The sequence below is a fragment of the Echinops telfairi genome, unplaced genomic scaffold (genome assembly GCF_000313985.2).
Source record: "Echinops telfairi isolate 266 unplaced genomic scaffold, ASM31398v2 ScPeMD7_23;HRSCAF=83, whole genome shotgun sequence".
Taxonomy (NCBI): domain Eukaryota; kingdom Metazoa; phylum Chordata; class Mammalia; order Afrosoricida; family Tenrecidae; genus Echinops; species Echinops telfairi.
The window spans coordinates 60,476,163-60,541,037 of NW_022103920.1; the positions used below are offsets into that span (position 1 = coordinate 60,476,163).

The 64,875-nt window shown below is 42.5% G+C and overlaps 1 protein-coding gene and 1 non-coding gene across 2 annotated transcripts; both read left to right on the plus strand.

Moving 5' to 3' along the window:
• Positions 1-17,325: 17,325 nt before the first annotated feature.
• On the plus strand, positions 17,326-17,490 carry LOC115869252. The gene has a single exon (XR_004046071.1). It is a non-coding gene; the product is annotated as a U1 spliceosomal RNA (small nuclear RNA).
• A 6,864-nt stretch (positions 17,491-24,354) lies between these two features.
• COL1A2 (collagen type I alpha 2 chain) lies at positions 24,355-60,742 on the plus strand. Its single transcript, XM_004702664.3, has 52 exons — positions 24,355-24,584; positions 26,983-26,993; positions 27,696-27,710; positions 28,342-28,377; positions 29,828-29,920; positions 31,200-31,253; positions 33,861-33,905; positions 33,997-34,050; positions 34,139-34,192; positions 34,503-34,556; positions 34,989-35,042; positions 35,544-35,597; positions 37,328-37,372; positions 37,651-37,704; positions 37,806-37,850; positions 38,175-38,228; positions 38,758-38,856; positions 38,983-39,027; positions 39,125-39,223; positions 39,703-39,756; positions 39,858-39,965; positions 40,335-40,388; positions 40,483-40,581; positions 41,537-41,590; positions 42,036-42,134; positions 42,533-42,586; positions 43,076-43,129; positions 43,284-43,337; positions 43,601-43,654; positions 44,599-44,643; positions 46,324-46,422; positions 47,697-47,804; positions 48,482-48,535; positions 49,429-49,482; positions 50,199-50,252; positions 50,352-50,405; positions 50,497-50,604; positions 50,967-51,020; positions 51,969-52,022; positions 52,953-53,114; positions 53,756-53,863; positions 54,496-54,603; positions 55,003-55,056; positions 55,141-55,248; positions 55,393-55,446; positions 55,828-55,935; positions 56,410-56,463; positions 56,577-56,684; positions 56,986-57,244; positions 57,697-57,881; positions 58,735-58,977; positions 59,787-60,742. The coding sequence occupies exons 1-52, from the start codon at positions 24,515-24,517 to the stop codon at positions 59,931-59,933; spliced, it is 4,101 nt and encodes a 1,366-aa protein (XP_004702721.1). The 5' UTR covers positions 24,355-24,514; the 3' UTR covers positions 59,934-60,742.
• Positions 60,743-64,875: the final 4,133 nt, after the last annotated feature.

Sequence of the window (64,875 nt, forward strand, 5' to 3'; positions counted from 1 at the left end):
TAAAAGATAAAAGGCTACTTGAAATCATTTTCTATTTCTTCAACGATTTGAAGAGAAATAGATGGCTTTTGATTGAAAGCAACTTATCAGATCAATATTTTCTTTATCTCTGCCATCCCAATTACTACAAGAGTTCTAACCAATAATAAGTTAAGAGAAATACTGAGGCCAAGGAAATATTGTACTCTAAAAATATGATGGAATATATATTGATAGCTAACAGCTGAAACATCTATTGTACATGGTAAAGTAGTTGCCTCAGATGGCAAAAATGACCTTGGAAACGGGATCACAAAAGGATAAAGCCTTACAGTGCTCGGTAGTGCACCTGCTCCCTGGGCAGGATGCACTAGCCATAAAGGAATCCAGGTCCTGAAACGGGAGCTGACCGCTGTAGCACCAGCTCTCCTGTGACCGCAGAACACTCACTTCCGATCTTAGGATGAATCTTAGCCCAAAGCACTGGACTTGACATCAGAAGCCCGGCTCTCTTGTACCCGGTCTAATTTGTGATGCTGGCTGCTTCAGTGGGCATTTTGATCAACCCCATGATGTCAGACCAGAAGTTCTCTAAAAGAACTTGCAGTGTTATCATTACAGACATGAGGTTATCACCCTTTCCTGGCTTACAGTGACCCTAGCATTGTTTCCTAGGTAGAAAATCAGAAAAATGGTTCTGAATGGCTTCTGTGCCACTCACCATTCCCTCATCTTACTCCTTTTGGGCACATTCACCCACCTCATAGTAGGAGAGAAGGTGGCTGACCCTGCCAAAAGGCAGTCCCCCCCTTCTACCCAAGTGCCCCCGGCTACGTGTTTCCATTTCATAGCATGCCCTTCTTCCATCGGTTCCCGCCCTCCAGAGCTGCTTTCGGGCGCATGAGGACAACGCGTAAAGACGTCGATTTGGTGCAGAGAATTTAAAATCCAATTTTGCTGGACTAACGTACCCATTTTCCTGCACCAAAGTAGTCTTCCGTATAAAACCAGCTGCTTGAACTTCTGGGCGAGGAGCCCCGTTAAGTGCAGCATGTGCATGTGGGCGGCAGCGAGGAGCCGCTGGGAGACTGGGGGGAAAGGGATCGCACGACTTCAATGTGGGTTAGGAGAGAGAGCGCAGGCTGGCAGACCACAAGTAGCGCAACTGTTCAGTCAGGTGGGGCGGCCAAGCTGGCTGCAGGAGCAATGTTCCGGCTGGGGAAGTTGCCCTTAGATGACAGAAACCATATCGCTATGATCTGTATGTGATAGAAACCATACTATTAGACTGCACGTGAAATTAAACTGACCGTCTAACCCCATCGTCCGCAGATGATAGAAGCCACATTAGACTGACCATGAAATTCAGACAACATTACAAATAGCCGATCAACCCTAATGGGCTTCTTTTTTCTCTCTCGTGCTACATTCTGGATTCTGCTTACTGCAGGATTGATCAACTTCCTGCCGCCGGCCTGTGTTCAGAGTTCATTTTCGATACAGGGGCTTCAAGCGACCGATTCGAATCAGCAAATAGCCCTTCATTCAACAAGAGGGAAATAAGCTCATGTTTTAACTTCCTGCAAGTTCGAGAAGAGAAAGATCTCAAGCACTGTATTTTCTATTAAGTTGAGAAGAGAGCTGTGTAATAAGGAAGGAATTCCGTTCAACAATCGTAGCCCTGCCACGTGGCTGAGTGCTGGAGCCTGGCCAGGGGCGCCTCTCCGCCCTCCCTTCCCCAGGGAGGCCAACGTGGCTCCAGAGATGCCCTCCCCCAGAGCATCTGCCTCCCTCTGAGCCCTTCGGTGCTCGGTGCTCGTCAGACGCCCACCACCCTTCTCTCTCGCTCACGTTCACCGACTGCTGCCCCGCTTTTACAGCGTGATGTAACTTTCCAGGAGCATCTTCCTGTGTGGAGCTCACCCAGGCTGGCCTTCGGATTGAGACGAAAAATGAGTTGCTCTAATTTCCTGGGGGACTTAATTTGACTCAGAAGAGGAGGGTTCCACGCTGACACTTTATCTTTATGAGTGAGAGAGAAGAAGAGCGAAAAGGAGGCCATTTTGAGACCAATGTCTCAACCTCTCCTTCCTGATTGCTATTTAAAGCGCTCATTTGGACTTGGAGAAAATGTAATATATAGTTCCTTAACGTGTTTGGTTAAGGACCTCATGAATCATGTGGCTCTCTCCACAACCTACGTGGTTATTATGCTGACCCAAGGGTGTAGCCATTTTGTGGACACTTCATCTTTATGTCCCTGTTTGTTTGTAGTGAGCAAGCTCAGTGCTGTAAGACACTGATTAGAGAGACAATGGAAGTTGTTGTCTAACTGTAAGTTGCACACGGCAAAAAGCTGCCAATGAGTGCTCACATAATTGAAGGTGCTGAGCTTTCAGACTTGATTGTGATTTTTGGTTTGGGGCTCCCAGTTCTAGCCCAGTTCCTCAAAAAAGGCCAAGACCACTCCTTATCCTGAATTAGTACTTTTCAGCAACAACACTAACCATGAATACTGCAGACTGCATGCCAATCGTTGCATTTAAAATGTCCTTTTTCAAATACAACCATCTCCCAGAGCTAATGAACCAAAGCTGCTCCCTTCGCTCACATCTGGATCTCAGCTTTGCAAAGAATTTGCTTAAGGGACGAGGGGTGGCGGGGGATGGAGAGGGCGGGGAGTGGTTACTCAGTACAGCTCACAGTGAGGGAGATGCTGCACTTTCTCACCGGCTGCTTCACATCAAGAGCAGACATGAGTTTGTAACCCTTTCCTGGCAAACCAGTTCACCGCCGCAGCCTGCCACTCAGACTTGAAAAAGATCTTTCCAAGGAAACATATACGCACCCTAACTTGATGGGTTAATTTCGTATGTAAATGTGATTAATAAAATGTGACTGTTTGTGCCTGTGTTTGGGATTATCACCAGAGAGGACGAAAACACCAAGACATCAAGCTGCTGGAATCACTGTCCCATAAACGGGCCGCTCTTTGCTCCTCTCTCACGGAGGGCTGGGAAAGAAGACGCCAATCCATCAACTGCGTAGGAAAAGCTTGCTGTTGGACCTGCTCTGGGCCAGAAGTGTCTCCCTGAAGGGTTAAGAAAAAGGCGCTTCCCAGGAAATGACTAACTCACTCCACAGCCCCAGTTCTTCTTACTTCCCTGCCCCCAAGGTCCAGGCTTCCAGACTTCAAATAGTTAGAAAAAGTGTTTGGTTTGAAATGATTCCTGAGGTTGAGTTTGCCTCACAAAGCACATTCCTTTCCTGCCTCCTCCCCCAGCTCAGTTAAGAAAAAAAGAAGAAAATGAAATCAACTTGGAATTCTGATGTTAGACTTTCATAAAATTGTCTAAGTTGCTTGCTGAGGGCCGTGGGGCTCAGGGGGAACTATAGAAAGAGTACGATTCCGTCTGTAGCTACCAAAGTGTTTAAATTCAAATACATACTTGTCTTCCATGTTTACCTCTTTATGTTTTGAAGCCTTACTGTAATGTTCATTTTGAAAATTTCCCATTTTAACAATTTAATTCCATTTTATCTCTGCCTCCACCAAAGCATTAACCGTTTTGGGAATCCTGACACCCCTGGATATTCCAAGAACCAATGGTGCTGAAGGAAGAAGTTCAAACTGCACTGAAAGCTTTAGACAGAAACAAGGTTCCAAGAATTGATGGAATACCAATTGAAAGGTTTCACCATGAAACACTGGAAGCACTTATTCCTCTATGCCAGGGAATTTGGAAGATAGCTAGTTGGCCAAGTGACTGGAAGAGGTCCATCTTTGTACCCATTCCAAAGAAAGGTGACCCCCCAAATGCTCACATTATAAAGCAATAACAGCAGTAAAATTTTGCATAAGATCACCCAACACAGGTTGTAGCTGCACACTGACAGGCAGCTGCCAGAAGTTCAGGCCAGATTCAGAAGAGGACGTAGCACAAGGAGTATCATTGCTGACGTCAGATGGATATTGGCTGAAAGCATAGAGTACCACCAGAAAGATGTTACTCTGGGTTTTATTGACTATGCTAGGGCATTCGACTGTGTGCATCATAACAAACTATGGATAGCCCTGAAAAGAATGGGAATTCTTGAACACTTCATTGTGCTCATGCAGAACCTGCACATGGATCAAGAGGCAGTTGTGGGAGTAGAACAAGGGCCTACTGCATAGTTTGAAATCAGGAAAGGGGTGCATCAAGGTCCTATTCTCTCACTGTACTTATTCAATCTGTATGCTAAGCAAATGATCAGAGTATCTGGATTATGTGACGAAGAATGCAACCTCAGGATTGGAAGAAGGCTCATTAACAACTTCAGTAACAGGTGGCACCGCCAGGCTTGCTGGAAGTGAGGAGTACTTGCTGATAACGATCAAGGTTTGTAGCCTTCAGTATGGATTACATACAACCAACTCAATGTAAAGAAGACAAACATCCTCAAAACAAATGCTATAAAATATCAAATATGGGAAAGAGTTTTTGAAGACTAGAATATTCTGGAAGTTAGTGGATGGCACAAAATATTAAGATGCTTGCCTACTAACCATAAAAGTGGCAGGCCAGACTCACTCAGAGTGGTCTCAAGAGAAAGTGCCAACAACCTACTTCCAAAATATTTGGCCGTTCGAATCCCTAGGAAGCACAGTTCTATTTTGACACACGCACAGTCACTGCGTGTTGGGGCCAACTTGTGTGCAACTGGTGTGCATTCAGTGAAAACTTCAAAAGATCCAATATACTCAATATGAGATTTCAAGAGTCCTTTATTTAAAAGGTAGGATTTAGGCAAGTATAAAGAGAGTTGAAATTTGGTGGGGAGGTCAAGATGGGGACAGGTACAGCCATAAGTATGGCATATGTGAATCCAGTAAGAATTTGTTTGAATAAAGGTAAGTGTGTTCATTGGTCTTCAAAGCCACTCCCCTGATGCACCTGGCTTCAGGTAACCAGACCCTTGAAGAACTCCCAGCTCCCCCCACTCCCGGTGTTTCACATGGATGATGACTCCATTTTGATGAATAGAATAGAGTGGAGGTGAAGTGCATCATTTCCACACTTAGGTCAGAATCAACCTGGAAGCTTCCACTTCAGTCTCTTACAGGACTCCTTCTGGGAGTCCTGTAACACCAAACTAAGTCGTCTGACTGTGAATATTAGCAATGCCAAGTGGAGGCACTCCCACCAACAGTCCCAGCTGAGCCCCTCCAAGCAGTCATCTCTATTAAGCTATGTGAACAAAAACCATCTGGGTCCTTTCAGACAGAACCGACTGTCAGCTGATTCCTGAAGGGCATCATTCACTACTAGGTAGAAGAAAATCATTCCAGGGAACCCCTACTTGAACAACTGGTCCATGAATTAGGAGATATAATAAAATTGTTGTTTGGAGACTCTATGTTTGGGGTGGCTTGTATGCAGTAATAGATAATCAAGACACAGAAGCACATTTTGTTAAATAATAGAAAATACTGGCTTCCCCAAATGATGTAGCCTTGAAAAAGACAAGTAAATGGACTCTTCTTGCTTCGTAAGAAACAGAAAGCCAAAGAAAGCCTTGGAGCAGAAGAATATTCTTCACAACCTGGTATTAAAGTTGGACCAAAGAAGACACTATGCATAGACTAATGGCAAGCATTTGGCAAAATAATTTAGAAGACCTAGAGCCAGTGACTAAGAGATACTATCCACGACAGTGCTTTAAAAACTCATGCTAAACACTGTATAAAATAAAGTATTGCTAATTAGATGATGGATAGTGTCGAAATATCTAAAGCAAGTAGATAAGTTGGGACAGAAATCTGAGTAGGGGTGATGTATTCCATAATTAGCGTGATTGATGTGGCGTCTCTCGGGCCTTGTTTCCTGCTATTTTCTGCTACACAACTTTCACTCGTGCTGTCCTATGTATAATTCGTTCAATATGCCACACCTTTCCTAAGCTGCCACTCACTGTCGGCACTGGACCTCTTCTCAGAGATTTGCTCTCAGAGCTCTTCTTGCCTATCTTACCATCTCTACTCATCTTTCAAGACTCACCTATGGCTCTACTCCGCTTATAAACTTTTCCTTGATTTTCAGAGTTTTCAATTAATTGTTCCTTCATTTGTACTCCCACGGTATCTTGTATTCTGAGCATCTTTGAATATCAGTCATATAGCAGATTTTTAGTAGTTTTTAATTAACTAGGATAATTAAGATAGCACTATGTAAAAAGGGATCAAAACAAGAGCTACCTTTAAAGAAAACAAAATCCACAGGACTTTATGATGGGTGGAATTGGAAGGCTGGAGACCCTGAAATAATGAGCAGTCCCTGTAAGGTTTTAGGTGTGTGCGCCTAGGAGAACATGGACCGCACTGAGAAACTGAAACAAGTATTGTGGATGTAATGGCAGATCTGCGAAAGGGTTAGGTATGGATCTAGTGCGTCAAGAAAATGGCAGAACATCAAAATAGAAATAGCTGTTGAAGTTGTATAGACTCATAAAAGGGTATAAAATTGAGTTCATACAACCTTTAGTTGTGAGATCTACATTTGAGTGTTAATATTTTGTTTTTCCTTGAAAATAAAGTTTTATCCAAGGAAAGGCGTAGAAAGAAGTGGATACCCACTTTCAGCAAGGAAGGAAAATAAACGAAACTGGGAAAGATCAGAATTAGTAAGCATATCAGTGGGGTTGTTACAAAAGTCAACAGCAGATTGGCATGTTCACTTGCCTACCAAGTTAGTAACAGACGATGGCTATCTCACATCATCTCAGACATGTAACTATGTCCAAATTCAAGTTCAAATGCATAAGCATATTATTCCGCCTCCTTTCCCCATTGGATCACTATACTCAACCTTCCAAAGAAAATGCAGGAATTATTCTCCATTCTTCCCTTTCTCCCTAATCCTTAAATTTCCTCCAAAAATCTCTGACCCCTGAAACACAGTTCTCCTCCTCTCTCCTCTGTGCAGCTCACTCCCATCCTGTTATTTGGTGCAATTTTAGAGTCCTACTGGCCATCCTTTCCACTCCCAGGGTAATTTGTTCTAAACACATATAGAGCCACAGAAATGCCCTGCTGAGCATCCCTCAACGGTTCTCTTTCCCTTACAACATACATCTTAATGTTTCATGACATGGATGTTGGCTTCTCTGCTTCTCTTCTGGCTTGTTGTCATTAATGGTCCATAACAGTTAAGGAAAGTACATGCAGTCATTTCCAACTCAAAATGCTAAAAAGACTTCATCCTCCTCTTCGTTCATGAATCCATTCTTCTTCAAAGCTTCTCTGTCTCATAGATGTTACCACGACAAATCCTCTCATTAAAAAAGAAGAGAAAGAAACCACTACCGTAGGGTAGATTCCAATTCATAGTAACCCAGTAGGACAGGATAGAAGTTCCCCATTGATTTTCCAAGATTGTGATCTTTATGCAAATAAATTGTGTATTTCTCCCACAGGGTGACCAGTGGATTCAGGCATCAAACTTTCAATTAGAGGCCAAACACTTAACCCCTGCGCCACCAGGCTCCTGTCTTTCCCTCATCACCACATGCCAATTCCATCACATTTTGATTGCCTGTGTTGTCATCCTCAACCTCAAATCCTAGTCATCTCTCTGAAAGTTTCTTTTAAGTTTTTCCTTTCGGTCCTCCACTCATGGCAGGTGGTCTGTCGGAAAACCGTTCTGTACCAATTAGAGTGGGCGCTGTGGTTGCTAATTGGGTGGGGTTTCACGCTCTTCAGTGGGTTCTCATGCTCTTAGGACAAGGTCTGTGTTCCTTAGCATGTCCTTCAATGCCCTCCCAGATGTTCCTCTGACTACCCTCCTCCTCCCATTGTCGACCCGCCTTCTCTTAGTTCATGTGTACCTGTTCTAGTTCTCAGTGTGTTGCTTACCCAGGGTCCTTCCTGGCTCACGAAAGGTCAATACCATGTATGCCCAAACATTACCACTGAAAGTTGCTTTCAGCTTGATTGTGACTCACGAAGATCCCACCTGTGTTTAGGTAGAACTGAGCTCCAGAGACGTTTCATGGTGATGACTTTTCAGAAGCAGGTTACCTAGTCTTCTTTCAAGGTACCTCAGGGTGCATTTGACCTGCCAACCTTTTCCTCGTAGCTGATTGCTTAACACTTACACCACCCTGGGACACCTGTGTCCCCCAGGTTTCCTATCAGATGATCTATCACAGTTTTTGTACAGACTTGTTTAATAGTTGTCTTTGAGGACATAAACCCTGTTGCCTTAGAGCTGGCTCCAGAGCCCACCACAGTGGCTGAGAGAGAGCAGGCGTAAATAAACATCGAATAACAAGTGAATTTGTCATTGGATTGCACCAGGCCATCATACTCTGTGCCTCTTTCTTGGAGTTCCCGTCCTTTCATTGCCACCATAACAAATTCCCACCGATCAAGCCTCATCATTTCATAGATGTTTACCTTAATAGTCTCAGGCAAAGTTCGATCTTAGCAAAGTAATGAAAGACCTCTCTCATTACTTTTTTCACATTGATTTGCTTAACTCTTAGCCCCTCCCCCAACACTGAGTTATGAGTAACCTGAGGGCCTGTATGATTTAGGCATCCTTGCACCTCCAATGCCTATCATTCAACACATGCTTGCCAGACGTTCAGAATAAAGGACTCACTTGAGTGGAAGGAAAGTTAAGGAGGTACGTTAAGTATTATTTTTTTCTCATATCAAAAGGAGGGTTATCCTAATTCTTCAGTGATTCCAATGTATTATATAACATTTGAATATGAAGACTCTAAGAACTAAGACATTATTTTTATAGAGAATTTTAGAAAATTAGGGAAATTCTTTAAGTTAATTTTCTTGGTTCCTGCTGTTCCCTACAGTACATCTGTTAGCCCTCTGTTTAAAATATCTTTTGTCATGGAGATTCTTTACTTTTCTTTGAGAATGAATCCAAAGCATTACAAGTCTTACAACTTTAACTTATGGTCATGCATTTTTTCACTCTTCGTGGTAAACACTTTTTCCCCCCAATTCATAGTTCTTCTAATTACTGCTGTCATACTTTTCTCGCTCTACTTTTTACAAATATTTTGGAGACAACATCTATAGAAAAAAGATTAAATTTCCAGGAGCTGGCGAACTGTATTCTATTTCAGACCTTTGCCATTGACTGGCCGCAGACCTTGATGGCAGCACTTCATATCTCTGGAATAAGTCCATTGCGCCTCACATAAAGTACAGCAATCAGGCCTGTTGAAATAGAATAAGTGCTTTCTAAGTCCCTCCTGGTCCCCCACTCCTGCATGGGGCTTTCATTGCTACCGAGGCTTTATCCAGATGGTTTCTTATGCTTGAGTTTTGTATTATTTTAGACAATTATAGACGGTTCATTGATTTTTCATTTTTTTTCCACTGGTTTTTCTCTCTCATGGGACTGTGAGCTTCTTATGGACAGGAAATATTTATCTTGATATACTCAATGTCTCATTAGTTGAAACACAAACGTCTGTTGAGCATATTGATATGAATTAATGTTTGAATAAATATTCAAAGCCAAACTCATTACACACACAAAAATCCTGCTTCTCATCTCAAGTAATGGTACCAACACTCGGTCTGTAGCCTAAGTCACAAGCTTCTCATCCATGTTCTACAGCTAATTGTTCACCCACCCACCCCCTAGCACTGTGAATCCCAAATAGATCTAAAACTTGTCCATTTCTTTCTATCTTCACTGCTTCTACCTTGGGTTCACCACTCATCATCCTTGTCCTGCACTGTTGTGATGCCTTTCAAGTGACTGCCCAGCCCCAAAGCTCTTTCTACTGCCGATTAGTTATTTTACTAAAACGTAAGTCAGACAGTATTATTCTCATGCTTAAACTCTCCACTGTCCTCTTTTGGGGACTACAGATTAAAGACTTAATTAGTGTGGTACAAGATGGCCTTCATCATTTCCCCTTCATCCTAACAGTCTCATTTTCCACTGGACTTTATAATCTCATTTCTAACTCGGATTATCTACCAACCTTCTGCAAACATGCCTTCTCTTTCATACCTCCATTCACTCAACAAATGCTAAATGGCGACCAGCTCTGCCTTGAGCCATGTAAGGTTAGTGAATAAGACCAACAGTGTCTCGGTCCTCAAAGACGTTTCTTTCAGAGTAGTGGCAGTGTTGACATCTGCGATAGATAGATTTTTAAGACACACTGATGGTGGCTCCTGGTGGCAAAGTGGTTAGGAGTTGAGTTCCTAACTGCAGAGTCAGTTCAAAAACACCATTGGCTCCAGGAGAGAAAGATGAGGCTGTCTCCTCTTGTATAGATTTACAGTCTTAGAAACCCACAAGGGCCGTTCTATCCTGTCGTCTAGGGTTGCCATGAGTCTGAATTAACTCGATGGCTGGGAGTTATTTGGGGGTTTGTCGTTTGGTTTTGGACGGTGCCGTGGTTAAGAGTTCAGCTGCTAACTGAATGGTTTCTGGTTTAAACCATCCAGTCAGTCTCCAGGAGAAAGATGCAGCATCCTATTTCTGTGAAGCATAAACTTTCTGGGACAGTTCTGTTCTGGGGTGGACTTGGTGTGGTCTTGGGTAACTCTTTATCGTGGGGAACCGTCTTGTGCACTATAGAGTGTTTACCACAATCTTTGGCCTCTACTCATTAGATGTCGGAACAGTCTCCTCCCCTGTTACAGGCAAAAAGTTTCCAGATATTACAAATGTCATCTATGAGCAAACATTGCCCTCCTTTGGGAACCATGATTCTCGAGAGAGATTAATGTAACATAAAATGTTCAATTACAGATGATGGCGAATGCAGCCTTTCTTTTCGGGTGTCCTACCATATTCCTTTGAAAAGTTTTCTTCTCATTTCTACCTAATGAAGTCTCAAAGATTTGATCCAATATTCCCTTCTCCAAGCAACATTCTTATCTTCCCCAAGCAAAATCAGTCACTTCTTGCTGTGATCTCCCTTATGAATTCTTTAGTTCCCGTTGGTACATTGCTCACTGCATACATGCAAAGTGCCTTTGTTTTAATATGCCAATGCACTATTTATCAAGCATTTCTCAAGTTTGCTAAAGTAATCTCTCCCTATTAGTGAATTACTCCTATTTCAGATTTTACTAAACAGGAGATTTCCGTACACACAGAGTTCGGTTTGTATACTTTTCCACAACCACAAGAATTTTAGTTGCAGTATTATACAAATTATGAGTCACTCCTGTTGGGGATAATTAGCAAAAGAGGAAATTAGGTGCTGGGAATTAAAAAGTAAAGTCTAGCGATGGCATGGCACTAACAGAGGTTTTGCCTGGAGGCTTTAGGAAATAAGAGAATCTGGGGAGATGTAAACGAGGACCTTAAACAGGCACTCCTGCAGCTGCAAGGAAGGAGAGATGTGCTATTTGTGTACGAGGGGCCTGATGGCATGTGCTTCGGGGTTATCTCTGGGACTAAAGACACAGGAGTCAATAAGTCCAAACCATGAAACCGGAAAGGCATTGGCATTACACATGTGGATGGAGGACTACATTGGGTGTGGGGGCAGGGGATCTTTTCAAATGCATATTGTATTTACCAGAGCAGATTTATGAGCATCTCTTTGAGCGGTCAGTGAAGGATGACCGGAAAAAGTTCTATTGAACCAGAGTTGGTACATCGACATACAAGAACCCTGATTAGTAATGCAAGCCTGGACAATGCCACTGAGGCGGCTCTTTCTTTAGCAGGTTTTCTTGACTTGTTCCATTTTAGAGATGATACAGAGAAGATTCATCAGGGCTGACCTCTAGTTCCTTTATAAATTTATTTCCCATGCCCCGCCCCCCAAATCTGAAGTACTTCAAGCTAAAAAAATCTCCTTGTCCTCACAATTGTGTCACAATTGCCATAATCTCCTAAGATTCAAATCTATTTAATCCCTCTCTCTCCAGCATCTGCAGTCAACACATAATAAGAACGTCATCATTGTTGAGCACACAATTCAGAGCAACATGTGGCCACAGGGACTGGGAACAAAAATACACCCTCTTCTCTCAAATGGAGAGTCTGAAAGGAAAGTAGTGATTAGGTCAAGACTAACGGACTCAGCTGCAGGCAACAGATGGAAGCAGAGTTCGTGCAGAAAAGCCCAGAGATAACCGCACTGCCATCAGTGAAACCCTTTAAGAAGTGGGGCAGGTGCAGCAGCAGGTTCTGGAATATGAATTCCTGGGGAAGCACACTTGGAGATGTGAACAGGCAGCTCTTCAACAGTAACAGATCTGAACAGAGAGACAGGGCTCCAAGTTTTAGGGGGGTTATTCACCCTCTAAGATGAGAAATGATGGTTAAAGAGAATGATGCCAATATGGTGTCTCAGATGGTGAATTTGGCAGATGGATGGGTGGATGCATGGATGGATGAGATAAATCAGTCCTAGAAGAAACAGATGCCCTGGTGTGGTAGTTACATAGAATGTTGTCAACTTGAGACATAGGAGTGAAGGGGTGGAGCTTAGTCTGTCAATCAGGTCGCAGCTTGATGACCTCATTTGGAGTTACTAAAGAGATAAATAGCTCGCTGGAGGTGGGGCACTCACTCCCCTAGGAGACATTCCTGTAGACAAGACATATGGCGCTATGCTAGAGCCCTGGAACTGGAGGAGCCATGTGGAGACTCCTGCCAGTGCTGAGATGCCTCCTCTGTCACTGGATCCACAAGACTTCCTACCCACTGGCCTGCAATCTTCCTGCATTCGGCATCATTGCATGTGTTGTGTAAGTCTGAAGAGGAATTTAGAGATTGGTACCAGGCATATGGACTAATATTGGACTTATGTACTTGATCTGGACTGGGCTAGGGTATTTTCTTATGTAAATATTTCAAATGTACAATTACCTTTGATATAAAACTCTCTCTTATACACATAAGATTGTCCATGAATTTGTTTCTCTAGTCTACCCAGACTAACACACCTGGTGAGCTAGTAGGTTATGTGTTGGGCTGCCACCCACAAGATCCACAGTTTAAACCCACCAGCCATTCTGGGGGGAAAGCAAAGGGACCGCTGCGCTATCCGAGGACCACTGAGTCAGAATGGACTCGATGGGAATGAAAGCGAGTGAGAGGAGCCAGTCGCACTTTCACTAACGGATCTCAGGTGAGAAAGAACATAATATAAAATAGGTTAAAAGAACGAGGACATAATTTAGATTTCTCTTCAGAAACATGGAGTCCAGAAAAGAGCTCAGGGCAGCAAAAGCAAATCCCATGAATGTCTGTTGGAAAATGGTTGAATCAGAGCTTGCTAAATACATCTTGGACAAGGACAGGACCTGTTTCCAAAATACGGGGCAAGACTGGATTTTCAGGTATTTATAAATTGTCACAGATGTAACAAAAAGATCACGATCAGAAAAACCAGCAAGAACTCACAAGCAAGAAAAAAATGACATCTTTAACTGTTTTATTCCAACATCTTATACATGCTGAAGTTCTGAACAGGAAGAACTATTCTCTTGCCCTCGGGATATTACAGAAGGAAAGTCCGCTCTTTAAGGGTCTGAGGTGCCCTTTTGAAGTATCAAAACCTGACATGGGCACTAGAGAGAATAGAAGCAGATGTCTGTGATGCCAATATATCAATAGAATGCTTTAAAATGTCATCAATACCTTTGTGGCATTTTCTAGAATAAGTAATGGAGTTGCAGTAAACCATAAACCCTTCTTGCCTCACCTGGTCTGTTTAATTACCAAGAGAATTATACCTCAGTTCCAACGAGCACCGGGAGTGTAACCTGGTGTAACTGGGAGATAGTGTAACCGGGAGAAGGTAACTGGTCCATAGGGGAACTGCAGGCCCAACCTAGACCTCATTAGCACCGGGGTCTAACCACTGGCCAAACCATACTCGGCTATCTTGGAGAGTTCATATATATTCTCCGAAACATAGTTTTCTACTGTGAAGAATTGTGTTACCAAAAAAAAAAAAAGAATTATGTTACATAAATAACTTGAAGTAGAGCTGGAGTCATCCAAAAAATGGATTTAAATGATCTTCCTTTACTGTTATAAACGTTTCAGTGACGAACATTAATAGTCTTTCAAAATAGTTTACTCCCTTGAGACAAGTAGAAACACTGAAAATATCAATATGTCAAAAGATGTATTAGGGAAATATATATATATATATATGAAGTGACTGAAAGAGAGAGAGTAGCAAAAAGAAATAGAGAAAGTGATATATACTTAACTGGACTCTTCTATTATTTTATGTGGTCCTGCTAAAATCTGTTCTTCATAATGCAGTTAGATATATATCTCTAAATTTATGTTTAACCATCACAGTCATATGCTTATGACTAGGTTCTCCTACTTTAGCATAATCAAGACCACCTTGAAGGTTTAAACATCCAGAGTCTCTTATGCTGTGAGCCTGAAGTGGAGGCAAGAATTTGTGGTTCTTACAAATTCTAAAGTGAAGCTGTTATTATTGTTTCAGGGACCCTACTCTGAGAATCATGGATCAAGAAAAAGCCCTAACTTTCCTGTTTTGTAAAATAATCCTTATCAAATTATTATGCATGTTAAATATTGCAAGACACTCCAGACACACACTGCTGTTACTGCTCTTTTGAGGCATCGAAAGTCAGTCCCAGCTCACAGTGACAATGTGCAACAGAGCAAGACTCTGCCCCTTCTTTCAGTATAATAGTTGCGGCTCTTTGAGTCCCCTGTTGTAGCTTTTGTGTCAACTTATCACGTGGGGGAATCTTTCTTTTCGACACTGACCCTCTGATTTACCAAGCATGCTGTCATTTCCCAAGGATGGATCTCTCCTGATAACATGTCCAAAGTAGACGAGGTGCAGTCTCACCATCTGGCTCCTAAGGAGCATGCTGGCTGCTTTGTCTGTTCTTCCAGCAAGTTACAGTCTATCCAATATTCTCCACATCATAATTCAAAGGAACCAATTCTCCTTTGTTCTTTCTTACTCACTACTCAGCTTTCACACTGAAAACGCCCCGGCATGCATTGCTCCTCACACTGGCATCTTTATGTTTCAATATTTTCAAGAGATCTTTTGCTGCAAATGTCCCCAATGCGATCGATCCTGTGACTTCTTCAGTGTTGCTTCCATGGGCATTGAAGTAAAATAAAATCTTTGACTTTGGTCTTTTCTGTTTACCAAACTGTTGTTTATTGACCCGGTTGTCAAGATTGTTGTTTTGTGTTGTTTTATGTTGAGGTGTAATTCAGACTAAAGACAGGATTGATCGTCATCAGTTAGTTCCCTTCACTTTCAGCAGTCTAGGATCTGCATATGAAAGGTTGTTAATGAGTCTCCTCCAACTCTGATACAAGCTTCTTCTTCATGGGGTCAAGAGTCTCAGGTTACTGGCTCAGCACACGCACTGCATAAGTGTGGTGAAAGTATAAAACACCGACACACACGTCCCTCATGTTAAACCGCTCAGTATGCATCTAGTCTATTTGGGCAATGACCTCTGAGTCTATGTACAACCCGAGTCAGACCCTACCTGAGTACCATTAGTATTCTGGAGATCCATTATTTACAATCCCATTCATAGTTTGTGTGATCGTCATAGTCAACAAAGCACAAGTAAACATCTTTCTGGTAGTCTTTGCTTTTAGCCAAGATCCACCTGATGTCAGCAACGATATTTGTACTTCAGGATCCAGCTTGAGGTTTTAGCAGTTCCCTATTAATATACTGCTACAGCCATTTTAAAATAATCTTTAGCAAAACGTTACCTTAGTGTGATATTAATGATATTGTTCATTAATTTCCATAATTTGTTGCATCACATTTCTGTGGAATGTGCACAAATATGGATATCTTCAATCAGTTGACCTGATACCTGTCTTCAAATTTCTTGCCATAGACGAGCAAGACACTTTCAGTGTTGCACCTATTTGTTGAAGTATCTCTATTGGTATTCCATCTTTTCTTAGAACCCTGGTTTGCTCTGATGCCTTCGGTGCAACTTGGACTTCTTCCCTAAATCCTATCAGTTCCTGGTCATATACTACATCCTGAATTGCTTGAACACCAACAAATTCTTTTTACACAATGACTGTGTATTCCTTTCAACTTCTTTTAGTGCTTTCTATGTTATTCCATATTTTCTCATTTGAATCCCTCAACATTTCAACTTGAGGCTTGAATTTTTTTATTTAGTTCTTTCAACTAGAGAAATGCCAAGTTTCTTCTTCTCTTTTGGATTTTTAACCCCAGGTCTTAGTTTTATTAAATATTTTACTTTGACTTCTCCAGCTGTCCTTTGAAATCTTGTATTCAGCTATTTTACTTCATTTCTTTCATTCAAGTAGTTACTCCACATTCTGGAACAAATTTCAGAGTTTTTTCAGACACCCATTTGATTCTTTCTTTTGTTCCTATATTTTTCGTTGGTGAGGGTCTTTATTTTTGTTGTTGAGAATATATATGGCAAAGCACACGTAGCACAAAATACACATATCAAAACCACTTCAACGATTTCTACATGTATAGGGTAGTGACCATAAAGACCTACTTCAAGCTATGCAACCATTCTCCCTGTCCTTGTCCCAATTATTCCACCACCGCAAACATACACTAATCCCTAAGCTTCCCAGCTAATCATTCCAGCGCAAAGTTCAGAACAAGTTTTAATACAACAACTTTGGGGGACAATTCCTGTTTAAGGCTTAAAGATTACCCCAAGGTGTGAGTATTGAGGGGGGGGCATCCATAGGGTTTGGTTTTGTTTATTTGGTGTCTTTTGAAAAATCCTTTCATTTCTTCATGTATAGTACCTTTGATGGCATCCCACAACTTGTTTGGTCTTTGGTCATTCGTTTTCCAATACATCAAATCTAGTCTTGAGATGGTCTTTAAATTCAAAGAGAGACATACTCAGGTTATACTTTGGCTTTTGTGGACTTGCTTTCATTTTCCTCAATTTCAACTAGCAATTGTTGGTCTATTCCACAGCTGTTGTTCAAATCAGTGATGTTGAACTTCTTCGTTGCCTCTTTCAACCAATGTATTTGGTTTGCTTCTTGTGCATTCCGTTGGGCAAGGTCCATGTGGTTAGTCACTGTTTGTGCTGTTGAAAAACCATACTTCCAATGAATAATAGGTCAATTGTCTTGCAAAATTCTGTCATGCTATTTCAATCACTGACCTTCTTTCTTGTTTCCATCTTTCATATTCCAATCACCAGTAATTATCTATGCATCTTGATTGCATATTTTATCAATTTCAGACTGCAGAAGTTGGTAAAAAGCATTAGCTTCTTCATCGTTGGCATTAGTTGTTGGTGCATAAATTTAGGCACATGCTAGATACTATTTTAATTTAAAGGAAAAAGAATCTATCCTCACCTGGCAGGGGAGACACCATGATCAGGAAGGTGGTTTTCCCAGGGCGAGGCTCACCCATCGGACTGCGGGTGTGCTGACCCCTGCGATTTCCCCAAATGCGGGGAAACTCGACTGCATAATTTGTAGTAGTGGGGGACTGCGTTCACGCTGTCCCCTGTTAAAAAAAAAGAAAAGAAAGAAGAAAAAGGAAAAAGAATCAAGAGACCAGCTTCCTGGTAACAAGTCTCCCATAAACTGGCTAATCACATAACCTGTTCATGTTTTCTCATTTATAAAATATATTAACTCATGCATTGGCATTTATTATATATCTATTATCAGGAAGCAAAGCTGATTCTACACGTTTGTAATTGTGATTTGAGTGGTATCTAAAATACCTTCTAATGCTAAGATTTCACCACTTTATATTGAATAAAATTAGATTTTTCCTATTCTTTAAGTACATTTTTCCATATATATTTGACCTAGTAAAATAAGATACTTATGAGGTATTGAAGAAAAAATAGGTGACACTTGGTTGAATCAGCTAAAAACATTTGCATATTATTCATTTAATTGTAATTTTAATATACATTCATATTATTCATTCATTTGCATATTATTCATTATTCATTTACTTATGCATATAGTGTTCATCACCACTCTTCTCTATGAATAAAAAGAAATAAAAGATTAGCAGGTAAGATAGTGTACCATCAATGAAGAAAATAATCATTATTTAAATTTAAGCACCCTATTTATTAAGCATTTCATGTCAAACCAGTTTAATTTACTGAGTAGATATTTAGTACGCATCTATTATACAGCAGGCACTGCAGTAGGCTGTAAGGGAGGAGGAATGGATTTTTTAAAGGCATTTTTTCCAATATAGAAAATCTCACATTCAAACGAAACTAGTCCATAAACAATGGACACTTTCAGTTATTTCATTCGTCATTGTCGTGGTAGCTACCAGCCATTCGAAGTAAAGTGCACTTGTGAAAGGCCCAACCAGGCAACCTCGCCCATTCTAGGACATCTGGGAATTCTTTATTGTTAGATGCCATCCAGTCAGTTCCAACTCATGGCAACCCCTGTGCCACAGAACCAACCGCTGCCTGGCCCTGCCCCATCCTCACAATTGCTGCTAACCCTCGCCCGGGCGATAATGGGAAGCTTTGGGCATCTTTTCTTTAACCTCCTTGAGCCTCGGTTTTCTTGCTTGCAAATTGGGAGAGACAAAGCACTCTCACTAGGGTTTAGAACAGGATTGCTGGTATTGAATTCACGTAAATTTCTAACCCTAGTCAGCACAGTATATCATTGGTAGTTATGATGTCATATCAACTAACTAGATGATTATCCATAGAAATTGAGAATTCCAAAGGTCAAAATAAAAGTTGGAACCTATTAAAGAGCTCGTTAGTAATGCCATTAACTTAATTCATTTTTTCACCTTTTAAATAAAATGGAATCTAAATTAATATTAACGCGAAAATTTTCTGTCACAAAGAATTAAGTCTGATCATTTTGATTCTATATGTAATGTGTGAGGGAAAAGAGTAAGTATATCAATTCCCCCTAAGAAATGAATCAATTAATTGCCAACATTCACAAACTTCTTTGCAGCTGAAATAAAAGTCTGCTTGCTTCTTTGAGTCGCCTAAGGAAAAATGGAAAATTATAAGTCTGAAAAGCCAGTGAATCACAGTTCTAATAAGCCTATGTAGACTTTTGGAATGCATGGGCATTTTGGTGCTCATCAGTTTAAAAAATGATTTAGAACTTGCTGAAGAAATGTACGTAATCAATCTCTACTCAAAGGAAAAGATGAACTTAATTAAAAGCTGAAAGTTGCATGCCTTAATATATCTTCTGAATTATGGGGTCTGGAATAGTCAATAACAAGAAACCACAAAACAATTATATCCATACAATATACACGAGAATATTCAGAACAAGGCATAGGTAAGGAAGTGATTATTTCTACTTCTACACTTGAAAAATTGAACACTAAAGATTAAATTGAGACTTGAAAATAAGATAACTGGACGGTGTCTACACATTTCAAAGGGCAGTCTTGTGGGGAGAAAAGATCATTGACTATCAAATTTTTAAAAACCTAAAATCTCTGCTCCTTGTTTCAAAGACAAAAACAAAATGAAGAAAGGTGTAGAAATCTAAAGAAGGAGAGGAACATTTGAACATTTCAATGGAAGACTTTTTAATTAAATGGAGTTTGGTGTTAAAATTAAGCATCGACTTCAGACTTTCTTCCTCTAAATATGTTTATTCCTCTCCATACTGATCCTAGCATCGTTCTAAAACTATAGACTAGCACTCTCCCTATGATTCCTCTAACTAAATTTCTCCTCTAGATGTGCCTGTTACCTCAATTACTTCACCTCGCAATCTTCAACGCTCAGTTGACTCCATTTCCTTCAAACCACTTTTGCGGGGCTCACCAGTTTTCTCCAAGTTAACTGATGTAAGTGCTCTTTGGAGCCTATATTTGACCTCTCAGAAAAAAATATTGAACATGTCAGCACCCCAAAATCCATGCCCTCACTTCCAAACCATCGAATCCCTTGGCTTCATGGTGAGCCCACTGTGGTTTTCCGTCCCCTCCTAGGGCCGTTCTTTCTTCACCTTGATGGTTTCCTCTGCTTCTGGGCCCTCCTCACACGCTAGAGCTCTTCAGGGACTTCCCCTATGCATGCATGCTCTACTAGCCCCTACTTCCATATATACTGGGCAACTTCAACCACTTTTATGGCACCAGTTACCTGATCACTCCTTTATTCCTAAATTTAGGCCAAATGAAGATTTTGTGCTTTCCGTCTAAATTTCTAACTATCTACAAGACCAATTTGATAGGTCCCCAATTAGCCCAAAATGAACAAAACAGGCTCAGAATTAACCTTTTTATCTTCTCTTCTCCCGCCCAAACTTTCCCCTCCTCAAATGCTCCCCAGCTCTGTGGATGAGACCTACAGTCCGTTGTCAAAGCCAGAACTTCAAGTTCTCCATCTCCCTCCTTCCCCACAACGAAACATCGGAATCTTTTATCCTACCTCAAAAAACCCCACCGATTTCTCTTGAATTCTACCACCATTTCCCCTCAGAATTAGTGCTACACCACATAACTGCTTTCTTTATCTCTTCCGTGTTTCCCTTCTGGTCATCTGGACACACTGTCAAGACATCTTTTACAAGCATTCTCTGTTTAAATAATTGCTCTGCTTAAAAGCATTCAAACACTCCCTATAGCACAGTTAATAAAACACAAAGACCATAAAACTTCTGAAAAAGTTTTCTGTGGTGCTAGTGGTGGTGGTGAGGTGAATTTTTTCTCAAAATGTCCCTATGTACAGCAGAATGTTCTGGTCCTGTACTATCCTCATGAACAAAGAGATTTCAATTTCCAAGAAATCCTTCATCCATCTAAATCTAAATCAGGTGTTCATCCTAAACTTTCCATAAACACATTAAGTACCCAGCGCCACCCCTTCTCACAGCACGTGCCACAGTCTCATGTATCCTCCAGCAGTCTATAGAGTCTCCAGGACAATGCCTATCTTACTCTCTTACACAATGACATGCCCACCACGTAGCGCTGTGCTGTACAGCAGCATCACTTGAGAGCGCACGCATCTGGTCTTAGTTAAGTAACTGCGTGACTCCATCAGTCTGATAAAGGACAGGAATCTCATGCCTCCCAAACCCCAGGAAGCAGTCAGTCCTGAAACTTTTCCAGGTACCAACATCCTTATCAGTGATACCTTCTTGGCGATCATCTGACACCCAACAACTAGAATGAGATGTTTTAGAACAGGTGCTTTCCACAAAGTGGATCCTCTTTGGAAGAGGTGTCAGGAGGAAGTTTAGTAAGAGTAAACGACAAGAGAGTATAAGGCTGCTGCATCCCTTTATCAGAAGTGCAAATCCTTCTTTTTAAGGTGCCCTCACATTCAGCAATCCATTGGTTGTAGAGAGCTAGTCTTTTCCCCTCAGAAGGTAAGTGGGAAATGGGAAGGAGGGGGTTCACTGTCTCGCAGCCTCTGATCTCCTCCCTCTTCTTTTTTCCACGGTTGTCTTTTTCTTTCCGCGCTCAACCCACTCTTTTCCTCTTCCATTCAGCCCCTACTTCGCACCCCCTCCTTCCACTCACATGCCATTATCACCTTCAACAAGACACTCAGTTCAACCAATGGGCCAGCCCTCTCCCCGCCCCACCCCCAACCACACAGAAAGCTTCTCTTTGTTTGAAAGCGCAACCCATTTAACAGAGCTCTAAATAACAGCTTTAAGGAATTTCTCTTTTACAGAAAACAAGAGTGAGGGAATTCCTCTCTCAAGACCAATACTTAATAATTATGGTCCCCCATGAGTGGCCAGTAAGAGAAAAAGAATGCCAAAATTATCCATAAAAACTTCTGGAATTAGAATCTGCATCCCACTTTAAAAAAAAAAAAAGTCTCCTCCAGTTTTCTCCATTTTCCTGGTGCAGGCCAGATCCAGGGCCTCCCACCACATGCTGACGACTGCCTGCTTCCAGCCCTGCCACATCAGCAGGGAGGGAGCTCCCCCAAAGCATTTGGTATTTGCATCAGTGTCCAAGAATGCTTTTAAAATGATCAGTTCACCCTGCCGTCTTTAAGTTTTCTCTTTCTCTAATTCTCAAACAGCCCAAAGGTTGTTTTTTTTAATGTTAAAAGAAAAATGACCACATTTCAAAAAAAAATGTTGTACTTTTAAAAAACTGTACAGCAGGCCTGGAACCCCGCCATTAAACTTTAGGATCTGGGGCAGCAATTGCAAGTCCTCCTCTTTGGAGGGTCGACCAGAAGGCGTCATCAGATAAGACTCACTGAACTGTTTGGAGGCGGTGCTCATTAATAAATCTGTCTCCTTGCATATCCTAGTCGTTGTTGAGAATTAAGCTAGGACTTTCAGAAAAATAGTATAAATGTGTTCTCCAATGAAAATTCAAAAGAAAGTTGAAAATGTTTTGTTTTGTTTTAATTACTGCTCAGTACTGGGCTATGCATTGTTAACGTTTTGCTTTTCTGATAAAAGACATTTCTCACTCTTAAAGTTTGGGGCTCATCCTTTAACAAAGACGCTTTGAGAAAAGGAAGGAAGGTTCTTGGGATATACAATCCTTTTGGTTGATGTTGCTACAAAACTTAAAGCATGATTGCCTCGCCCGAAATAAACATAATTGTGTGGTCCTCCTACAACTGACCAGACACCCTTCCAAATTCCTTCACTGATATTTCAGTGTCTTTCAAGATTCCCTCCCAAGGTTTCCAAGGTATTAGAATAAAAGAAGGTTTGATTGCAGTTTTGTTTATTCTCTTTTACTGCCATTAACTTTTTTTTAAGTTTGGACAAAGCAGAATATTTGATCCCTTTGGTTTATAGCAGCTGCCGCTGAAGTTAAATTAGACAGAAGTTTTTCTTTCTTAAAACACAGAAATAAAGGAGGGTGACAGGAGGGTAGCAAAGACAGAGCCCAGGGTGTCTGGCCATTGCCCAGAGCCTGCAAGGACACCTCAAAGAGGCAGCTTGGGAAAGGACCATTTACTGGAGTTGAATGCATGTCGTACTTCAGAGTCCTCCGGCCCCCTGGTCTCACCTCCGGTATGCAGCCTGAGGTCCCTGATCCTCTTCTGCTTGGTGGAGAGGGGGAGGTGGGCAAAAAGACAGAGAGCCTGTGGGTGTTAAGAGAGGGCTACCATCCATGGGGGTGCTGGTGCTGCTTGGGGTGTTACCCAATAAGACTGTGGGAACCCTCGGAAGGAGCAGCAGCTCTAGATGAGCCAGGTGCCAGGGAGTTTTGTTTTGTTTCCTAAGGTGGGAAGAGGAGAGGAGACCAAAGCAGGGAGGTGCTTGGGCATTAACTGTAACAATTCACTGTGTCGGTGAATGGCGAGTGAGGTCAAGAGAAACTGGGGGTGCTTTGGAGGACTATCTGGAACCAGGCTCCGAATGGAGGTGGCAAATTCAGTCAGGCCATCAGAGCAAACGAGGTGAGGGGTACTGGAGAAATGAAGGGAGCTGGAGCCTCAGTTCTGCTCTCAGAAAGGAGACCAGGTTGCAGAGCCAGCTAATCTTTGAGACTCCTTTGAGACTCAGCCTCAACAGAGGCCCAGGAAGAGGCCAAGGCTTAGGCTCCTTTTTGTGAGTGACCCACACCTTCTGTCATGCTGGGTGCCAGGCCTGGGAGCGAGCCAGCTCCCCTCTCCCACCCCCAACAGGAGGCATCCTCCCACTCCAAGACTCCAACCTAACCCTCCCGAAAGTGATCCCCTCTCGCCCTCTCCTGGGGGTGGGGTGAGGGGTGGTGGTGGTGGACGGGAGCCTCTAGCCCTCTCCCAGGGCCAGAGGAGAGGCAGAACGTGGCTGCTGGAAGAGTGGGCGCTCCACGTCCCAAAGCTGGAGAAAAGCTGGGCTGAGCCGGGGTGGGGCGGAGAGGAGAGGGCGGGGTGGGCGGCGAGCGGCCCCTGCCACGCAGTCCAGGCCGCCCTCCCTCCTCTGCTGCCCCTCACATCCCAGGGCCCCCGAGGCTGTGCCCCGGCCGCCAAGGGCACAAGGTGAGGCCAGGCTGGACAGCTCCTGCCTGGATCGCCTGGCCCTGGCCCCTCCAAGGTGGGTGCCCAGCGGCCGGGAGGTCTGCACGCTGCGGGGGGAGCCCCAGCCCATGTCACTGCCTGCAGAGCGGGGCGCTTAGACGACGTGTCCCCAACCATTTCCAAACTTGGAAAGGGCGGGGTGGGGGGGAGGGCGGGATGGGGAGGGCGGAGGTATGCAGACAACGAGTCAGAGTTTCCCCCTTGAAAAGCCTCAAAAGTGTCCACGTCCTCAAAAAGAATGGAACCAATTTAAGAAGTGGGCCCCGTGACCACGGCCCTCCCCCCGGCGCCCCCGCAGTCTCCTCCCCGTCGTGGCTGCCCGGGCCCCCAGCCCCGGCCCGCTCATTGGTGGAGGAGCTTTTGGAAGCACCCTCGGGCCAGGGAAACTTTTGCCATATAAATAGGGCAGATCTGGGCTTTATTATTTTAGCACCACGGCGGCAGGAGGTTTTCGGCTAAGTTGGAGGTCCTAGCCACGACTGCATGCCCGCTCTGGCCAGGTGATCCTCCGCTGGGACCCCGGGGCTCTGCGACACAAGGAGTCTGCATGTCTCAGTGGTAGACATGCTCAGCTTTGTGGACATGCGGACTCTGTTGCTGCTCGCAGTCACTTCGTGCCTAGCAACATGCCAATGTAAGTGCCTTCCGCTTGCTCGGGGGATGGGAGAGAGAGAGGAGGCCGCCGCCGGGTGGGGCCCTGGGGCCAGACAGTAACCCCAAGGTCAGGTCTAGCTTCACCTGGGAGGCCAGGAAGGCCCTGGCAGGTGGGACCCACGGACATCCCCCTAAAAATGGAAATACAAGAGGCGCCAATCTGGCCAAAAGTTAGGGAACTTTTTCGGTGAACTAAGAGGGGGAGCGAGTGAGTGCCTGGATCTATCTGATCCCAGGTTGGGGGAGTCGGAAGGCAGGCGCAGGTCCTGTCCCTAAAGATGGGATGGGGTGCGGGGAGTCCAGTGCCCGCTTTGTGGGATCTGGGGCCTGCTTTAGAAAGCTCCTTAATTTGGTAACATAGACCCGACTCCTCTGCAGGGTGGTTTTTTTGATCTGCGGGCCTTTGTAAATCTCGCCTGAAGGGTCGTGGTGACGACTATAAGGCGCCCTCTGCAGGGAGGAAAGTGAAAGCACCAGGGACCAGATCTTAACCGAATGGGTCTCCATTAAAGACTATCAATTTATCCAGAGAGATTCTCTGCGTTTCTGATTGGACTTCCTCCCCAATGGCTAGTCAGTGTGTCCAAGGAAGGGAAATGATGCTACTTGGAATGGACGCCATCTGAAGAGTACAATTAGCTTCTTCACTCATCCTCTGGAAGTGGTACCATGACTTAACTAACATCCACTCTGCTTTTGTTGAGTCTGAGCATCACCTGCTCAACATCTTCTCGGAGATAATGAGACACTCTGAGCACGGCATGTTGGGAAATGTCAACACGGGTCTACCAAGACCACCACTACTTTACCTTGAGGTCCTGGGCCATCCAGCCACGCCTTTTCTTTAAAAGGATTAGACTGATTCCCTTTCCAGACTTCTTCTATTATCAAGGTAGAATGAAGAAAATGATATGGTTTTTTTGTCTTGAAAATGATGGCTGCCTAATGACCAGGCAAAGCTACTGATCTGATGGGATATTCAGGGTGTCTGACCACACCCAACACAACAAAAAGTTTGCTCCACCCAATGCCACAGACGCTACCATGACATCATTACTGATGCATTTCTTGGTGTCTTAGTGCCCCATAAACTTTTAGTATCCACATCATTTTACAGGGAACTGCATCTAACATAGTCACATTACAGCGTTCACTTTTTGTGGGAATCTGAGCGCAGGGTGAAAGGATTGGCTCCAAGAGAAAGACAGAAAATAAGCCCAGGAAGTTGGAGGTACAAAGGGCAAATTTACCATTTAATTGGTAGCCAACCATGGTCTGGAATAAATGTTGCCAAACACAAGTTATTCAAAATGGCTTGTTTCTGAATAATTAAAAGGCAAATTTCCAAAATCATAAGGACTTCTGTTAATCAAACTCAGGCATAATCATCCTCCCTACTGATGTACACAATGAAGTAAACATGTAATTTTTCTAATTTAAAAGTAATTCTTATAAATTGCCCTTAAATGTTAGGGCTGGATATGGTCCACGCTCCTGAATTGTGCCTGTTGCAAAAGATATTTTCACTCCAAATAACATACTCCTTGGCCACTCAATTAAAGCAGTTCTTAGGTTTGATTCATCTTATTGCAAGATTGGCCACACTTGTATCCTAGGTTAACCTATAATTTTTATGTGGTAGGAGTGGCATTCAATCTCTAAGGACTTACAACAATTATAGAAACAAGGAGATTAGGGTTTATTTTTACCACTTATTTTCAAATTCCTGAATACAGTGTTTCCTGCTCATACAGAGCAAATTCTTTCTCGGGAACAGAAGTGGTAACAATTTACATTTTAAGTTTACAAGTTTCTGGATTAACTCTTTTCATACTTAACAATTTGTAAATTATACCTTTTGAAATTTGACACTAAGAAAAGTGTAAACTCAATAAAGCACTAAATATCTCTGTGTCCTATATAGGTTCCATATGATCCCAAATTTTCCCCTTTCTCGATTTTTAAGTATTAAGATCTGAACAATAAATTAAAATTATTTCCTCATCAGTCTACTAGTCTTCTGTTACATTCAGCAATCCACTTGTGCAATTTACCAGCTTACTTACTAAGCATTGATAATAGTCATCAGACATGTTAATCTTTTAAAGCATTTATAAAATAGTAAATAATTAACAATTTCATTCAAAATATATTTATATCTTAATGTTGCAGACAAATCACTCAGCAATTCCTGGCCACACTGTTGAACTGCATATTTTCCAAATCATTGGAATCATCTTAAAATATATAATTGGCCTTTAAATTTGATCAGTCAATAGTATGAACTACTATATGTATTTGCTAATTATCACTATTGATCAATGAACTCCTATTGCAATATTTAATAATGATTTTCTACTTTCCTCTTTTCTCCCTAGCTTTACAAACGGTGAGTAAAATTATTTTTTAAATACACATACTTATATTAATCTCTTTGGCTACTACATCTTCTCTGGTGAGAATGAGAGATGCGTTGGCATTGACTAACGTGGATTCACCAAAAAATCGTGAAGAATTGTAAGAACGAATATTTTTGGCAGCCTCAGAAAAGACCCACCCCAATTTCTAAAATGGGTGGAGCTACTGAATAAGACTCCCTTCATAAAAAGACAGAGAAACAGAGAGTAACTAAGTCCAGTGGGAGCCTGAGTATCAGCTACGACAAAGCAAATTTAGCTAAGCTAGAAACCCTTGAACTTCTTTGAAATCATATGCAAGCATATCATGATCAAATTCATCAGGAATTGACTTTAAGGCATAATTACAGATAAGTATATATTTGGTTCTGTGTATAGCAAGTTTTAATTTATTGCTAAAATTTAAATTTTTACTCTAGAATATTAAGTTGTGATAACAAATGCACAGTGCACTATACAGAAATGAGGGAGAGATATATTTATGTATGTTATATATTAATATATTCTATTTATATTAATATGTACTAATTTCATTGAAAAATTCCTTGAATGTTTCATTCCATTTTACCATGAAGCTTCTGAAGCCTCCTCTTGTATATATATATATATATATATGTGTGTGTGTGTGTGTGTGTATTTTTTTTCATAATGATCTTTTATGTATTCTTTTCTAGGAAACTGCAAGAAAGGTAAGAGTTCAGTGCTCCTTTAGACATATCTGAATAATCTATAATGATCAAAATGACTTTTAATTTCACTAAATGTATAAGCAATCATGAGAGGCAAATATTTGTCAACATTAAGCCCAATCTAATATGCAATAGCTAGACCATAATTAAAAGTAGTTGAGAAGTTTAAGATAGCAAAATTTTATTATATCCCAATGCCATCTCTAAGTACATTTATAGTCATTATATTGCATAAATTAGTGATTTACACAGTAAGAGAGAAAAAATTTTGGTTTTACTCTGAAAATAGAGTACTATGTTAGATTATGGTAATAAAACAAGATGTATTCTAAGGGGGTTGGACTACATAAGTATGCAGTAATAGATGTAACAAAATCATCATTTTATCTACAGAATCGCCTAACTAAAAATTAACTTTAGAGTATTGGTCTAATGGCTGGAACTCCTAGCAGCCTTTAGATCCCCACTTTCAAGAAATGCATGTAATTATGGTAAAAACAATATACTTTTATATAGTGGAGGCTCAACCCTAGTTGAGGACTCTCACCAGCAGGTTGTGGTCAGACTAGCTCGATTGCCCCTGGTGTTTGCTGGGGTCGTTCTTATTGTGCCCTCTGTGTCTTCCTTGCAGGGGCCGACTGGAGATAGAGGACCTCGTGGAGACAGGGTGCGTATCAAAGAGCTTTGATCCTCCTTTGAATTACTCATACGAGGGGCTACGAGAGACTGTTTTATAAGAATAGTTTGGCTATGTGTTGGGCTGCTAACTTCAAGGTCGGCAGTTCGAAACCACCAGACACTCTGTGGCAGAAAGACAAGCCTTTGTACTCCTGTAAAGACTTAGAGTCTCATCACAGAGCCACGGGGGCAGTTCTACCTTACCCTGCAGGCCTCCTATGAGTCAGAATGGGCTCGATGGTAGTGAGCTTGATTCCCAAGCAGATAATGTGTGCTGTTAGACATAGTCAGTGCTCCTCTTGGGAAAAGTTTATTCTTCAGAAAAGAAAAATTATTACAGGATAGTCAGACTCTGCATGGTCTACTTATACTTCTGCTTGTTACTTGGTTGCCTAGCACAGTTACATACATAGATAGTGGACGTATATCTGCTTGTCACCACCCAGTAGCTATGATTCTAGCATGTTCTGCTTGCATATTAATTAAGATCTCTTATAAAATTTAGGAATGATAGTCTCAACAGCATGTTGATCAGCCTAAATTTAAAAATGAACCAATCAGACATGTTTTATTTACACTCTTTCCCTTTTTTATCTCTTTCATATGATGACTTGACCTTTCTAAGTAAATGGTTGTGCATTGTATGATACTTCGTCAGTAGAGAAATACAATATATCTATTAGGAAGAGCCCTGGTGGCACAGTGGTTAAGCACTGGCTGCTGGCTAAAAAGTTGATGGTTCAAATCCACCGGCCACTGGGAGGGAAAATGATGTGGCAATGTTTCCATAAAGATTCCAATCTTGGAAACCCAATAGGGCAGCTTTGCCTTGGCCTGTAGGGTTGCTATATGAGTCAGAATCACTGATAACTCAACAATGTAGCTATTGAAAAGTGCACATGTGGATTCACTGAATAATTTATTAGAGGTAGAATTATGCTGGTGACTTAAACAACAGTGTTAACGGTAGGATACCTGCAGGTTTTTCTAGCCTTGTGATAAGATGATTCTATTCATCCTATCTGGCTGCTATTCATGCATAACATATCAAAAGAGTTGATAAAACAGTCCACTCATATACGTAGTATACTATCTTACTGTTAAACATCTGAAATTCATAGGATCATGAATGTTAGGTATAGTTTTTATCTTTATCTTTATTTGAGTATACTGGATCTCCATTATGAACCAGCACTAATTAGCCAAGAAACTCATGAAGAACCTTCTCCTGTGTCTTCTTTCAGCCTCAGTTACTTAATCATCCTTCCAAAAAAACCTTAATCTTAATTTTCCATAATCCAATCTTAATTTCCACCCTACTTCCTTGATGGTCAGAAAAACTGATAATACCTTTTACGTCTGTAGGTCTCCTTTTCCTTGTACATATTTCCATGAGCCCCGCCTATCCCTAACCCCGTTGTTCCTTTTTCACTCACTAGGGTCCAGCAGGCCCACCAGGCAGAGATGGAGAAGATGGAATCCCAGGCCCTCCTGGTCCACCTGGCCCTCCTGGCCCCCCTGGTCTTGGCGGGGTAAGATTTCTTAAGTAGTATTAACTTTTAGCTATTTTTACTTTCTTATACTTCTATTAGATGAAGAATGACTGTGGAATATATCTGTAACAGTTAAGGCAGAATCCTGCTATTTGGAAATGAATGTATTTCAGTTCATTTCTTTAGTTTCTTCATTCAAGGGTCTGGCTTGGCCCATTTTCTTTGTGAGCCCTTGTCAATTACAGGACTGCTCTTTGTGTTCACTGAAGGCAGAGGCAGCCTTGACAATCATTATTTAATTTGGGGATTTAATATCTTCTATCAGTAGGGCACAAATAAGGAGTGTTGCATTATTAACGAGTTTGATTGGATTGAATTAGTGAAATCCCTGATCTTAAGCAATTTTACACACACTCTACCTTTTTATTCTCCTTGGCTTGAAGTCTGCTGCACCAACATTCAAAGCAGTTTTGGGTTTAATTTTCTTGAAACTAATTGGAGAAAGGTACATTTCCCTTTTGCGTTAATATCTCCTCTTCGCTTTATGTCTTTAACAATGGTATGAATGCCAAATGGCCTCACTGCAGGAAGGACAACATATTTGCTTAATTGGTTAGCACGATGATTCAGAAGCCTGATTCTAATACTCAACTGTACACCCGTAAAAATAAGACCTTTCTCCCTCAAAGATCTTATTACGATTGTGTATCTACTGAGTGTATTAAAAAGCACCTTCTTTAATAGATCTACCAGTATAAAAGAGATCTTTAACAGTAAAGTTATTACTGTGAACTCTTTTTTAAAAAGTTTAATCTTCCAAGGGGCATTTTAATGTCATTTTCCTCTAAACATGAACACGTTATATTCCTCTGGTGAGAGGAAACAAGGTCGCCCAGTCATTTTGTGCTGTTCTGGAGGAGAGGGGCAACAGCTGGAAATGTGTGGCCCTTCTCTTGGTTGCTACTTAGTTTAGAAGGAGCCTTCGCTGGCTTTGGGGGTTTAGAACGCTCTCCGTCTTCAGCGTGGATGTAGAGGGGAAAGGGCAGAAACCTAGGGTGGTGAGGAGAAGGAAGCTTCGAAAAAGGTCAGGGAGGTTCCACTTCAAACTGGGTGTGGAGTAAAATCTGATCTTACACTTCTCCTGACGGTGTTAGAGTTTAGTTTTATATGTGGTTCTGAAACCCTCAGGATCCACCCTTCTATCAAAAGCCTTACTCCCCTTTGCACCACAGCAGCACATCTGCAGGAACAGAATGAGACAACAGAGCGCAGCGGCTGCCCCCTGTGTAAGCAGTTGTGCTTGTTCCTTTCTCCCCAGAACTTTGCTGCCCAATACGATGGAAAGGGTGTTGGACTCGGCCCCGGACCAATGGTACGTGTATTTCTTCGTCTTCTTCTTTTTCAAATAAAAAACATACACTAAATAGTAATTCTATGTGTGCCATTTTACGTCACCATTCGTTAACTGCATAGTACACCGTGTTGACTACACAGGATTGACCCTCAAAACTGAGATCAGTTTGTTTTTTTAACTCAAATCTGTAACACTTAGGGGTACATTTTTTTTTAACAAATTTGCCTTATTAGGTGTATATATTGAATTTAGGTATTATATCTAAATCATATCTTAATATCCAAGAAATAGCCTTTGTTATGGTTTATAGTGACCATAACTGTGGCAAGTGAATTTCATTCAAAACCGTGATCATTCTTTTTTTTTTACATCCTGCAACATTGCTTAGGATTCGAAACAACCTTTCTTGACACATAACTATTAAGATCTTTTTAATTTATTAGAGAGGATCAACAAGTTCTACATCAGCCTTTTTGTTTTATAACCAGAGATTAGCCCCTTTTCCCAAGGGCATGCAAGTAGTTAATCACCGAACTGGGACTCATCACCAGGCACGATTTCTGCAGAGTCACCATTGTGGCTCAGATAACTAATCGTTGAGTCCGACACCCATTTTTTCAACAAATATGTATCAGTGCAACCAGTACGACAGACTCTGACCCACCGTCGATAATATAGGAAATGCTTCTTTTTATCTGTTTGGATAAAAGTTCCATTTGAGCCTCTGAATTATAAGTAAAGAAAGAATAATGTAACTGAAACATAGCATGCCACACAAGGATCTTGCGATATATCCTAGAATCAGAGTAACATTTAGAAAAGTTCCCAACATGATTCTAGTAATGATATTGAATCTACCGGAAGTACATCTCAGAGTAAGCAGAAATATATATGTTAGAAAAAGAGTGATATGACTACACAAAATGTAGCAATATGAAATAGAGTGGGAAAAAAGCCAGATATAAAAGTATTAGTTGATTAAACACTACACACACAGTGGTTTTAATATTTTTAAACACCTTAAACATTGTCTTTAAATACTAGTTTTGCCTGAACAATGCATTCGGTCTTCGATCTTAAAAAGATTATGTTCCGCTGGAACTAATTTTCAACAATAAACTAATACGTATGCTACAAGGCAAGAGCATATTTTCTGTAACTTAAAATCCTCACTGGAGAAGAAGGTACTTTTACTTGATGATTTTCCTTTTTTGTTTTTTTTTAGGGTTTTTTTTGTAATATAAAATCTCTATATCTAAAGTGAAGAGGTAGAGTTTAGGGGGTTGCTTGTGCTGTTTTGTTGTGACCGTTTACAATTAGTCGGTTCAGCTAGGGCTGGGCATCAGCCAGCTTTAAAACAGTCCCAGTAGCTGAAGAAGACTAGAATGGGAAACTAATGAAATGCTGGTAAAGGCTCAAACAAAGAAAAAGCCCACAGACGCTTGGAAAATTGACCTCGGCACAACCCTGGTGGGAGCATAAAAGAGTGTTTTACTGTGAAATAAAATTTAAGTTTGTACATCTACACACATGCACAGGCAACAATAATCAACAGATATGTGTTTTGCAAACAGGAAAGACAGGCTATCATAAAATATTCAAATAATTTTCCATGTTGGAAAATCAATAATATAAAGCCCCAAAGGGTTCTTCTCTGAATTAATGAGTCATCATCTTCTGTCTCACGATCCCCACAAAATACACTATGTAAGTGAAATTGTTGCAACTCCATGGGAAAAAAGAAAAGAAATGCGATTTAAAATATACAGTGTCCAAGAAAACTCTTTTTCTGTATACCTAAAGCCTTATTTTAATTGAAAATTGATAGCTTCGTTTAATACCATGGCAATTTCTAAAATCAAATAAATAAAGTTATCATTAAGATGATGTGCTTTTTAAGGACAATCCATATTATTTCATATTATTTCAATACATTAATACAGTGGGACAAACCTGACTGCAGGGACCCCCACGGTTGATGTATCATCAACAAATTACTACCCAAGACTTGTATCTGAGACATTTCCAGCATTGTGTGCACAGGCTGCCATAGGGGAGTTGAGGTAGCCATTGGTTACTGCAAGAGGGTGGGGGTCAAGAATGTGTATTTCGCTCACAAACCAGTAATGCTCTGTTTTGCTTTACTTGTGTAGCTCAGAATGAAAAGCAAAGGGGAGCCCCTCCCCCCGGCATTAAGCAGGACTTTAATTCATTTCAACTTATGCCCATTGTGACAATAAAAAGATCAATTTCTTAGCTAAGTATGACATGCAGAAATGGGTCATTAGCTGTGTAGTTGCATATTCTATACTTGGCAAAGACAGTTTGACTTCTCTGCATTCAAACAATCTCACGATGCTCCATGGAGCTAGAGGTCAGGGGACTCGGCCTGCCTCCATCTGTTGCTCCTTGAGATCTGGGTTAAGAGATAAACAGAAGCAAGCAGAGAAATAGTGAAGCCAAGTTCGACCTTGAATGCTTTCTTGAGAGGAACAAAAACTAAAGTAAAACCAGGCCAGGTCTGTTGGTCTGTCCATCACAGACTGTCTATGGTACTGCTAATCTTGTCACGGCCATGTCAACAAAAGCAGATGTTTATCCGTGCTGTGTCTTTCCACTCTGCAGGGTTTAATGGGACCTAGAGGCCCTCCAGGTGCAAACGGACCCCCTGTAAGTACCAAAGGCTTGGATCCCTCCCACATAAAAGCAGAAGGAAGTAAAGGCTTGGAGCAGGATATACTTTCGTCTCTCTCTCTCTCAGGGCCCTCCGGGTTTCAATGGACCTGCCGGTGAGCCGGGTGAGCCTGGACAAACTGTAAGTACCTTGTTTCCACTTGTGATGAATGTTGTCAGAGATTTATGAGCACAGCCTTAACTAAATGACGCGTCTCCCCATTTCTTAGGGTCCTGCCGGTTCTCGTGGTCCAGCTGGCCCTCCTGGCAAGGCTGGTGAAGATGTAAGTTTTTATTCCTAACCCCTCCCAAACCACCATGTACATATTCCTGCCTCCAATGAGAATTTCTAGAATCTAATTAAAGATCTTCCCAAAAGCTGAATAAATCTGACATAACTCTCCCCAGATGATAAAAAAAAAACAATTGTACGAAATATTAACTTGGTTGTTTTAAAGGAAACATTATTATTAATATATATGTATCCACATTTTTATGTGATGCCTTTTCTACTATTGTAAAAGCCAAGATGCCCCTCTTTTATCTGACAGCTGATCAAGAAAAGGCTTATCCTATGATGCCTTCCTATTTCAGGGTCACCCTGGAAAGCCTGGACGGTCTGGTGAGAGAGGTGTTGTTGGACCACAGGTGAGACTTTTGGAAGCCCAGACACTTGGTACAATGCAAGCGTCCGGGGACTTGCAGAGAAAAGAGAGTTGCTGAAGCTGGAGTCAGTCTGTGTGGCAGAATGGATGTCACACAGATTCGAACACTAACTGGAGGTGTCTGGGAACGTAATAGGAACCTAGTGAGGAGTGCATAACATTTTTATTAATGCAAACAATTTTATGTAATCTTAATGGCAGCATGCTCACCATAAGCAACTAAATCTTTTTTTTTTTTTTTTAAACATCATCACTTTGTCTCTCACATGAGAGCCTATTAATTGGCGCTTAAAAATATACTCGGTCTTTATTCCTAGTTCCACATTGGTGAAAATCACAACCTTAGGGGCAGGAATCGCTGTCTTTTCATGAACAAGAAAGTGAGTCTTGATCATCTCCTGCGTTTCTTTCTAAGGGTGCTCGTGGCTTCCCTGGGACCCCCGGCCTGCCTGGCTTCAAGGGCATTCGGGTGAGTCCTTTCTGCATCCAGATGGGAGACAAGTGCTGGTGATTTGGGGAAAGAAGAGGGAGACTGAAAGGAAAATAGAGAAGCTCAATGATTCGCTTGACAAGAGAGAGAGGTTGTGTGAAAGTAAAGTTGGGAGCGGTTTTCCAGTCTGTTCAAAGCTCCCAGGAAAAGAGCATCATGACTGAGCAACTGTAGAGGGTGCCGAGGGCTTATTCCGTACTGACGGCCATGTTAAAATGATTCAAGGTTAATGGGATGCCAAAGAGCATCTAATCCTGCATCTCACGTTCCCAAGGCCAGGAAGGTTACCTACCCTTCATCTAGAGTTTGGGGTACCCGAGCTAGTTCACCCCAAGCTGAGTGCTGGGACTCCATCGCACTGAGGTGGCCAGGAGACCCACCACAGAAACAATTAAGCTCAAAGCTATGAAGTGTTTGATTTGACCCAACACTGTAGTGGAATAGCATGTTAATAAAATTTTTTTTTAAATTGCCTTTCAGGGACACAACGGTCTGGATGGATTGAAGGGACAGCCCGGTGCTGCAGGTGTAAAGGTATGTTAGAAGCATTGTTTTGGAAATGATTATTTGATATGCCCCACACCGCCTCACCAAAAAGTTCATTCGCTAAGGCCTACCCACACTCTGGAAAGCATCTTACTTCCTCTTCTACACGCAGCTCTCGTGGTAGTGAGACAATGAGCGTCTGGGACAAACGGCCAATTACTGATAATATTGGTCTAATTCATTGCCTATTAAAGAATTGACATTAAAAATGATAACAATAGTTTTCCCTCACCCCCTCGCCCCCATTTACTTTCCACCTTGGGTAATTTCAGTCGATCTCTGAAGCCCAAATAAGGGTAAATAAACACATGATCAGATATTAGAACATGATGTGTTATTTTAAACTGCAAACTCTCCTTTGCCATGCATTAATTAGGTAGGTACATTCATGTCACAATACTCTTTTCAACCTCTTTCCTGTGATGTATCTGTGCCCACTCAAAAATTTTTTAATTAGGTAATTAAAGTCTCAGAAGTGTGTTATCTCTTGGCTGTGCTCTTCTATGACAACGTTTTCAACTATAAAATGTCCCCTTTCCTATCAAAGAGATAATGTGATATTAAAGCGAATACCAACGTAATTACAAATTAATGAGTAATGAATACTAGCGGGACCAGAAATGAACATGAATATGGAGAAGCTGTGCTAACGTTCAGCTGCCACACAAATGGATAAGGTCAAACTCATTCTCCCCGGAGCCCAATGTAATAGTCAGACTACTAAACGCGCCATCATAAAATGTGAGAGCCGCCAAGAGCTTTGGAAATTCCCTCCTTTTGCCGATGAGGAAAACCGAGGTTTCCAGAAGGCTGGTGACTTGTCCGGTGCCACGCATCTGGTCGTTCCAAGGGCCGGGGCTAGAAGTCCTGACTCTTACGCCAGGCTCATCCCTAAAGAACATTAGACAGGAAGGCCCTTCAATAACCTCTCAAATCACATTGTGGGTTTGGTTTTTTTTTTGCTTTGTTTTCTGTTCACAATCAGATCATCTTGAAGGAAAGTCCCCTCACATGTGCCATAATGTAAGCTCTCCCCCTGCCCCCACAATATTTTTTCTCAATAAAATAGTATAAACTGTAGATGTGGCAGCTCTGAAAATATTATGGAGATCAGATTTTTTTAGGCATGTTTTATGAAAATCAAAGGTTGAAAGTTCAAAATAACTGTACGGAGGGTAAATATAGTTATATTGGGTGCAAACTGTCCCTTTGCCATCTGCCTTTACATCAGTTCTAATACTTAACCCTCATCTAAAAGACATGCAAAATCGGAGGGGAAATCATGCAGGAAGAAGTAGCTCTCAAACAACCACATCTCCCTGGCACCCAACTATCTGGCATTACCTAAATAAAAATACATGTTTCCATGGATAAGTTTTTTATGTATGTATTTGATATAGTTGAGACATAGTTTATATGCCTACAATATGCAATATAAGACTCATTTAAATTGTGATACTAAACGAACCCACGACCATTAAGTCACTCAGACCCATAGCAGTCCTTTCTGGGGTTTCCAAAGCTGTGAATCTCAGTGGGAGCAGGCAGCTTCATCTTCCATGGTTGGTGAGTTTGAACTGCCAACCCTGCAGTTAGCAACCTAATGGCTAACCCATAGAGCCACTGGGGATCCTTCTAACTGTCGAGTTTAAAAAAAATACACACTGAGGCAAAATAAATCAATATGTATAATGAACAAAAACTTCTATTCCACGTAGGGTGAACCTGGTGCTCCTGGTGAAAATGGGACTCCCGGTCAAACAGTAAGTATTGATTACTAGATTGAAAATCAGAATGGGCACACTCTTTGCTAGCTGGAACTTCTTTAATGTTTTTGCTAATTACCATATCCCTTGGCATTACATTCTTTGATATTTTTCTAAAAGCCTTCTGCATACTTAATTGAAATCCATTACATCTTAGTTGGAATTAGAACCAGGCCTATTTATTTCTAGTGGATTCTAGCACATATTGGAAATTGGACAAACCCGTTGATGCCTGTGACTTTTCTGAATTTGACTGAAAATGTTTCTGCTTCTAGGGAGCCCGTGGGCTTCCTGGCGAGAGAGGACGTGTTGGTGGCTCTGGCCCAGCTGTAAGTGCTCCCATTTTTATTCATTTTTATCCCTTTTAAAAATGTTCTAATAACTGCCACTTAACTCTTCATTTGACTCTTTCTCTTCGTTTTTTACATAGGGTGCCCGTGGAAGTGATGGGAGCGTGGGTCCTGTGGGCCCTGCTGTAAGTGTGGACCCTGGGGAATTCGGAAGGGGTTGAGAGAGCATGGAAGGAGAACTTGAGAACTGTCTCCTATTCAATTCCTACCGAGCATGTCATTTCTGACACACACCGAATGATCTGTGAGGTCTCTTGAAGGATCTCATTTACATAAATCCTATTCCCAGGCACTGATTGACGTATAAAGCAAACTCGGCCCAGCGTTGGGTACCCAGGATGTCTTGCTTTGAATAAGATCCCAGTCACGAGATTATCAGGTTTTTTTCTTTGCCAATATTTGATAACACCAAGTCCCTCTAAGCCACTTCCATCTGTTATTGATTTCAGGGTCCCCTTGGTTCTGCTGGCCCCCCAGGCTTCCCTGGTGCCCCCGGTCCTAAGGTAAAGACACTGGTGATCTTGTCACCCCTTTGGTAACACATTTTATTCTGAGGTTAAATACCGTAACTGTCTTTGTGAGCATGATGTCAAAATATTATACTTGTGCTTGTGGGTAGACAAGCAGTTGCAGAATGGTTGACTAGCCCCTCTCTCGCTCTGGCTCTCAAATCACTAGCTTTCACACCCTCCGTCGGCGCAGACCATCTGTCTGCAGTTGAGCGCCACACTCCGTGGCGCTAGTCCGTGGACGCGGCCTCCGTGGAGGCTCGCTGGGATAGGCTAGCCAGTTGGGATGGGCTGCCTGGGATCCAGAGTTTCTGCCTCGTGCACAGACCCCAGAACCAGGGGCAGGGTGAAACGAAGCCATGGCACCCATATGGCAAATCATCACGGGGAGAGCAAACCCGCATCGTGTGGCACCCAAGATCAGGGGGGAAATCGCAACTCTGAAGACACTTCCTAAGGCTGTCTACACTACAAACACACATGAGCGGCTTCATGATGGACTGGGTGTCGCTGCTTCTTTTAGGGCGAACTTGGTCCTGTTGGTAACCCTGGCCCCTCCGGTCCTGCGGGTCCTCGCGGTGAAGTGGGTCTCCCCGGCGTTTCTGGCCCGGTCGGACCGCCTGTAAGTAGCTGTTACGTCCTGGACCCCAAGGGGTGGAAGAAAGCGGGAGAGGAGCTACCCGGAGGGCTTGTCAGAGAACAAACCGTCTGTCGATTAATACTCTCCTCCTCTCCTTTTTCTTCATAGGGCAACCCTGGAGCCAACGGCCTGGCTGGTGCCAAGGGTGCTGCTGTAAGTATACGACAGACAGGTGGCTGGACTGTGCAGCGGAGCCTGAGCGGCTGTGAAAGAGCGCTGCCTCGTGACAGACACGTGCTTTTCTTCCCAGGGCCTGCCTGGGGTCGCCGGGGCGCCCGGCCTCCCTGGACCCCGCGGTATTCCTGGCCCCGCTGGTTCTGCCGGTGCTACTGGTGCCAGAGGACTCGTGGTAAGTGGTCGTGGCCGTGGGCAGACTCGGGAAACAGGCCTGGAAATACCAGCTGTGCTGCCATCTCACCTTCTAGACTTCTTCTTGTCGTTTTCTTCTTCTTTTCCTGCACCTTAGTATTAGTCTTATCGTTTTCACCTTGCTTTCTTATGTCACTATATAGGTGTGTGTACATATACACACACACACACACACACACATATTCCACCCCCTTTACACACACAGACCCACAGAGAGACATACCCCTCCCGCAACTCTTAGTGCATTAACCAAAGGCAAATGATGCAGAAAGTCTCCAATTATCAATCTTGTTCTTTCAACTAACACCACCCCCAGCAGGTCCTTTAAATACGAACAGGGCACATTTCTTGAGGACTCTGAATTTTTCCTTGTTTTGATCTATCAACATCGCCAAGAGATTTGCCTACTGGAGTTCTCCAAATGACTGCCACTTGACCACCATCTGTCTTGGCCCCTAGGGTGAGCCTGGTCCCGCCGGTTCCAAAGGAGAGAGTGGCAGCAAGGGTGAACCTGTAAGTAGTCTATAAGCAAAATGTTAGCGAGCTGTCCTTCGCTAACTCTATATTAAAATTAAAATTATTTCTACTCCTCCCTTTGTCTGTTCATTAAACAGGGCTCTGCTGGTCCTCAAGGGCCTGCTGGTCCCAGTGGTGAAGAAGGAAAGAGAGGGCCCAATGGTGAACCGGGCTCTGCTGGCCCTGCAGGGCCTCCTGGGCTAAGGGTAGGTTCTAGACGCTCCTGGCACCCACATACAGCAGAGGCAGATGAAGGGACCCCCCGCTGGCACTTGGTCAAAGTTACTGAGTATCTCTTCTAGACTAAGGAAGCATCTGCTTCCCATCTGCTTTAGTCAATCGGTAACTGACGGTTTGGTATGTTATAAAATTGGTCTGTGCACAGGCTGGACCCACTGTTGCGGGGGGCTCCTCTAAACATTCCTTTGGGATTTGGGCGAAGTGCTCTGGTTTATCCCTTGGGAGGGGGAGACCAAGATTTATCACATGGGTGACAGCCATGTTTTCATAAACGCTGCCTTATCGGATTCAGAGGTTTTCTCTCATTCTCATCGGTTTCCTGTCCTTTCTTGCAGGGCAGCCCTGGTTCTCGTGGGCTTCCTGGAGCTGACGGCAGAGCTGGTGTCATGGTAAACCGCCTACCACTCATTTTGCAAAAAGGAACCTGATCCTTCTGATGGCCAAAGTGCCATCCGCTTGAACCCGCATCCCTCCTTTTCATAGGGCCCTCCTGGGAACCGTGGTGCAAGTGGCCCTGCTGGTAGCCGAGGTCCCAGCGGAGATTCTGGTCGCCCTGGAGAGCCTGGTCTCATGGGACCCCGAGTAAGTGACAGATAGTTTCTGAGCAAGTCACACTTGGCGTTGTTTCATTTTTTAAAAGGACTAATACCTGAAGATGATAACAAGAACGACAACAAAATCCAAAGCAAATTTGTTAGTAGACTTGCTGACGGCTACATTTTTAATTTAACTTTATCAAAACTCGTAGATGTATTTATGTATTTGGTTAGTTCATAACATTTCTATTTATTACTAATGGTTCAATGGATATGAGGTTTTCAGAAGAATAGGTCTATTTTAATATATCCAAATTAGGTTGGCTCTCCTATTGGCATGAATCTTTTATCTTAATGTGTGAGCTTTATATAAGGTGTTCATGAAATGTATTAGGACTATACATTATTAGTTTATTAGATTCATAAGTGAAATCATTCTTTGAGCTATCAGAAAGTGCTATAATGTATTCAGCATCACACTAGCTGTGGAGAAATGACCTTTACATCTGTAGACACTCTAATCCATAGCAATAGAGTAATTTTTTGCCTCTATTATTTCTTATGGATGGATATCAACTGTAATTGTACCATAAACAAGTAATACAGACACCAAAATATAGCAATGAAAAATTCACTTTGAAAATTATTTACCAGATGCATTGGTCTTTTCTATTAGGAGGTAAATAACATGAGACACTTCACCCCTAGAGTTTGTTGCTTACCAGTTTTTTTGAGGTAACTGTAAACAGATCTTGCTCTAAAATTCAATAAAAGGCACAAACAAATAGAAATAAGAAATATGTTAACAACTTTTTTACACCTCGCAGCTTGTGGTTAATTTCCCTACTGATTAATCCTAGACCATAAATAAAATGGTGGTGGTGGGCTGCGGGGCCGGCGGGGTGGGGGGGGCTGAATGCTTTCCTGCTATTTCAATTAATTTCAGCCGCAAATATATGCATTAAAATTCCAATATGCAACCATCCTCATTTGTCTTCTAGGGTCTTCCTGGTTCCCCTGGAAATGTTGGCCCAGCTGGTAAAGAAGGACTTGGTGTAAGTATTGCTCATTTTCCATTATATTGTCAAGGACACTTATTACACCCTTATCAAGTCTATTTTGTGGCTTATTTATACATGACTCCATTGAAAGATAAATATCAGCCGCAATACATCATCTGGGAAGGCAAGGTAATAGATTGTAATTATGTAGCCCAAATTATGCAGGGCTGAAAAGAGAGATGAAAAAAGAAAAACATGGCAGAGAAAATTGAAGCTAGGGACAAGGGCGTGGAAAGAGAGCGGAAAGGGGGAAATTGTGTAGATGAGGTGAGTTGGCTCTGCATGCGTCGACACTCTATTTAGAAAAACGAGATGGATCCACCGCCTGTATAAGAAGCTCTGTGCATTCAGAGTGGCTCAGCCTCGTCCCGGGGCAGCACATACACAGGAGGCGGCGAGCCTGCACTGATGCTGAGCAAACTGGTAACTCTGGTTTCAGGGTCTCCCCGGTATTGATGGCAGGCCTGGCCCAACTGGCCCTGCTGGAGCAAGAGGAGAGCCTGGTAACATCGGATTCCCCGGACCCAAAGGCCCCACTGTAAGCATCACCACCACCTCCTCTCCCGCCACCGTTGGTTACCCCTTCCACAAATATTCTACTGTTTCCATCTGCCCTCAGCCCATCTCCCTCAAGGGGGGCTTCTTTAAACACAGAAAAACTGTGACCCTCTTATAGCAGTGAAACATATTATTTTATACCTACTGATAATCCACTTGCTGAATAATGGGCGTCTGCAGACACAGAGACATAACTGCTATGTCCACCTTCTTGTATACGGGGCTGCCCGATGATGGGTCATGCCTTAGATAGCAGAACTCAATGATTAGAATTCATAAGAAAACAAAAGCAGGCAAAAGATGAATTGTACAAAATCCACATGGTTAACTTACATTAAGGGTGTAAAGTTGTAATTACTTTTTGCTTCTTCATTATAGGGGGATGCTGGCAAACCTGGCGATAAAGGGCATGCTGGTCTTGCTGGCCCTCGGGTAGGTGCTGTGGTACACGTCTATTCACACATCTAAGGAACACAAACAATGAGGCCATCTGATCTAATCCCATCACTTTCTTTCCAAGATAACCCCCCCACCAGGGTCTTTTTTGCCATAACAAAAAATACTTTTTAGAGCCACATTTATACAGTAGTGGGCGATAGATAATAAGTCAGAATGTATGTAAAGACCAAAAATATTTACAAAAAATCTACTTGTTTTTTGGTGTGTGTCCATCTTGTGATTAACAGAGCATGACGATACTTGTGTCACTCTCTGGATTTTAGCAATAGTCCTCCGCCCGTGCACTTTGCTCATGGCATAGCAAAAATGAGTAGGCAATGTCGGACCCTTGGCGGAGAGCCCGTAGTGAGATAAACTCTTGCTAAGACCACAAGCTTGTTCCAAAGAACTGCTTGCAGCTTTGAGGCACTGGAAACTGTCTAGCTTCCAGGTAACCAGGAGCCTTTCTGTTCAATATTTTAGGGTGCCCCAGGTCCTGATGGAAACAATGGTGCTCAGGGACCTCCCGGACCACAAGTGAGTATTTCTTCCATGCTTGTTTTTGTTTGTTCTGCCCTAGAATGTATCAAGTTCCCCCAAATGACCATCTCCTTTATCCAACCCCAAACTTCTATGGATGGGACCAGAGGAGCATATATCCTGTTGAGGTTCTCTTTCCTATCGCTTTCAGGGTGTCCAAGGTGGAAAGGGTGAGCAGGGTCCTGCTGGTCCCCCAGGATTTCAGGTAAGTGATCTATTGCCCTTGTTCAGGCTATCCACTCTCCCTCTACCGGGCTGACTGTGATCTCAGAACAGAAACAAGAAAGGATAGCTGTGGGGGCGGGGTCATTTTTTGGGGGATGGGGGTTCATTGCAAACTTTTATATGATGTCTTAATGACACAAAATAGAGATCATGTTAGTATGCAAGAGTTCTCCCTACAGCCCAATTATTGGCCACCCCTTTGAAGAGAGTCATAAGGTTGAGATGTATCTTTCTGTCATCTAGGGTCTGCCTGGCCCCGCAGGTCCAACCGGTGAAGTAGGCAAACCAGGAGAAAGGGTGAGTGAACCAAGCGATATTAAGGTCCTAGTAATCCCCCCTGTGTGATACCCTCCTGAAATTTGATTATAACTTGCACAAGGAAGTTTCATGTGTCTTATGTTAATGATAGTGTTCCACCTATGTTGACACAAATGAAAAGAATGAGCCAACTTACTGACTTCTCCTCAGACTACTTTATCTTAAGGATTGACTGAAATACATCACATTGTGAAAGTAAAAAAAAAAAATCAGCGAATATTTCATGTCATGGCCTTGCCTTTTGTATTGCCCAGGGTAATAGTAGATAGAAAGTACGCCCTTCCCCATCGAGAAAAAGTTAAATGCACCGACTTTCCATCAAAGTAGAGTCTGAAAAGTGACTTTTCATGCTTTTCTTGGCGTTCAGACATGACACTGCCCTCCCACCCTCAGAGCGCGAGCTCTGAGTCACTTTCGCTGTAATTGTGATGAATGCGCGTCAGCCCAGTTCCATTCTGCGGCCTGGTCTCCTTTGTCAGCAGTGGGGCACATTAAGGAGACAGCTGGTCAGTAATAAAGGAGATTCACTTGGGTATACAATTAGCTAGGTAATGTGCAGAATATGATAATTTCTATTAGGAGGGCAGCCTGTTATGTAGATTAAAAATATATGCGATGGCTGATATTGTTCATTACTATTTACCAGACTATCATCTATTTTGTCACCTTTTTAAAAGCATTCAATTAAATGAGGGGAAACTTAAATTTGCCAATAGCAGGTCTGGAAAAGGTGTATCTTTCATATCAGTGGGATTCTCACTTTTTGGTACCTTTCCCTCGATAGCGGAAAGGTCTCGTGTTCCACGAGCCACTAAAGGAGGCACTCACGCAGGCAAACCTGTCCTGCTCTATTTCACTGAATAAGGACCTTCTCTTTATTCTCTCGCAAGTGAACCCACGCTTCCTTCTTCTGTTTTCCCTAGGGTCTCCATGGTGAATTTGGCCTCCCTGGTCCTGCTGGCCCAAGAGTAAGTCGTATCTAACTTGCATAACCTTCTGGTTCTGTGTTTTTAAAGGAAGTAGCGATTTCTTCTTCTAGCCACTAATGATGTTGCAAGAAGTTGCTCTAATACTTCTCTGTAATCAAAACCTACACAGGAGAGTGTTAGATCTCTAAATTGATAACAGGTTTTTTGTTGTTGTTCAATTGTACATATATCTCAAATTAGAAATACCACACGGTTATAAGAAATAAAAATGAATATATGCATAATTTCACTGATACAGAGAGAGAGAGAGAGGTATATGATATGAGAGGACTTCAAAAAGCTTATGGAAAAAATTCCAGTGCCTTATTTTTCCATGAGTTTTCGAAGCCCCCTACGATTGCTGACAGTGTCTCAGCCCAAGACAAGGGAAATGAATCTCTTACTAAGATCTAAAGTAATTTTTTTGCAACATGTGTTCATGTTGACAATCTAAAGCTAAAATGGTGTGTCTCCTCTTATAAAGAAAAATATATTTCTCTGTGATTATTAGAATATCTGGAATGATTAGTTTTCCCCTAAAGTATTCCTTTCCACAACTAATTTCATTATATATAGGAAGCGCAGATAAGTTTACTCCTTCATTATCATAGAGCCGAAGGAGCCCGGTGGCACACTGGTTAAAATGCTTGCCTGCTGAGCAAAATGTTGACCGTTTGAAGCCACCAGTCACTCCCTCGACGGGAGAAAACTGTGGCAGTCTGCCTCCATAAAGATTACAGCCTGGGACACCCCGAGGGGCAGAGTTCTGCTCTGTCCTATAGGGTCTCAATGAGTCAGAATTGATTCAGCAGCAAAGGTTTGGCTTTAGATCATACAGCCAAATTATAACAAGACCCAGTTGCAACACAGACCAATATGATAAGTATTCCATGCCATAGAATACCTTGTCCTAGTGATATTTAGATAGAAAATTGAATCTATAGAGAGGGCACCTACATATGTATACACATATCTACACATAGCCGCACATTTCCTTGACTATCATAGCTGTCCGTGTCATTTCAAAGAGAGGACACAGATATAAGTGTACTCATCCCACCTGAAGTAGGAGCCCTGAGGTTCTAGTGGGTTACATGTTGGGCTACCGCCCACGTGGTCTGTAGTTTGAAAGCAACCACCCAGCCAGGCCTCTGGAGAAAGATGGGGCTTTCCACGGCTGTCAGGATTTACACTCTCAGAAACCCACAAGGGCAGTTCCACGCCCTCCATGGGGTCAGCTTCTACTCAGTGCTGGGAGTGTGTTTGGGGGCTGCTGTTCTTTTTACTTTGGTAGTCTTATCAAAACTGGCATTGATATTCTGCTAACATGACAAGGGTTTTTTCCCCTTCTTTTTTCACTAGGCCTAATAATATCTACTTTTATCCATGGATCTATTAATGTAAAAAATAAAAAACAATTTTTGATACAAAGTTTGAATAGTATATTCTAGAAGCAAAAATCTTAAGATTGTGATCACAGAACGTGAGCCCCGAATGCAATTTTTTTATCCTATCCTTTCATTCTTTCAGTGCGGAAATCAGAAGAAGAAAAAAATTACAATTTGTGGATAGGTAGCAGAACCAGGCTCAAAACCTTATCCAATGAGAACTTTGTTGTGTAAGATGACATCCCAGAGAGGGATAAATGTTGTAACATTCATTCCAACCCCTTTATTTCAGGGAGAGCGTGGTCCCCCGGGACAGAGTGGGGCTGCCGGTCCTACTGGCTCTATTGGAAGCCGTGGTCCTTCTGGACCCCCAGGCCCTGATGGAAACAAGGTAATGATGTTATCTATTGCTGGTTTGGCTCATTCTATTCTAGGACAAGTATAGGACTTTTTTTAGATTTTGATTTATTTCCAATTTTATATTCCCATTTCAATAAATGACTCCCTGATCCCAGTGGAGTTTAACTAGCCAAAGGAAAACTGTAGGGAGGGGAAAGGGAATATTATAGTACTCTATGTTTTTATCCCTTCTTATCACACGTTTTACTTCTGTTTTCATCTAAAGGCCACTTGTATATTTTGGCATAATTTTAGATCATAAAATTTGCCTTCCCAACACCCCATACCATAGACTAAAGTTTTGTAGGGCAGTCTTAAATTTGCGGTTTAAATGTTTTACTTAAGTTTAATAATGAGAGAGTTTATGATGAAAAAAATGATAACTGCCATGAGAGGGCATCAAAAAGTTCATGGAGAAATTGAATGACAAGATAATGGCATTTTTCTATGAACTTTTTGAAGTTCCTTCATATAGCACACGCACACCAGAAGCAGAAGTCTGAAAACTTGTGTTCCTGGATAGCATCTATGGTTCCGATTTGAAAATAGATGACATTTTATTTCCAGTAAAGAGATTACAACCACAAAGAGAGGGCAGCTTACACCACCTCCGATTCTCACCTCCAGGGAGGAATAAAAATGTAAAAATTCACTGCAAAAACATCTATTTTAGTACACAGAAGGATATGATTGGAGGGGTGTGTGATTAAAACTGTAAAGAGGGAAAGAGGAAAGGAGAAAGAAAACACGGTTCTGTGAAGCCGTAGACGAGCTTTCAGTGGGACATAGCTCAACCACAGGTTTGAAGTACTTGCACTTGTGTGGTTTTAGATTAAGATGGAAGACCCAGTCTCTCAAGAGATTACGGTGCATGCATTTCTTCCACTGATGAGGCCTCTCTTCCCGGGCTTCATGTCTAGGCTAAGAGACAGCCTTGAGAAATGTTTGTGAGCAAACGTTTTTCATTCTTCCCACGCATTGTCCGGGCCTCCTCTTCTCCTCGCTTGTCTTACTGAAGAGCAGGAGCAAGTGATTGCAGAAGCACCGTCATTATCACTCCTGCTCCCTTCTGTTCTTTAACCACCTGGTCGTTAATAGGAACTCGCTCTGGTATATTCTCCCTCTTTTCAACACTCGCCTTTGTGTCTCCAGGCAGGCAAGAATGCTACCTATTCAATGTCTAAATTGGCTTTCCTCGGAGTATTGGCTTCTTCATTTTCTTCTTTTGCCACTGAAATAATTGATTTCACATGTGTTTGCTTCCAGGGTGAACCCGGTGTAGTCGGTGCTCCAGGCACTGCCGGCGCGTCTGGCCCTGGTGGACTCCCTGGAGAAAGGGGTGCTGCAGGCGTACCTGGAGGAAAGGGGGAAAAGGTACCTTCGACCCTAAGTGCACAGGGTCGATGAACTCTAGCGAAAAAGTCGGCACAAGGATGGTCTGGAGATTTGTCACTCTTGGCAGGTGGCATGGCAGCATTTTGATATTTATCTAAATATATTTCCCTTTGCCACCAAGCACCTACGCATTTCTAAACTCACTAATCTGGCAAAATTCCTTGCTGCCATGGAATTTCATGCAAACAGATGGTGTTGAGTAATACATGAGGCTCATTTTAATGCCACCAACAATAATGCCTCATCCTGCCCTAATTAATGGGAAGAAACTCTACTGAACAGCTGTCAACCGTGCCGCTGCATCACTTATGCCCTAAGAGTGATCAGGCTCTGCGCCCCATTGTAGTGGTGCCCTGTAATTCTGTCCACATGAATTTGTACCTTGCTCGATTAGGCTTCAGAAGAGTGAGTGGAAATTTTTGTTGAATGTTCTGTAATCAAATGGAAAAGACCTTCTCCTCATCATTGTCTTCTTCTTCTTCCTCTTCTTCTTATGTTTCTATTCAACATAATCTAGAGTGTCAGGGCATATCAAGATGACTAAGGGTTTGAATGATGGGAGATCATATAGTATCTTCTGTAGAAGCACTTTAGATGATCTATTATTCCGAATTTTGGTTAGAAAACAAAATATTGTTCTTGCTTTCTACTTTCAGGGTGAAACTGGTCTCAGGGGTGAAATTGGTAACACTGGCAGAGATGGTGCTCGTGTGAGTAAAAACAGTATTATATATATATATTGTGGCTGGTATTTAGATGACCTTTTCTACATTTCACTCAATTTAATTTGAGAAATTTACCGAACTAGAACTGACACAAGAAGGTTTCAAGCATAGTAAAATTGTATCACATTCCTTTCTGGGTCCAGAGCTGAAGTCTGGGTCCCTTTTTGAGGTCTCCCACAATGACAACTCAATAGAAGTGATTCTGTTGAAAAGCACGATCTTATATCTTAGTGTTAACTACACCAAATACAAGCTGCAGAACACAAGCTCTTGGTTTAGTAGCTACGGCACCTGTCAGAATAGATGTGCCCCAGAGGATCCCCAAGGCTGTAAATCTCTACAGAAGCAGCCAGCCATATCGGTCTCCTGCAGAGTACCTGGTCGGCCCTGCACTTCAGATCGTCCCAAGATCCCATAGTTAGCCCCGAACTGTAATGGTCCCACATGCAGTGCTGGTGTCATGGCTCCGCTATGGCACAGGCTAGGCTGCCTTGGTTCTTTCCTCCTACCTCTCCCACAGAGCTGTTCCCACGCAGACCACTGTTTCTGACCATTCACTGTGGCCTAACCCTAATAGCCCTTCCAGGGAATCTGCTCATGCTAAATCCTAAACCAGGCTGCTCTTTGCTGCCCGCCAGAGAACGTCACAAAACAGAGAGTTTAGATAATCCCAGTCCTTAACTAGCTCTCAGGCGCCCTCCTCGAGAGAGCAGTCTTGAGCATTAGAGCTAAAAGCCATCTGGGCTTTCTTGCTATCTGACCAGAGTCCCATCAAAGGGATCAGCCACTGTCTGAGCTCAGGGAGGGGCCTGAGAATGTGACTTCTGATGGCGTGCTGGGTAGGATCAGTAAAACGTGTTTCCTTTTTTTGGTACTAGGGTGCTCCTGGTGCTGTAGGTGCCCCAGGTCCTGCTGGAGCCACCGGAGATCGGGTAAGCATTCATTTCCTCCAAGCTGCCGCTCCCTGTACCAATAACAATATCTAAAAGTCCCTGCCTCCCCTAGTTCCCTAGGCCCCCAGCAGTTCATTTTTATGGCTTGTTATAAAGCCCACTTATTTAAAAACCTCATTGCTGCTGATGGGACAGCAGGAGACAAATTCTGCCTGTCTAAGGTCTTCTTCCCGTCCTAGGGATGTACCACTCATCAGATTTATATCTTAATCCTTATCATTTGTTTCAAAGTCTTTCTCTGTTGCCCATTAACAATATCTTAATGTAGTGAGCCTTCTCAAAGCCTTCAATTGTTAAAAAAGAAAATCCATAAAATACATAGTGTGCCCATTTCACATCAAGCAGTTCACTTAAATAGACTGTATTTATTGTATTGAAAAGATTGCAGCAAATAGATCAGCCCTGTGTCCATCTGAAAATTAAAACGCCCTCTTCCTGGTATTGTGGACATGAATTTATAGAGTTTTTTCAAGTGTAGAAGCAATACTGCTTCAACCCCCAAAATGAATATAGCTTAAGAATCCATTTCATTTTACTCTGTGAGATGTGCAATAGTCTTCTTTTCTGAGACACCTGCAAATTCTGACAGTAGTTCTCTCTACCAACATTCCCTCTCTTTCTCTCTCTCTGTCTGTCTCCCCTACCTCTCTGAGCATCTAGGCACATGAACATACTTTTCTTTGGTCCCTTTATAGGGTGAAGCTGGTGCTGCTGGTCCTGCTGGTCCTGCTGGCCCTCGTGGTAGCCCTGTAAGTAGAAACTTGGATAATTTTGGACACTCATGATTCACTACTTGTAGACATCAATAAGCATTTCTGAGGCATCTGTAAACTGCTTCTCCCACCTAGGGTGAACGTGGTGAAGTTGGTCCTGCTGGTCCCAATGGATTTGCCGGTCCTGCTGTGAGTATCATTTAATGAAGGTTAATCTGAAAACATCCTAAGCTGAAGAATTGAGTGCATTCACCCTATTCTCTCTCTTCCTTTCCAACAGGGTGCTGCTGGTCAAGCGGGTCCTAAGGGAGAGAGAGGAACCAAAGGGCCAAAGGGTGAAAATGGTGCTGTAGGCCCCACTGGCCCCATCGGCTCTGCTGGCCCATCTGTAAGTTGAATTAGGTGAATTCATTGAAGGTTATTTCAGCTACCCGGGAGATCTTCAAATCTAGCATCTATCAGTCAAGTGTCTACTGTATGACAGAGAATATATTCGATAAAAGATGACCCCCAAAAGAATGAACATTTGCATACTGCTTTACAATTACTGTTTCATAAATATTACTTTCATTCTTCAATAACCCCACGGGGAAAATGACATTCATTTTATGGGATAAAGATCATCTTTTTAACTTACAGATGAGTTTATTTGCTTCCCACAGGTATAGGAATGATCAATTTGAAGAACAACTTAGCATTTACATAAAGTTGTTGTTTTGTGATTGACCCTGTTGTTTGGTTTCCATGTAGGGTCCAAATGGCCCCCCTGGTCCTGCTGGAAGTCGTGGTGATGGTGGCCCCCCTGTGAGTATTTAGAATGAACTCTCAACACTTGTGTTTCTCCAACATCCATCAGGGGCAAAGCTTTGAAATGTTTGATGACTCCAGACTATGATAAGGAGACTCACGAGATTCAAGTTCATTCTTTTCAGACCAGTTCTAATATTGAAGTAAGGCCAAGGGCATAGGATTTTAGCTTGCTTCTCCCAGGATTGAGTGCAGTGCAGTGCCTATCACTTCATTTAATAGAATAATATCTGCTGAATATTTGGTAACCACCAAAGTTAAGCCCAGTTTGTCAACATATGAAAGAAATGAGATCTTTTCATGCCCTTTTCCTTCTTGTTGGTCCTCCGTCGCTTTCTTCTGAGTAAACAAATCCTTCCCTTTGGTGTCCAGCACTCTCACATCAACCTCCTATGCACGTTCCGGTGACTCCACTTCTGACATCTACTCTGTTTCTAACTCCAAACCTGTTGCTGTTGCGCCCGTTTCAAGGGTTTTGAGGCTGCCAACCTTACAGAAGCAGACTGCCACATCTTGCTCCCACAGAGCAGTGTGTGGCTTTGAACCCCTAGACCCTTTGATTAGCAGCTGACTACTTAACAACTATGCCAGCAGATCTCCTATCTCTCTGGCTCTCTCTCATTAGCGAGCTCTGACTGCTCTCGGTCTTCTGTATGCCTCCCCTGTAAATAAAACAACCCCATCAGCACCCTACCCTGGCAAACATCAGATAATATGCCAGCTTTCAAAAAGGACCAAAGTTCTTAGCAAAACATGGGCTTTGCAAAAGGGACTTACTAGTCTAGAATCTGTAAAGAAAGGAAGCGTCAAGTTTTGGTTTTAAGATACCCTATAGGAAGCTGCTCCTGGTTGCAAGTATGGAGAATTTCCCCGCGGAGAAAATCCCATGTTCCTGAAACCTCGGCATTTGTGTTGACTGTGCCCTTTGATGTGCTTGGTTCTTAGGGTATGACCGGTTTCCCTGGTGCTGCTGGCAGGACTGGTCCTCCTGGACCTTCTGTAAGTAAAACGCTTCAACCTATGTCTCCATTTACCTTAGCCAATAGCCCTGGCATCTGGTATAAAAGCAGTAAGGGACTTTCTATGGAAAACATATTATTAGTACTTGCAACTACTTTATTGGTCTGCAATCAGGTTTTTCTGACGTACTAAAGATTTATAATAACAATTTAAAAGGCTTTTATTCATACAAACACCATTCCCTTTTTAAGGGCATGGTCTTTGTCAAAAGTGAAAAATCAGGATAGTTTTAGTCCTGTATCAGATATGTCTATATCTGATTACCCTCTGTGGCCAACATTGTGCCTCTGTTGTTAAGTACAATTGTTCCTGAATGTCAAAGTGGTTTGGCCTCTAATTTAATTCTGATTCAGACTCTCCTGTCTGAATTTAATTAATTACTCAGGATTAAGTCTTCCAGTTAAGGTTTCAGGGAAATGACAGCAAAGATGTTGATTTCTTGGAATCCTTTCACAGGTTTACACCACCGAAATCTTCATTCCCTGTAGGCATTTAATTAAACCTAGCTGAGAGCATATGTGATTCCTTAGCGAGGAACAAACGACCCACATTGACTTCCCTCCGAAACCTGAAGTCCCATTCAATTACAACCGGTGACTCTATATCCTTGTGATTCCAGGCTACCAGGGTGTCCATGGGGGAGTGGGGGGTGGGGTGGGGGGAGACACGGCTTCTCTTCATAGAGAGTTGTCATAAACTCTACGTCAGTCATCTCCTCCTTAGGCCACAGAAGGGCAGGCTAAGTCTATAAGAAAGAGTATCAGGAAGGGGCGGCATGGCCTCCAGATGGCCAGAACATGATGGCATTGAATCATACAGTTGGCGGCAAACTCTCTAGAGCATCTGCTGCTCTCCTCCAAGTGCATGATGACTCACGGAGCATCCATGACCTTGCTGGTTTGCTCACAGGGTATTACTGGCCCTCCTGGACCCCCGGGTGCTGCTGGTAAAGAAGGTCTTCGGGGGCCTCGTGGCGACCAAGGTCCAGTTGGCCGAACTGGAGAAACAGGTGCATCTGGCCCCACTGGCTTTACTGGTGAGAAAGGTCCCTCTGGAGAGCCTGGTACTGCTGTAAGTGATTTCAAACTCCTCTTTATCTTACTATCTTATGTTGAAGTAAACTGATGTCCTCACCCAAGTCTTCAGGTAGCGAGTTCCCAGGTGGACTCAGTTGAGCCGGAAAGCCCGCCCAGCAGAGAGAGAGCATGCTGGCCTAGCTTTGGCAGAGGCCCGGCATGCACTAGATGAGCAGAACAAGACCTGAGAGGGTTCACAGCTCTAATGAGATGGGCCTTTCCACGGGTGATGGCACCTTACTGGTGCTGGCAGTAAAACCGGACCCCGTGGCCATCAGTCTCCACAAGTTGGCAATTCCTCTAACATGCATTACCTAGTGTTTTTGCTACTTTGAAACGTATCTTTATTTGCCCCGGTTCAGTTTGAGATCACAGTCAAAACAAGTACGATCAAAACTCCACTCCACCACATAATTTTAAATTTTGTACCATTGGTCTCAAGGAGGGACCAAGTTAAAAATATGCATGCCAAGATGTAAGTTCACTGTTATCCCCAGAGAAAAGATAGCCAAGGGGGTCTAATTGGAGGCCACTAGCATGTCCTACAGGAGGACAGCTCAGGCTCGCAACCCTCGAGCCAGCCTTGTTGTTGCCTAGTCTTACCAATACCATTCAGTACTCTTTCCTCTTGCTCAGGGACCTCCTGGCACCCCAGGACCTCAGGGTATTCTCGGTCCTCCTGGTATCCTGGGTCTCCCAGGCTCTCGAGGTGAACGTGGTCTACCAGGTGTTGCTGGATCCTTGGTGAGTGTTTGACACCCTTCTGAGTCCCATTACCATAATAAAAGAATTTAAAAGCTGCCACTTCAAAGGTGACAGATTGATCCCTGAATAACTTCACTTAAGATTTTTTTTTTATTCATCACATTTTCTTTATACAGATCACATGTCACTTATCTAAGAAGCTTTAATACTACCTTACTTAGACACACTCTATAAAGACACAGCTCAACATTATGCAGAATGATTTTGTTCTTTTCACATGCCTAAGAATGACATGAGCTCTAATTGTACGCACTCCTCTGCAATACGAGACACTGGCATCATTTATCCTGTGGGAAGAAGGAAACGCTGAAAGTTCTGAGTCATTCCATGAAACCGTATACATGCCAGCAACTAGGAGCCGTCTCATCTCCATCACCTCTATCACCCGCGTGGATTCATTTTAATTGAGATATGAGGGAAACCAGGCTCACCTTCTACAGAGCATGAAGCTGACCATCCAACTGTCTGGGTTGGGAGTAGGGGTCACTAATCAGGCTTTTCATTTTGCAACCCATTCATATTGTATTTACTGTGGCTTAATCTTCTGGGTGGGGTGGGATTCGCACTCCATCCAGGAGATAAACATCATTTTACCTTCTCTGTCTCTTCAGGGTGAACCTGGTCCTCTCGGTATCTCTGGCCCTCCTGGTGCCCGAGGTCCTCCTGGTGCTGTGGGTAACCCTGGTGTCAATGGTGCTCCTGGTGAAGCCGGTCGTGATGTGAGTCCAACATGGGGTCTATGAAACCAAATAGAGCAGTCTTCCACAGGGGTGTCACCTGATGTCCTGGGATTCTTTCATTCCAAGTAGTCTCGGAACTGCATGGTCTGTTTCTACATAGCTACACGTATTGACCACTCCTAGTAATAAAAATAGGCAAGCTTTCTCGGGCTGAGGAATGAATCTTTGACTAGCATGCTTCCAAGTTGAGCCAAAAATATTTTTTTAAAACACCTCTCCAAAAATCTACTTGAGGAAGTTTTTGTTCTAGTTTCGAGTAGCCTGAAAGTGTCTCCACTATTGAAGACTGGCAGAGATGGAGGCAAGGGCACGAAAACTCGGGAGCTGGTGAAGAGGTGGCCCTTGTTATGGACCTGACTGTGCTTGGTGTCTTCACAGGGCAACCCCGGCAGTGACGGTCCCCCAGGCCGTGATGGTCTCCCTGGACACAAGGTCGGTCACCTCTTCATCTCTCTAATTTAGAGGTCACTAAAAATCAGAGCAGACCCAGGCTAAGTTTCATTCTGCCTTTGGCAGGGAGAGCGTGGTTACCCTGGCAATGCTGGCCCCGTTGGCAACGCAGGTGCTCCTGGTCCTCACGGTTCCGTGGGCCCCGCTGGCAAATATGGAAACCGTGGTGAACCTGTAAGTTTGTAAATCCAAGTCCCTTGGAATTTATTATCTTCTTGGCCATAAATTCTTACCCCTCCCCACACTTAGGGGCTTTCGGGGCCAAGGGTGATGGGGAATGTTGGAGGATGATTGTGTTTTTTCTTTTCCAATTCACAGGGCCCTGCTGGTTCTGTCGGTCCTGTCGGGGCTGTTGGTCCAAGAGGTCCGAGTGTACGTATACGGTGATGCTTTCTTGATGAAATAATTTTTAAGGACAAGGAGTTCAGATTGTCCATTCATAAAATGAGTAGCGTGTCCTGTGAACTTTATACTTTGTAAAAAACGTTAGTCCGTGTTGAAAATTGCCAGAGAGCTTGATAGTTTGTCTTTTGTGTTTAATTATGTTAAAGAGTCACAAACACCTGCGCGCTTTGCAGACAGGACCACGAATGCCGCTTAAGGGAAGAGCTTGAAAGATAGGGGGAGCCCCCTCCTGACTTTGAGCATCTTGATATCCGTTCCTAAAGAGGTTAAGCAGTATCGACAGAGAAGAGCGTATCTTTTAAAAGAAAAAGAAATTCGTGTTCTGATGCTCCTTCTCTTTCTTTCTAGGGCCCACAAGGTCCTCGCGGCGACAAGGGAGAGGCTGGTGAAAAGGGGCCCAGGGGTCTTACTGGTTTTAAGGGGCACAATGGATTGCAGGGTCTGCCCGGTCTGGCGGTAAGTAAAGTGTGGTCATCAGCACGTAGACCTCTTTTAATGGCTTTCGACTCAGAATTATATCCCCCAAATTTTCACTGTCATAGTTCTAAGTAATCATACATTATATCCATTATCCATTCACTAGTTAATTTCATCTCTCAGAGACAGTGCTGCTATTTCACCCCAACATGAAACGATGGGGGTGAAGGGAGATGGAGCTATACATATATTAAAGTCTCCAGGCAACAATGTCCTTCAATCCCACTTTAAATAAATATAATTAGAAGAATGACTAATAGGACACTGCTGAAATAGCTTGTGGGGGAAAATTGGATATAATAGATATAATGGGAGCCAAGAGCCCCACTTTACATTTTCAATTTTCTCAAGCGAGAGTCCATTGAAAACGAAAGTTTTGCTATTCAATATGGGGAGAAAGCTGCATGCTGACACGTGTTCTGAAGACGCGATTTTCCTTGTTTTTCCTGCAAGGGTCAACATGGTGATCAAGGCTCTCCTGGCACCGTGGGTCCTGCTGGTCCTCGGGTAGGTCGATTTAAGAGACAATGTATTTCTGAAAACGAGGTTGCGGTGGGGCAGTCTCTCTTCCCTCCTGGGTGTTTTTGCTAAATCCCAGACGTGATGTCCTTCTTCCACAGGGCCCTGCTGGCCCCTCTGGCCCTGCTGGCAAAGATGGTCGCAGTGGACATCCCGGTGCGGTTGGGCCTGCTGGTGTCCGAGGGTCTCAAGGTAGCCAAGGTCCAAGTGTAAGTATGAGACTGGGAAATAAAAGGGCATCACTCACCTTCGGACTAAAGCTAGACCACCATGAAAGCATATTAAAACAGTCCCATTTTAGCATGTGTTTTAAACCATGTAAAAATCCTCTATAGGCAATGGCTCTTTTAAATCAGTAGCCAGGAATAAGTTACTTATTTGTATGCACTTGATTCTTTTTGACTTATTAGGACATGCTTGTGTACGCAGCTGGGTGGCAAGTCAGCTGTCAATGATGCCTGTCACTGTGAGAAAGAAAAAGCCTCCCCTTTCTCCCTTGTATCACTGTAGGGTCCTCCCGGTCCCCCTGGTCCTCCTGGACCACCTGGTGTAAGCGGCGGCGGCTATGACTTTGGTTATGACGGAGACTTCTACCGGGCCGACCAGCCTCGCTCACAGCCTTCTCTCAGAGCCAAGGACCATGAAGTTGACGCTACTCTGAAATCCCTCAACAACCAGATTGAGACCCTCCTCACCCCTGAAGGCTCAAAGAAGAACCCAGCTCGCACTTGCCGTGACTTGAGACTCAGCCACCCCGAGTGGAGCAGTGGTAGGTTGAGGACCTTCCTCCTGACTCGGCCTGTTCAAGATCAGCTCCTGCTGAGAGCACCTTCTCAGTATGTTGTTTTCGCGTCAAAAAAGTATTTGGATAAAGATCACCTTATACAAAAGCATTTATACTTAATGAACCACAGTTAATTTCCTCCACCCAGAACACATGGTAGGCCTTTCTTACATCTCATTTTTTTGGCCCTGGCTATGGTAACCTCGGCCCTGATTGGGGGAGGAAGGAAACGGTCCAATTTTGGAAAGAGCCACGTTCTTCCTGTTAAAGGGGCAGGCAGGATAGGTAATATAACCATGCAACCAAAAAGGACACTTATTGGAGTCAATCTCTGGATAGGAATACCTATAGGCCATATCCTCTAGGGGCCGGGGGTCAGTGAGAGTCACCGCTGCTCAGCGAGAGCTTTTATCACATGGGTCTTATTTTCTTCAAAGGTTACTACTGGATTGATCCCAACCAAGGCTGCACTATGGATGCTATCAAAGTGTACTGTGACTTCTCTACTGGTGAAACTTGCATCCGGGCCCAGCCTGAAAGCATCCCAGTCAAGAACTGGTTCCAGAACTCTAAGGTCAAGAAGCACGTCTGGGTGGGAGAAACGATCAACGGGGGTAGCCAGGTGAGTAGTCTTACAAATATTCCTTCTTCCACCAAAGACGATTCTATTAGGACTGTTTACATTTTAATTAACTGCAGCATAATCATTTACCAAAATGGGCTTGTGAAACAGACTTGTTCATTTCGCGGTTTCTAATTCTGCCCTTTAAATTGCACATCGAAGGATAGATTGGTTGGATACATCCATATAACTCAAAATTGTTATTCAAATTTGACTGTATTGATCATCATTGGAGAAATTAATGTTATTCGATATGAAGGACTCTCGACCAGGCAATAGGCCCGCACGCATGAATATATGCATTTTCAGAACACGAGCAGCTTTTCTAAATGTTCAGTCAATCACGCTCACCAACTTTCTTGAGTTATAGAAAAGTGAGGAGGTCAGGATTCCTACCCCCAACCCCCCCCTCTGTTAGTCTGAAGAAGAAACACGTGTGCATGTGCGCCCGCACGCCTCTCTCGTGCTCTCTCTCTCATGCTCTCTCTCTCTCTCTCTCTCTCTCTCTCTCTCCCCTTGCTTCAGATGGCATCGATAATTTTATGTTCATTCTAGGTAATCTATGCCTCAAAGACAAGTGGATTACAATTCCTTAAAAACGGATCATTTCCCTAAGGTTCAGATCTAAATGTGTCGGTCCCACCTGTCTCCTGTAATGATTTAAAGTCTTGGAAACACTTTCTCGGGTCAATATGAGTCAGGATAAACTCACTGGCGATGGGTTTGTTAGTTTGTTTATGCCAGATTGTAAGTGCAGCACTAAAGGGCTGTCTTTTTCAATATGACTCTTAGGATCTGATCAATGCCTAAATCTTTCTTCACTCCACTGGAACTCCCGTGGTTTTCACCCTAGATTGAATATAACGAAGAAGGAATAAGCTCCAAAGAGATGGCTACACAACTGGCCTTCATGCGCCTGCTAGCCAACCATGCTTCGCAAAACATCACCTACCACTGCAAGAACAGCATCGCATACATGGATGAGGAGACTGGCAACCTGAAAAAGGCCCTCATTCTTCAGGGTTCTAATGATGTTGAACTTGTGGCTGAGGGAAACAGCAGGTTCACTTACACTGTTCTTGCAGATGGCTGCTCCGTAAGTATTGGTGATCTACAGGAAAGGTATTTTTCTTGGAAAGCAGGGCCGGCAAGGGTTCTAGCATGACCACACAGTGAACTACTGAATGGGAGACCTAACATCTTTAGATTTTTGTCCATAAATATTTTCATTTAAATTTTGACAGTAAATCCAGAGTATTCATGCCAGACCTTGCCTTCCGAAACACAATTTTATACAAGGGTGCTTCAAAAGCACCATGGAGAATTTCCATGATCTTTTCATTCCATTTTCCATGAGCTTTTTTGAACCCCTCTCATCTATACCATGTGCGTGCCTTAGTTATTTTTAACATGAGTTTCTAAGTAATGACACAAACTCATCATTTTAAATTACGTAAGGTTAAAAGGACCCAAGCTATAATTTATAGTCATGTGAGTTCTCCCCCACTTACCATTATGGCCTAAATTAATTGCTTCTTTATGCTTTCTCCATAATATATTTTAAATTGAAAAGAAATTAAAGTTCACTAATAGCAATGCTACCCTACCCACCCAACTCCATTTCATACACTCATACACATATCCATCATGGGAATTATGGTTCAGAAATAAATCACTTGGCATGTGTATGGAAACATTTTTTAAGCCATCAGGGTGGGTAGAAAACCTTCCCCCTAAAGATACCCTGAATGCCTCAGCTTCCAAGATGAGCCAGTTAATCTGAGACACGTCTTCAGACTGACACCGGCAGGCCAAAAAGTGATGCTTTCAAAATACAGGCCTCGGTTGTGGTTACATTTAGAATGGGAGCTGCTTTATGTATTGCTTCTCTTCTCTCGTCAACAGAGAAAGACAAATGAATGGGGAAAGACAATCATCGAATATAAAACAAATAAGCCATCTCGCCTGCCCATCCTTGACATTGCACCTTTGGACATCGGTGGCGCTGACCAAGAACTCATTGTGGACATAGGCCCAGCCTGTTTCAAATAAATGAACTCGAACTAAATTAAACAACAACAACAAAAATCGGGGGAAAAAATCCTTTCTCTCTTTGCCATTTCTTCTTTTTAACTGAAAGCTGAATCCTTCCATTTCTTCTGCACATCTTCTTATCTTCTTGCTTAAATTGTGGGCACAAAGAGAAGAAGGATTGATCAGAGCATTGTGCAATATGATTTAGTAAATTTCCTCCCCCTGCCCCCTCCCCAAATGATTTGGAAATTTTTCAACATTCTTTGTAAGAAAACCAAAATGAACATTTTTTAAATCAAATAAAAACCATGAACATTGCACCACTTGTGGCTTCTGAATATCTTCCACAGAGGGAAGTTTAAAACCCAAACTTCCAAAGGTTTAAACTACCTCAAAACACTTTTCCTGCAAGTGTGATCCACATCATTAGGTGCTGATCTAGACAGAGACGAACAGAGGTACTTGTTTTATTTTGTTCATAAAGCAAAGGTGCTAATTAATAGTATTTCAGATACTTGAAGAATGTTGGTGGTGCTAGAAGAATCGGAGAGGAAATATTCTCTGCGTTGAGTTGTATCATTGTTGTATTTTTCCCATTTGATTTGGCATCAATGTTATCCATCTTCTCCCCAATGAAAAGTATGTGGATCCTTTGCCCAACGTCGTCCTCTTCTTTAAATCCAGCATTTGTTCTTTTGCCAATCTCATTCTCCTCTTCTCCCATGGTCCCAAACAAGCAAAAAAAAAAACTGTACCTATTTTGTATATGTGAGATGTTTAAATAAATTGTGGAAAAAATGAAATAAAGCATGTCTGGCTTTCCAAAAGAAAAATATTGAGTAAAACTCCTTGCTTAACATTCTTTGCATATAAATATGCAATATAACAGCTCTACAAGACTTTAATCATGGTAGGATAGAAAAAGCCGAGGGAGAGCGAACAAGAACCCTGGAGACAGAAGCTCCAATTCGGACCTTGCTCCTAAGTGCTCAGCGACCTTGAGCACTTCCCCAGTCTGAACTCAGTTTCCATAAGTCTACAAAACATGGGGACAACTCCTTCCCCATATTATTAAATGTTTGCCTTATTCACTATATATATATATATATATATATTTAATATATATATATAAAATATTTGAGCAACATTTTGGTTTGTTGTCCATTAGGCACTTTGAAACACTTACTGAAAGTTGGTCTATGCACGATTAAGACTCTTATCTGAAATAGTTTCATATATTCAGTAAAAATGCCACACACACAAAGTGCATGCAACTGAGTACACTACCTGTTTAAAGGTAATGTGTGTGCTGTCAATCAGAGTAGACAGTTGTGGATAATAGTACCATGAACGCCTACCTGCCAAATCAAGTTCATTTTCCTCCCCTGCACCTTTCAATGACATCTTTAAGACACTTAAACATAGTAATGTGTCAAGTACAATGTTAAGATTCATTTAGTGCTGATTTCCTGTTGGAGAACATAATTGTGATTGTAATATTTTCCTGTTATGAGTCATCTCAAGATTCAGTTAGATTTAAAAGCAAAAAAAAATTGAACATGATGAGAAATCTAACAGCTCTAAAACTTGACCAAGGTCTACTACTCAAGTCGTAGCAGCAAATCATGGTTCTTCTACCTCCTGAGTCTGAACACAGGAACACTCAAAACAAATATTCCCAGCTCTCTCCCAAAAGATCGGGATTGAGTAAGACTAGTATTTTTAAGAACCCTGAGAAATTCTGCCGTGCACAAATTTGGAGGCCACTAGATAAGGCAATTCCCAGAGTCCTTTGTAGCTCTAACATTATGTGTTGGACAAGAAAAAAAAATTATTCCTGACAAAACAGAATAGAGAAAATTTAACGTCAAGAATCATAACACTAGAAACTTCTACAATTAGGACCTAAAAGGGTAGGGGTTAATTTCATATTAAGTGGTTGGAAATCTCTCTATTAGATATAAATGATGCTCTCACACAGTACCAAAATTGACCCTCGGTTGGTAAAGGAAGGGGAAAGAGAAGAAGGAAGAAATCTACCATTTATTGTGTACCATCTGGGTGCTGTGTCAGGGCATAATAAACTAAATCCAAGTTGACAGAATTCCTCAGCCCAAAGTCACTTAGCCTTCGCTTCCTCAACACTGTGTGACCGTATGGGCAGTCTTAGCTAACAATGAGGACATGAGTTATAGTCCAGCTCACAGGCAACATGTGGAAACTATTCCTGGTGTATACAATAGATAAGAGTAGACAAGTAGTGAAATAAATTATGGAATCCCATGAACACTTATGAGAATTATTGAACAAAAGAAAAAATGCTTAGAATGCTACATTTAAAGCATAACATTCTAGCACACAATCATTCGAACAATAGCAAACATGAAAATAAAAAAACACTGATTAATTTTTAATGCCAAAAGTAGATGTATTAATATAGCAAGGAAAGGATGATTTTTATGCCTAAAATATCCAAATTTGTTGGGGCATAACAATCTTACTCTTAAAACGTACAATCAATTTACATTTGAAGTACAATGAAAAGAAAAAGACAGTCAACGAATGGAATCAATCCAGTTAAGGAGTGGTCATCTCCAGGGAAAAGATGGGCAACCTCCCACCCATCCATTTTTTGGACTAAAGGACAACGGAAGGATCATCACCTTCACGAACCACCCCTCTGCTAGACACCAGAGCGAGGCCTGCAAAGATGTGCCAGACAGGGCAGGACTCCGGGATCACACAGCTCATTTGCAGAGACAGAGAAAAATAATACGTGAACAGAAATTTAAACGAAGCCTTCTCTGATGATAGTAAGGGCAGCGTTAATTAGTTAGATGGAACCTACAACATTGACCCATGTGGGCTGCATTCACCATCCCTTGCTAGAGTACCCACTTCTCCTTCACACCCTCTACTTAGCCAAAAGCTCCTTTGGAAGCCGAGTAGAACCGTCTGGGACTTACCTAACCAGAAGGTTCCCCTATGAGTGCTTCCAGGGTCAGGACCCAACAAAAAGGCCATTGACAATGTACCTAAGACTTGTCCCTTCCAGGACAGGCTCCGTCTTGAAAGGCTAATCACCAGGCCCAAGGGCACTCCTGACAACGTTTCCTGCCCCTGGGTCCCGTGAAGGTCAGCCTCTAACTTGGGAGAGCACAGAGGGACGAAGATTGCGCTGGGAGAGCGAAAGAGCAGGCAGGCAAGACCGAGTGAGGAGAGATTCATCGAGTCTGGTAAAAAGGGTCATTTAAAATTCTAAAATCAATACAACTAATGCACTGGCAAAGAGCGGAGGGAGACACCTGAGCAATGTGGCACACCTTTAGTATCTTTAATGCCCAAAGACTTTTTGATGCTATTCTACTTAATGTCACTGAAAAGGTAGGTCAGAAATTGGATTATAGATAAGAAAAGTTGGAAGTGTCATTTGGGGTCAGAACAATGATCTCTCTGGGTGAGTCCTTTGCTTTGACAGTAGTCCCAGGGGAAATTTTGGAGAAAGGGTGGTTGGCACTTCCCGAGAAGCCAGTCTCAGAACTCCCATTTAATAACCTGCCATAAATATTTTCTGTACATAGATGTATCTAAAACCTTCCAGGGACCTCTATCTGTTTTGAAATATGTTGGCATTACAGTACCAACAGGAGGGAGCTAATGCTGAATTGTTAGCTCAGCTTCCTGGCCCTCTGATCAAGAAGGTAAACTATATGTTTGCTAGCCCTATGTTTGGCTCAGCTAGGGTTTCAATAACTTGAAATCCTGGGGTGGGGCAGGGGAGATGGCGATAGGCACCAGTCACTGCAGCAGTGGGGCCACAGACAGCCCACTCTGACCGACTTGTCCCTGAGGTCCAGTGAGACAAGCACATCATTTGTGGTCAGCAGCAAAGGTTATAAAGACCAGCTCCACCACTGACTAGCTAAGGGCCCGTGGGCAAGTCTCATAAGTTATCTGAGAAGTTGGTTAACGCATCTGCTTTCTGAGATTTCCATTCCAAGACCTTCTGTACCTATCGATTTCTATTCACATACCTCTCATACCGATCAGGTTCCACTCAGCTACCTGTTCTATCTATCTCCCAGAACTGCTGGCAGGACCAAATGAAGCAGGGGTGAAGGTTATCAGCAAAGAGTAGGCAAATATTATTTGTCACCATTATCAACCCCCAAATTTCCAGTCAGCGGCAGACTCCTCTTAATTGAATTTTCTTATGACTGTCTCTCTCTAATTTAGGGGCCCTGGTGGTGTAGTGGTTACTTGTTGGACTGCTAACTGCAAGGTCAGCAGTTCTAAACCACCAGTCACTCCATGGGTACAAGGCAAGACTTTCTACTCCCATAAAGCATTTCAGCATTGGAAGCCCACAGATGCAATTCAACCCCGCCCTCTGGGTTCAGCAGGAATCCGAATCGATCCTCTGACAGTGAGGTTTTTAATTTTGCTTTATTTTTAACCTCTCTAATTTAAGAAGAGGAGAGCTAGGACTTAAATTTAATAAGCAATGTCCTCTCAATTGGTAATCTATTCATTTTTCAGCCGCACCTTCCTATCAGTAAAAATTTGAACTCTTACAACTAATCTTGTTTATATATAAATGCTTTGCCTGTACTATTATATTTCATGTAATATAAAACCTTCATAGAAATAAAAAAACAACAAGAAAGAGAGCATTAGATAGAAGCTTCTGCCTGCCCATGAATCCTTTTGCACAGCCCCTGAAGTTCTTGAGATTACAGTTCTCCAGCAAAGGTTCATGATAGACGTCACGAAGTGGAAAATCAATGAATTTCTGAAATAGTATATAGATAGAGAGATAGAGAGATGATAGAGAGATAGAGAGATAGATGATAGAGAGATAGAGAGAGATGATAGATAGATAGATAGATAGATAGATAGATAGATAGATAGATAGATGATAGATAGATAGATAGATAGATAGATAGATAGATAGATAGAT

Excerpts from the sequence above, each read along its gene's own strand:
- COL1A2 (XM_004702664.3), top strand. The coding sequence starts at position 24,515 with ATGCTCAGCTTTGTGGACATGCGGACTCTGTTGCTGCTCGCAGTCACT. Across the intron at positions 39,224-39,702 it reads CTGGTGCCAGAGGACTCGTG|GGTGAGCCTGGTCCCGCCGG; the intron begins GTAAGTGGTCGT and ends CTTGGCCCCTAG. Across the intron at positions 42,135-42,532 it reads CCGGACCCAAAGGCCCCACT|GGGGATGCTGGCAAACCTGG; the intron begins GTAAGCATCACC and ends TCTTCATTATAG.